This window comes from Gobius niger (assembly GCF_951799975.1).
Source record: "Gobius niger genome assembly, chromosome: 13".
NCBI classification, from domain to species: domain Eukaryota; kingdom Metazoa; phylum Chordata; class Actinopteri; order Gobiiformes; family Gobiidae; genus Gobius; species Gobius niger.
Genome location: NC_136864.1, coordinates 28908729 through 28971050, shown reverse-complemented (window position 1 = coordinate 28971050; position 62322 = coordinate 28908729). Strand labels below are relative to the sequence as shown.

Sequence of the window (62322 nt, the reverse complement as noted above, 5' to 3'; positions counted from 1 at the left end):
CTGCTAACAGTAGAATAATCGCACAATACATTGGCAATATTTTGTTCCAGATGCCCTCCCTGTCTATCACAATTAGAATCGGGCAGAGTAGCCAATGTATTTACCTAAACAGTAAATAACTTCTAATGTTTAAAAAAAAAAAAAAATCTTTTTAACTTTGGATGACTACTTTATTCTACTAAACAATAGCTCAAGTAAAAGTAAAAAGTACTCGGTCTCCGTATGATGTATGTATCATGTCACATTACATACATTTATACACTTTGAAAATGAGATAATAAAACAATTAAGTTCATGAACAAAATAAAACAACTTTTTATTCATAATGTGTCACACATCAACTCGCAGAAAGACTATAGCCAAAACGTATACTCAAGCAAGTGTATTGACTCGTGCGTAAACCCTAGACCGTTAAAAAGAAAGTAAATACGCCACACTGGATTGTTGCCATGGGCTAAAACTTCAAAAATAATATGTTTAAAATACTATTGATAAAACTAATTTCTTGAAAAAATGTCACAAGTAAATGTACTTGAGTACCTGAACAGTACAGTACCTCTTGTAAGTATATTTAATGAGAGTTAAATGTAACAGGCCACATATTTCTGTAAAGGGTCACTCTAGATGACTCCTTATAAGGGTATTCTAAAAACTATCATTTCTGTTCTGGAGACATGTAGCCCAGTGGTTCTGTAATATGGTTGTGTAACAGGCTTATGCCAGATGAGCAGATATGGCACGAGTTTGTTTTATTGAGGGACTGCAGTGGAAATATTGAGGTAATATTTGTGGCCTACTAGAACTATTATGTAATTTATAATCAGTCATTTTTGAATTCCTATATTATTGACATATAGTCAAAGTTGGGCAGAGTTGCTAGAAGTAGAAATGGCCCAAATACACAAGTACTGTAGATAGATGTCAATGTGATTCAAGTAAGAGTTTAAACATATTTGATTGTTTCTTAGTAACTAACTTTTGTTTCTTAGTCACTAACTTAGTAACTTCTTAGTAATAACAGAATGGATTTATATTTTAGTGACATGAACTGACATTTCTAAAATATAGGCTATGGTACAAGAAATATTTTTGTTTCCCAATTTCTGTTTTTATTATGTCAACAAAAAGCTTTTGCCAGTACTGACTACTCACAGTGGAAGGCAAACTGAATATTGTATTCAAGAGTATTGCTAATTCATAGAATTAAGTAAAAAGTACATTAAACATTAAGTACAATTTCTCCGGACAGTTATGCAAGTAAATGTAACTGAGTAAAAGCCACAAAGTGAAATTTAAATATAGACCTGTTTCTTGTCTAAACACATTTTTAGACACGTGTGGGAGTAAAAACAAAAGCAAAACTCAAGCCAACAAATGGCATTCTTGGGAAAAATTAATGAATAAATAAATAAATAAATAAATAATGTAACTTCAACGAGGTTAAGCAAAATTCTGGTTCTAAAACTGCACTTTCCACTCTATATGATTGTATTATTTTTTTCAGGAGCTGACTGATAATTTTATTAAAACAAAAATAGGCTAACAGCGCCCCCTACCGTTAACAAAGAGAAAATGAGAGTAAAGGAGCAGACCGGAAGCTGTCTCCAAATCGCGCGATAATAAAAAGTAGGAGAGTTCAGCCCGTCCTTTTCCTCCCGGAACATCAGGCAAGATGGTGGGTATCTGAGCCCTGTGGCCCGTTTATATGTCATCTACAATCATCTAGGCTTTACAATGACCCTTCTGCCCGCTTTTCCATATATCCGTGGATCTGTGACTGTCCTCCCTCTATAAGATGTAGAATTTATGGCCCTAAATCGAGATGTTTCGTGTAAATAGCTGTTAGCATTTTGGGTCAGTAGTGGCTAAGCTAAGCGGCAGGCCTGTATGTTTGCAGTAGATTTTAGACTTATTGCTACACACTTCAGCATAATGGATCACAAAACGCTTTTACTGAACGATCGTGAATTCGCTCTAATGCATGACTGACTACATGTATTGAAAACTCACTGAGGGCCCCCATCATGTTTTCCAGGCGGATACCGAGATCAAGAAGAAGCGTACCTTTAGGAAGTTTACCTACAGAGGCGTGGACCTGGACCAGCTCCTGGACATGTCCTAGTAAGTCCTTCACTGCTCTGGGTGAACTGATGCACTTTCAGAACCGTCGTCTCCAGCACACGGTTTTAACCGGCCCTGCTCCCTGTCATGTGCGGCCGACTCTGTTCAGTTGAATTGTGCTCTGTATTACAATGTCATATTTTACTTAAGCTCGTTTTCAGTTGGAAAAGGTGCTATTGCCCCATCTTTAAATTAAACATGTGTATAATCTACATGAAAAAGTCTAATTTCTAAGGCTGCTTCCTATATATAATGTATGGAGGCAGATGTCAATGTGATGTGAAGAATTGCAATACTTTACACTGAATAAATGCAGACAAGCACAAGTTCAGTTTCCCAAAGTTACAAACTAAATCTGATATTTGGTGAAATATGCCCAAGGCGAAGGCCCACTGTGCTGCTCATGCCCTGACACAGTATTTGAACACAAAAGGCTGAATCTGTTTGTTTTCATGAATATGCATGATGTCATAGTTTTGTGACAACAATTTTCTAAAGATGCAAATCATTGTCCCAACCCATATAATTTGTCTGGTCACACTGTTTTAATTGAGTTTTTACTTTGTGACTATGAATATTAAGTGCTTTAATTGTCATCCAAGCGTTCAACGAAATGATGTTCAGGTGTGAGTCCAATATGAACCTCTGGGTGCTGATGCTGGACTAAAGTGTGTTTGTGTGTGCAGTGAGCAGCTGATGCAGCTGTACTGTGCCCGTCAGAGGAGGAGGTTGAACCGCGGTCTTCGCCGTAAGCAGCAGTCTCTCCTGAAGCGTCTGCGCAAGGCAAAGAAGGAGGCTCCCCCCATGGAGAAACCAGAGGTGGTCAAGACCCACCTCCGGGACATGGTCATTCTGCCTGAGATGGTTGGATCCATGGTTGGAGTGTACAACGGAAAGACTTTCAACCAGGTTGAAATCAAGGTAAGCAATAGACGTTTATCCGGGTTTATGGTTGTTCGTCAACTCCCTCCCATCTGCGTTATACATACCTGGCAGCCAATCGGTGAGCTCTGTTTCCACAAGTGCAGCTCCCACGAGCTGAACTGATAGGCCGTCAGATGCGTTCAACGCAGAGAAGTTTACGCACAAGCCTAAACCATCTGCTGTCACAGATATGGTTACATGCAAGTGTCATGTGCTCTCCATAAATTTATTGTCTTTAAAATGAGGGACAAAGTGTTGTGTAGTACAGCCGTTCCCAAATCCAGAGCATCTGGCTGCATCATTGAGCCAAAGATCCCACAGGGCCCCCAATGATGATGATTCACTGCGTTACAGAATGAAATTACATTAAAAGAAAACAAAGCAACTGGCTGTGACTGAGATCAATGCTGCTTTGCAGTAGAACATTGAACAAATGCACATCTCTACTATCAAACTTGTTTTCAAAAGAAGTACATAGGAAAAAGAACAAGTTTTGGGGACCCTCCAGTAATACCTCCAAGGCCTGCCAGCCAGGGACCCCACTCCGGGAGCCACTGGTTGTCCCCAAAGTGGTTCGGACTAAAATGTGAACATGAGTGACTTATATTCCTGGCGTCATCATTTGGTTTCTTTGGAATTGGGATTTCACAAGATGGCCCAGAATAGCCCTGACATTTGATTTAATGTTGAATTGAGCAATCTTCCAACTAAGATTTATACATCCACTTGATTACTTGGAGATTGATTTCATAAATGCATGAAATTTGGTACACAAATATCAAGTGGAGTAACCTAAAATCTCTGCCTGACAAAGATGTTGCTTTGCTTTGACTTGAAAATGAAAAGCAACAAAAACAATGTCATTTATTGTCTAGTGTGCTAGTGCCTACATCAATAAGACTGTAGGAGAATAAGACCTCAGACGATCCTAAATGAATTGGCAATGAGTGAAGAAACTCCCTTAGAATCTATCACACATCTGTTCTGTTTCACTTCAGAATTGAAGCGGTTTATAAACACCTGTTTCGATCACTCCACACAGTCATGTTGGGAGAGACCATCTGTGAGAGAGTGTCTTTCATATGTCTACTTGCTACTTTTGAACACCCTCTTTTGTTTTATCCTCAGCCTGAGATGTGTGGCCACTACCTGGGCGAGTTCTCCATCACATACAAGCCTGTGAAGCACGGTCGTCCTGGTATCGGAGCTACGCATTCTTCTCGATTCATCCCTCTGAAGTAGAATGGCTGTTATCTTTGTATAATAAATTGGTGATCCAAAAATGCTTTGTGAATGTTATTTTTATTTGTATGATAAAACCTATGCTGTTGACTCATAGAAGTAGTCAAATGTTGCTTGCTGAAAAAAAAAAGTAAGCTGAAGTATGATGCACACATTCATTTTCAAGACAAATGACTCCTTGATATGAACCATCATTTTAAAGGGGGTCATGTAATTCAGGTTAGCAAAACACCGTGTGTACATTGATTTGCACAAAAGGAAGTTATGTAAACCATATGAAATAGTTACGCTTTGTGAAACATTGGGTAACATTTCCTGCCTATTTTGCACCGCCTGAGTGATCTTACTGAGAGCCGAATTAAACAATCCATTGAGGTCATAAAGGATCAGGAAGTTAGAAAGGGAGTTATTGTATAGTTTTTCTCATATTAAAGTTATCTTTTGTGTTGGCCCTTAGAACTACTTTAGTGTTTGTTTTGGCCGGCTCTAGGTCTGGTGTTTTTTGGAATGTCACGTCAAACAAATGTCCCTTGAGGACAGCCACAACTGTTACAGGACAATTTCGATAACACATTTTTCTTTGGGTATCATTATAAATTGGAGAGGTACTACTGTTTGCGCAAAATATATTCTAAAAATGATATAACCACAAGTTGTCAATTTGGTGTGCGACACTAAAACATTCCGGGAGAACCCCCGCTACACCGAGGGTTCCGCTTGCTTCCGCCTGGCTGTGGCTCGCTGCTGCTGCATTCTGGAGTGGCCGCTGTGGGCCATGGAGACAGGCTTTAGCACACGTCAATTCTGCTCGGTGACACCCAGTTAAAGACGTCCCGGACACCTTTGGACAAACAGCGGTCGCCTCGGTAAGTGTTTATCCCATGTTTAAGTTTTCCAGATGAATCTGTTAACCCTGGGGTTTTTCTTCAGTAGAACCACCCAAAAACGCGAGCTAGCTTCCGGGCTAACATTTTTGCGCTATCAGTGGCTAGCAGGGAGTTAGCTTCTTGGAAATAACAGAAAGCAGCTGTCCTGTCAAAACGGAGCTAAGAATTTAACCCTGGCAGACACGCACTGCTGTCAGTGACCACAGCCTAAAATTAATATGTTTATTTTAGGTCTCTTCCTTACATTTCTCTTTTTTTGTGTTGTGCATTTTCACTAGAAACGAATTCGCCGGTTTCTTTATACAGTGGAAGAACAAAGATAAGAGCTAGCCTGTCAATGCTACTTTTTTTCTTCTTCCCCAAAACACTATTTCCACTGTTCCACACCCTGTACCGTTAGCTGTGGGCCTAAGAAACGGTTTATATGATATGTAAAAAATGAAAAGAGTAAATCGGAATATTTAAACATTCTGCAGCTTGTAATGTTAAACGTCAATGCTGGAACAATCAAGTAAACAGTGTGTCATGGTCAGCCCAGATGAATATTTGGGCGTTTCATTCATAAACTGTGGCATATTTGGGAAGTGACATCTTAAGACCGAGCACAAGCTGCTGTTGTCACATGACTTGTTAAGTTACATTTTTAAAATGCTCTTTCTGATTCTGTCAAAGTAGGGGGTGTTTAAAAAAAATGGCACTACAGGTTTTAGTACTTTCTGGTTGTTTATTAATCCATCGTCAGTCTTGATAATAGAAAGTTCCCCTGTTTGGCTGTTGTGTTGGAAACAAACTCCACACACAATCGTTGGATTAAAAACAATAACAACAACAAAATACGAAGATATGAGAACATTTTGTATCCTTTTTTACAATCTAAGCCTGGAGCTTTTTTTCCCCTTGTGTTGCAGAAGCAGTGAGGAGAGTCGACCGGTGAATGCATAGAGTCAAGAAGGTGAAACTTTGTGACAAAACAGACGGTATTTGGAAAAGGTACAGTATATTATACGTTGTAGTTTGTATTAGCAGTGAGTACATAATGTTGATCTTTTGAGTTAGCTTGAAAAACAGTCCCATACTATGTTCTGTGTTGTTTGACCTAATTGATATTTTTCTTCTTTTTTTTTTAACTTTTTGTCAAGATTTAGCCTTTCTAGTTTCAGTTCAAGAAATATCATGCTGATATTTTTCTTCAACAGGGCAATCACTGTTCTTTAGTATGTTTTGTTATATTTCCCTGGGAGTTTAGGTGTCTTAAATTGTGGTGTTTAGTTTGTATTTAACAACAAAAACATGTAGAAAAAAACGAGATACAGTGTGTATGTCTTTGACTCAGCCAGTGCTGTTCCCGCAGCTGCGTGACTGTAAGCATGAGCTCGGTGGACGGCCTGACGGACAGCACAGAGGTGGTGGACATGGAGGATGTGCCGTCGCAGTTCTTTGTGGAGAAGCACTCGTGGGACGGGCTTCGGGACATCATCCACTGTAGCAGGAAGTACTCCGGGATGATCGCCAACAAGGCCCCCCACGACTTCCAGTTTGTACAGAAGAAGGACGACAGCGGACCCCACTCCCACAGGCTGTACTACCTCGGTAAGACACGGTCCAAGTGCAAAATTGGAGTTATCGCACTCTTAACAGCATGTGGACACAGCTGTGTGTTTGGGATAAGAAGGCCATGATTTCCTTGGCATTAAAAAGCATTAAAAGTCATTAAATGAAATGTGCCAAAATCACGGCCTTAAATGTACTGGTAATGGTAGTACAGCGGTTAGCGCTCGTGCTTCACAGCTAGAAGCACAGGTTCGACAGGGCCTGTGTGGAGTTTGCATGTTCTCCCCATGTCTGCGTAGGTTTCCTCCGGTTACTCTGGTTTCCCCTACCACTAAAAACATGTACAATAGGCCGGGATGACTGAGAGTGTGGTTGAGAGTGAGCATGGGGGACGATGGATGAAAATTAGCCCAAGGCTACAATCCGGTATGGCGTGTTCATTAACAAGCACTGTCCCTACCAGCTTTAAATTGGATTCCTACTGGCATTAAATCTAACTTTATTGGCAAATTATGACGTATGACATTTTTATTGTATAAGTTCTTCGAAAATATGAAAATAATAAGGCTAAAACATGTTCAGCTGCAGTTTTGGATGAAATTGACCACATTTTTCTGCTTAAACGATTCCTGTTTTGTCCTGTGAAATCTGATTTAGTGATTTGTGTTTACATTGTATACTTCGTTGTTCAATCTCAATTCACAAATCTATGCTGTTTTGAATTAAGAAATATATGTCTATCCTATCTATAGAGACATATATCATGTATATATATATATATGTATCATTAAATCGCCTCAGGAGTTATTAATATATAGTTTATAATTTGTGTGGAATTTAGTGCGCCCCAATTTTTCCACTTGTAGTTTAATGCCTCAGGGTACTTTGACGTAAATAGGACTGACAAACAATACACATGAGAAAATACACCATAAGTTTATTTGAAAATTTCTCTTTGCAACTACCTGTGGCATTCTAATATTCTTCAGAAAGTTTGATCCATGTGTTCATTTCAGACTATAATGAGTCATTAAACTGCAAAACTTTCATAAAAACCGGGGAGAAAAAGTGGTACTGCTATCAAGTTTTGACCAAATGATTATTATGTGAACTTAAAAATGACGCACGGACAGCAGCTTTAATCACCTGTTGCTCCTGCACAGTGTAATCACGTCATAGATGTTCTCCCTCTGTGTGATGTGTGGCTTTCATGATTCCCTTGTGATTTTTTTCAAACGGCCTTTGTGCCACATATTTACAGTACACACAGACATGTTTTTTTTTTATTGTGTTTGATGTAAAGTGCTTTTTTCCCCCCCCTCAGGAATGCCTTACGGAAGCAGAGAAAACTCCCTGCTCTATTCAGAAATCCCCAAGAAAGTCCGCAAAGAGGCCCTTCTAGTTTTATCTTGGAAACAAATGCTGGACCACTTCCAGGTCAGTAGCACAAAGCCGGTTATTTGAGCTGTGCATTAGGTTTTATCCATAATGAAACCAAAAGGAGACAGGCCGCATTTTGTTGTATGCAGAGGACGTGACGTTACTTAACTGCTGTTGTAGAGTAAAGAATGAACTGTGAAGACTTTCAGCTGTGCATTTCATATTCTCAGCCCTGCGTTAGTTGGATATAGGTGCAGTTCGTGCTCCGTGGTTTATGACAGATGTAAAGTATGGTATTTATCGTCCAGTAAAGAAGAATGCTGCTGACGCCTGTTGTCATGTCACACAGGTCCTGACCAGCTCACAGGCCGTTCTTCGTAGAATGCTCATGTCCCTCACGTGTCTCACACTGGAGCTAAAGGAGCGTCTGACTAACAGTTCATTAGGAACTCCATGTTTTAAAGACACTGTACTCAGACTAGGGCTGCTCGATTATTGAAAAAATAATAATCACGATTATTTTTGTCATAATTGAAATCACGATTATTCAAACGATTATTTGTTGCCTTTAAAAAAAAACATCAAAAAAGTGACAAAAATCCAGCAAAAAAAGACAACAATCCAGCAAAAAAGTGACAAAAATCCAGCAAAAAAGTGACAAAAATCCCCCCAAAAAAGTGACAAAAATCCAGCAAAAAAGTGACAAAAATCCAGCAAAAAAGTGACAAAAATCCAGCAAAAAAGTGACAAAAATCCCCCCAAAAAAGTGACAAAAATCCAGCAAAAAAGTGACAAAAATCCAGCAAAAAAAGACAAAAATCCAGCAGAAAAAAGACAAAAATCCAGCAAAAAAAAGACAAAAATCCAGCAAAAAAGTGACAAAAATCCAGCAAAAAAAGACAAAAATCCAGCAAAAAAGTGACAAAAATCCCCCCCAAAAAAGACAAAAATCCAGCAAAAAAGTGACAAAAATCCAGCAAAAAAACACAAAAATCCAGCAGAAAAAAGACAAAAATCCATCAAAAAAATGACAAAAATCCATCAAAAAAATGACAAAAATCCAGCAGAAAAAAGACAAAAATCCATCAAAAAAGTGACAAAAATACATAAAAAAAAGACAAAAATCCATCAAAAGTGACAAATATCTATAAAAAAAAGACAAAAATCCATCAAAAAAGTGACAAAAATCCATCAAAAAAGTGACAAAAATCCCAAAATTAAAAATTTGAAAAAAATAAATAAATAAATAAAAACATAAAAAATAAAATAAAATTGAAAAACAAAATTATAATCGATTTTTTGCGATTATGCTAATTTTGTAATCGTTTACTGTTGTAATCGAAATTGTAATCGAATTTCGATTAATTGCACAGCCCTAACTCAGACTGTGATAGAGTGTGCAAGTTTAAACAAATGTGGTTGCAACTCATTCTTAATGTTTCTGCGGCTGATTTATTCATCTATGAGCACGTATCACAACTTTCGTTAGCAAAGCGGTGCTGCACCGGCTCTGTAATGTTAAATGAACTTTTTATAGCTTTTTACCAGATTACAATGTTGTTCTCTATTGTTCACATCAGCGACTGTGTTTCGACCCTTGCACAGCTTTGAGTAATCTCTGAGTCTTTTCCAGTGGCTTTTCTTAGCACAGCGGCAACAGCTTCCAAAACGGCTCCCTGCATAGCTTGACTTTCCCCCCCTTATTTTCTCACCAATGAAACAGCTGCACAGCAAAGGGGAGCAAGAGGAGGGTGGTGAGAGGGGTTTATGGGGAGATAACGTGAAATTCTGTTTGAAATTTAGTTTCAGCTGTTTTGGATCATTATTGCGTTTTCAAACCAACAAAGTGCAAGATAGTGATTAAGATGTGACTGAGATTATTCCCAAACGCCTTCAAAAAGCAGTAGAGGGTGCCACTACAATTTCAAACACTTGGTCCAAGCACAAATAATATCCCAAATAAATAACTTTAATGATGATATTTATGATTATGAATAAGATGAACTTGAGGTTGATTTATTCCTTTCGCAAGTCTGTGGTTTCTTTTGTAAATGTATGAAGTAATCTGACACCAGAAGATAAAAAATAGAGAAATGTCATCATATGCAATTTATGATACTTATCGTGAGGCTATCGCTCTCGTGAGCCAGTGCAGGGGTGAGAGCGACAAATGTCGACCAAGGCAATACAGGTGCTCGTCACATAATTAGAATATCATGAAAAAATGCATTTACTTCTATTATTCCACTTAAACTGTGAAAGTAATATATGATTCAAGATTCAAGATTTTGTATTTGTCTGGTGGTTTGAAATTATGTTTCTCTCATCCTTGATTGTAGAGGGGGTGGGAGGGAGGTTAGGGAGTTCAGCTTCCCAATGGCCCTGTGTACGAAACTGTTCGACTGGAACTGACACGTAGATTCTGCAGTCTCCTCCCTGAAGGCATAACCTTGAAGAGACTGTGTGTTGGGTGCGTAGGGCCCCTGGTGATTTTGACGGCTTTGTGGGTGAGGCAGGTCGAGTACATATCCTTAATAGAGGGGAGAGGGGCTCCGCAGATCTTCTCCGCTGCTCTCACGATGCGCTGGAGGCTCCTTCGGCAGGAGGCAGTGCTGGTGCCGTGCCACACAGTGATGGAGCTGGTCAGGATGCTCCTCTAGTCCCTCTGTAGAAGAACCACACAGTGATGGAACTGGTCAGGATGCTCCTCTATAGTCCCTCTGTAGAAGAACTACACAGTGATGGAGCTGGTCAGGATGCTCCTCTATAGTCCCTCTGTAGAAGAACCACACAGTGATGGAGCTGGTCAGGATGCTCCTCTATAGTCCCTCTGTAGAAGAACCACACAGTGATGGAGCTGGTCAGGATGCTCTTTATAGTCCCTCTGTAGAAGAACCACACAGTGATGGAGCTGGTCAGGATGCTCCTCTATAGTCCCTCTGTAGAAGAACCACACAGTGATGGAGCTGGTCAGGATGCTCCTCTATAGTCCCTCTGTAGAAGAACCACACAGTGATGGAGCTGGTCAGGATGCTCTTTATAGTCCCTCTGTAGAAGAACCACACAGTGATGGAGCTGGTCAGGATGCTCCTCTATAGTCCCTCTGTAGAAGAACCACACAGTGATGGAGCTGGTCAGGATGCTCCTCTATAGTCCCTCTGTAGAAGAACCACACAGTGATGGAGCTGGTCAGGATGCTCCTCTATAGTCCCTCTGTAGAAGAACCACACAGTGATGGAGCTGGTCAGGATGCTCCTCTATAGTCCCTCTGTAGAAGAACCACACAGTGATGGAGCTGGTCAGGATGCTCTCTATAGTCCCTCTGTAGAAGAACCACACAGTGATGGAGCTGGTCAGGATGCTCTCTATAGTCCCTCTGTAGGAGTTGGACATAACAGAGTCTGGGACTCTGACTCTTCTCAACTTGCGGAGAAAGTAGAGACGCTGATTACTTTTCTTGACCAGTGATGTAGTGTGCATGGTCCAGGAGAGCTTCTCTGCGATGTGCACACCCAGGAACTTAGTGCTGGTCACCCTCTCCACTTCAGCACCGTTGATTGTTAGAGGAGCATGCTGGACCCGCGCTCTTCGAAAGTCCACAACAATCTCTTTTGTCTCCTCCACATTTAGAGAGAGATTGTTCTGTGTTCCAGACTGCTCACTCACTCCTGCAGTTTGACTCGTCTCTGTTGCTGATGAAGCCCACCACTGTTGTGTGGTCAAACTGCAAACTTGATGAAGAGTCGTACTTTGGGGAGCAGTCATGGGTCAGCAGAGTGAACAGGAGGGGGCTCAGCACACAGCCTTGGGGAGCCCCCGTGTTCAGTGTGATGGTTCTGGAGGACTTGCCATAATAGACTCATTACATGCAAACTGAGATATGTCAAGCCTTTGTTATAATTTTGATGATAATGGCTTATAGTCCATTTGTAAAATATTAAAATTGTCTGAGATTTTTAATTTGGGGTTTTCACAAGTTGAGGCATAATAATCAAAATGATAACAAATAAAGGCTACATATCTCACTTTGCATGTAATGAGTCTATCATATATTATTTTCACAGTTTAAGGGGAATAACAGAAGTAAATGCACTTTTTCGTGATATTCTAATTATATGACGAGCACCTGTATACTCTACAATGAAGAAATACTGGTTTGAAAACAAGGGTTATAGTCATTATAGAGTGAAACCATTTTTGACCTGACCGAGTGTATTGTGTTTGCAGACGGTGTTGCCCGGCACCTGCAGTGCATTATTAAGCTATTGTAAACTGTTGTTCTTCAGAAGTTACGCAAATGCTACTTGCAAATGCCAATTAGCCCGTTTTTGGCGAACAATGTAAACGTTACCGGGTCCCTGAAAGCTGCTGTGGTTGCGTTTGGAAAAATTAGGAATCCCGTTTATGACCTTATCCAGCAAGTAAAAATAAGAATGAAGTGATTGTGTAAAAACTCGTATAATCTTGCTTACACCAGTAAACATTATTAGCAATTCTCTTTTAAATCTCTTTCTCGTGGCTAATGTTTCTCATCTGTTTCCTCAGGCCACGCCGCACCAGGGGGCATACTCCAGAGAAGAAGAGCTGCTGAGAGAGCGCAAGCGATTAGGCGCTTTTGGGATCACGTCCTATGACTACCATCCCCAGACGGGCCTCTTCCTCTTCCAGGCCAGCAACAGTCTGTTTTACTGCCAGGACGGCGGCAACAACGGCTTCATTGTCAGTACATACCGCTTCCTCCCAACAAATCAAAACGTTTCAGGTCCCATCATTTAAAGGAACGTATTAGTGGATTGTTTTTAGCCTTTATTTAATCCGTTTGATGGGAGTCCAGGCTTTTCATGCTCCTCCTTTGTGTTTTGCAGGCAACCGCTTTATTTAAGCTACACATTTCATCAGAACATGGTTATTATTTTTAGACTGGGCAAAAATAGAGAGGAAAATCCCTACTTTTATCACTTTTACTCACTTGTTCTTTGGACCGTGGGCACAGGATGTAACATTACAATACTATAGCAATGGGACAGTAGCGTTTCCCAATTCTATCCTTAACCCCAATATTTTGCCCTCCCTCTACATCACTTACATTTTTAGACCGTATTGTACTTTTTAAATTGATAGAAAAAACAGCATTTGCTTTGATGCATGATGTTATTGCTATAGCTTTAAGATAACTTATACTGTTGAAAGACCTTTTGAATCAATGTTGTCGATTTGCACGGGACTAGAATCACCTGAGGATCTCAAAGTTTGCAAAATTATCCTAAAGGTAAAAATCAAGGTGTACCGCAAGGATCAGTTCTCAGACCACATTTATTCACCATTTACAAGCTGGAAGCTGGAACAGATCATAAGGAAATATGGACTCAATTTTCATATGCTGACGGCCAGGGGCGTTGGACTGGGTAAAGGGTACTGAGTACCCAGGGCCCAGAGCAGGGTAGGGGCCCTCAAAAATGCTGCAGAAAGCGTTCTGTATTGTACTTTCTAAGTTTCCTCATAATTGATACTATAAGAACTGAACACAACCGGGCTAAAATACAATGGTTGCTCCACAGAATTTTGCACAAACAATAATGATTGATAATATCTCAGGGCCCTGACACCCCTTTAAAAATGTGTCAAATGGTTCAGCCCACACACCGGTGTTCAGCACCGTGCGCTTCAACTCTGCAGTGACTTTGATGAGGTGGATTCTGTAATGTAATGACACAGAGCTATGAGGAAAGACAGATCTTAGTCTTACCTTGCTCTAATGTGCTTTTATTTAACACTAGCCTGTTCTAGCGGACCTAAGATGCAACTTTCTTGTCATAAATGACAGTTAAACATGAGGTGAGTCCTGCCTCTGCCTGCGCTGAGAAGTGGATGGTGCAGAGTCAGAGACGGAGCTCCTTCTCGAGATTTTGTACCCAGGGCCCAGAATTTGGTGCTACACCCCTGCTGACGGCACACAGTTCTACACAATCATACATCTTGCTTAGGACCGGTTTGAGTCAGGTCCTAGTCTTTGCTCCATAAAGCTGTTCAAAAAGCCTGACATCACGCTGGACCTTCCAATCTCATGTCGACTTGTGCCATCTAACAGTCGGTCTACATGTTTTAGCAGTCTGCGCCGGTCAAGCCTGTGGAAGTGAAGACCCAGTGTTCGGGGACGCGCATGGACCCCAAGATCTGCCCAGGGAACCACAACTTCATCGCCTTCATCAACAACAACGACTTGTGGATGGCTAACATTAAAACGGGAGAGGAGAGGAGGTTAACTTTCTGTCACAAAGGTAACATTTGCTGCATTCGAATCAACGGTGTGTCCATTAGAGATTAATGACTGCGGTTTTGTTTTTTTCAGGTCTAGATAATGTCAAAGAAGACCCCAAATCGGCGGGCATAGCAACATTTGTCATCCAGGAGGAGTTCGACCGCTTCACGGGGTACTGGTGGAGCCCAACGGCTGTAGAAGGTCAGATTTGGGGTTAAGCTGTGCACTTCTGAAACAATATTTGGGATCACCTTTTCCGAACACGTTTAGGAGGTCTGATATACAGGGTTAGCAGGTTTTATAACGGCCGATTTAGTTTGCTAACAATATTTTGCTATCTAAATAAATAATTGTATTTGTTGCTTATTGTGATCACTCAAAACCAAATGGCTAGTTGTGAATGTTTACATCAAGACTTTCACCAACCAGAACCACCAAACAGCACTCACTAATGCTAATGCAGCTAATGCTAATGTCCACAGCTTATAAATACTCTCGATTAAGAATGACCTTTTGCTGTGCTCCCGTGTGGCCTTTAGAGTAGAGTCCGGAAATGTGTTTGAGGCACTAACTATGCCAGGCGTCCTGTGCTCAGATATGGCAGTAATTCCATATTTACATTCCTAACTACGTGTTCTGTCTCCTCACTTTAGACGACGACGGCGGGAAGACTGTGCACCTTTTGTACGAAGAGGTGGATGAAACGGACGTCGAGATTATCCACGTGCCGTCTCCTGCGCTGGAGGAGCGGAAAGCCGACGCCTACAGATATCCACGCACAGGCAGTAAAAATCCCCAGGCAACGCTCAAGCTAGCCGAGATCAAAACAGACCTTCAAGGAAGAGTAAGACGACAGCCGAGACTTTTGAATTCATATTGTTTTAACGTATTTCTAAACCCTCCTCCTATGGGACTGTGTTTGCAGATCATCAGCACGCAGGACAAAGAGCTGGTGGTTCCCTTTAACTCCCTGTTCCCTGGGACGGAGTACATCGCTAGAGCGGGATGGACAAGCGACGGCAAATAGTGAGCGGACCTACTGATGGGTTTTGTTATTTTATTGGTGAAGTGGCATGTAAAATAATGAATGAGCTAAAAAGAAGTCAGGGCTTATTTTTGTGCAACATCAGCACTTTTGTTACACAGAGGAACAAAATTCTCGGCAAAGATGATGCTGAACTTTGTGTTGGCTGTTTGGCTGCTTTCACGATATTTACTATATCGACTTATCGATATCGATAATAAATGACAGAAAAGCAATACATTTTTGGGTGCAATGTTTATCCTCTGTAGGTTTATTTGCAATGTTAATACAGGGTTCATACAGGTTGCCACAACATTTTAATATACATATTTATGCAACAAATGGATGGAGCGTGAGATCAATAGACGGATCGGTGCGGCATCAGCAGTGATGCGGTCGCTGTATCGGTCTGTCGTGGTGAAGAGGGAGCTGTGTCGGGGCAAAGCTCTCGATTTACCGATCGATCTACGTTCCCACCCTCACCTATGGTCATGAGATTTGGGTCATGACCGAAAGGACAAGATCGCGAATACAAGCGGCCAAAATGAGTTTCCTTCGCAGGGTGGCTGGGCGCACCCTCCGAGATCGGGTGAGGAGCTCAGTTACCCGAGAGGAGCTCGGAGTAGAGTCGCTGCTCCTTCACGTCGAAAGGAGCAGCTGAGGTGGCTCGGGCATCTGTTTCGGATGCCTCCTGGTCGCCTCCCATGGGAGGTGTTCCAGGCATGTCCTAGTGGGACAAGGCCTCGTGGAAGACCCAGGGCACGCTGGTGGGACTATGTCTCCGAGCTGGCCTGGTGTCGCCTCAGGGTCCCCCCAGAACAGCTGGAGGTGGTGTGTGTGGATCGGGAAGTTTGGGCATCTCTGCTGAGGCTGCTGCCCCCGCGACCCGGCCCCGGATAAAGCGGAAGAAAATGGATGGATGGATTATGCAACAAATCTATGCATTTGTAATTTATAAAAACTTACAAACATTAGATCAAGCAGAGAATGGAATATAACTTCATAAAAGTCTGTAATCTACATAAATCCTAGCGATTATTATTTATTTTTAGTTTTTAGGTTATTAGCCTACAGCCTGTCAACCTTCATCCCAATTTCCAATACTTAGCCTATCGAAATACATTTTTGGAAATACTAATACTTAATTACTTTTTATAGTGAAACTGAATAAACTTGATTAAAACCTTTTGAGTTTTCCTCTGACTAAAACGTGACTAAAACTTAAAGGGCTGCCAGAAACAACACTGATTCTTGCGTTTGAATACAAACAATGTAGGAAAATGGCTAAATCAGGTCCGTCACTTCATGTCCACCTCAGATGGCCTGGACACTGAGCAGACCGGCCTAGCTGTTGTTTCATGTGAATAGGCCCACATCCTGTATTACAGAAAGTGAACCCTAATTTACAAAAAAAAATGCATTTCAAATCGTAAATATCACTTCAATCTCCCAGTCTTGCCTATGTTGACCTCTCCGTCGTCTCCCTCTAGTGGCTGGGCCGTGCTGTTGGACCGCAGTCAGAGGAAGCTGCAGCTTGTGCTCCTCCCCCCCGCCCTCTTCATCCCTGTCACAGACGACCCGGCCGTACGACAGGAGCATATAGAGGCCATACCCGCCAACACGCAACCTTACATCGTCTACGAGGAGACCACAGACGTCTGGATTAATGTACGAACAGTGAACAAAGGTTTCTCCTCATTTATGTCCCCCTTCACATGTTCTCACTCTCGCCCCACGTGTTCCCGACAGGTCCACGATATATTTTATCCCTTTATCCAAACGACGGAAGAGGAGTTTAGCTTCATTTGGGTGAACGAGTCGAAAACGGGCTTTAGCCATTTGTATAAAATCACGTCTCAGTTGCAAGCTCGCTGTTACCGGTGGACAGACGGCTACCAGCATTCAAAAGGTAAGGAGTCACTGATCTCTGGATCGTTTTACTCTATAAGGAAGGAGACTGAGATGGTTGACTGTTGCTTTCAGGAGATTTTACATGCACAATCAAGGAGGAGGTTACATTGACCAGTGGGGAGTGGGAAGTTCTGGCAAGACACGGATCTAAGGTCAGACCATCTCCACTCACTGAAACATGCTTTTACGTGATGTTTAAGTTGTGCAATTGGATTCAACCTATTTAATCTGAATGTCTTGGAAAATAATGACATTGCTCAACTATTTTTTTTTATGTTCACAATGAATGAATGCTTGACTATTTCCATGTCTGTGGCTCGTAGATCTGGGTGAACGAGACGACCAAAGTGGTGTACTTACAGGGGACTAAAGACACGCCTCTGGAGCATCACTTGTATGTAGTGAGCTACGACAGTCCCGGCGAGGTGGTCAGACTCACCAAACCAGGCTTCTCCCACAGCTGCTCCGTCAGCCAGGTGAGGAACAGCGCCAGCCCGACAACGCCAACGTTTGATTATTTCTATTCACAGGGCTCTGTCACGCTACCTTTTTGTATATTTTTACCTAGTTTTCTCACCCAATGTACTAGTTTTGGGGCTAGGACTCCCCTGAAAAACAGATTCTTAATGACAGTGGGACTTTCCTGGTTGAAATGATTTATTATTTTATTTTACCTTTTATTTAGAGTAAAGAAAATAGACCAAACTCGCCCTGTTTTGTCTCTCATGTGTCATAGTTTTTCAGGAAAATGCAACAAATTCACAAATATTGACATATTTGGTATCCATGTATCTAATTCCGGCCTAATCTATTGAATTTTGAACCCATAAAACAAGAACAATTACATTTTTTGCTGATTCTTTCTGCTAAGGAATTACTTATTTAAAAACTAAAACTATATCATGTATGTATGAGAGCATTTACATAATGATGCACATAAGTGACGTTGAGGGTAGAGCGTTTTTCATTCAGTTTTACGCAAAATTGCTTTTAAAAATGGTTGTACAACAGTTTGAACCATTTGATCTGCCCCCAACCACAACAAATCTGTTACAACTCTCGACAGAAAACTGAATGTTTAAGTTTTTATGTTATGAATGAATTTGGTATGTTGTATGATCACAAGCTTAATAACTTTTACTATTGATCATTTTTGCACAAAGGGAGATTTTCCGAGTGATCGCTGCCTTTGTAACCCTTGTTCTTTCTCTCTCTCCAGAACTTCGACTTCTTCGTTAGTCATTACAGTAATGTGAGCACGCCCCCTTGTGTCCACGTGTATAAACTCAACAGCTGTGAAGACGAGCCTCTGAGCCTGGTGCCCGAGTTCTGGGCCAGTATGATGGAGTCCCCAGGTGATTTTACAGTCAGATCTTTGAGTTTCCTAAGAGTTTTTAAGGTCAGTTTGTTTTGTGTGTATTTGAGTTGAGTCGGAGGTGAAGGCCGACCTCGTAGCCGTGAGGTCATTTCAGTCCCAATCAATAGTGGCTTGTGCTGTATGTGTGTGTGAATGCCAGTGACGGTCGGGTCGATCCGAGGGGCGTCCTCCAGACAGACAGGCCTCGCAGGGATCTTATAATGTGGAGATGAGAAACGCCAACGAGGTGCTTCATAATGTGAGCGCAAATGGTGAAGAAAACAAAACGACCGGTGACGACTAATATTGAACGAAATGGCAGCATTAGGGATGTCAGGATTCATCGGTTACAATCATTTTATTTTTTTTAATGCAAGAATGTGTTTGTGTGTGGAGCCCTGCCCACTAAACCCCTTCCTCTAATTTGAACATGTTTTTTTCATCCACTATAAATGATGCTGCATACTTAGTTCTGGTCTCTGTTTCATCCTGCAGGTTGCCCAGGAGATTACAACCCCCCAGAGATTTTTGACTTTGCAGGGAAGTCGGGCTTTCAGCTTTATGGAATGGTCTACAAGCCCCACAACCTGCAGCCGGGCCGGAAACACCCCACAGTGCTCTTCGTCTATGGAGGGCCGCAGGTTTGCCATCCATTCCGTGGCCTTCTCATTGCTATGTGGATCCTTTTCTCAAAGCAAAACTCTCCGTGTAGGTGCAGTTAGTGAACAACACCTTCAAAGGCATGAAGTACCTGCGGCTCAACACGCTGGCCTCTCTGGGATACGCCGTGGTGGTCATCGACGGGAGGGGCTCCTGTCAGAGGGGGCTGGAGTTCGAAGGAGCGCTCAAAAACAAAATGGTAAAATAAAGCGATTTAACGGCTGTGGTTATCTTTGTGCTGGAAGGTTTGGTTGAAGTGTCGTGTGGCCTTCAGGGCCAGGTGGAGATCGAGGACCAGGTGGAGGGGCTGCAGTACGTGGCAGAGAAGTTTAACTTTGTGGACCTGAGCAGGGTGGCCATCCACGGCTGGTCATACGGAGGCTTCCTGTCGCTCATGGGGCTCATCCAGAGGCCCAACGTCTTCAAGGTCAGGAGCAATTTAGTCTCTACCAAAGCTGAGTTCTGCCGATAAAGCTGGATATGTTTAAAAATTGAATAAATGGTTTCTATACTTATCGTTCAATAATATTTGCAAACGTTTGCAATGGAATATTTTTTTTACAAATAGTTTCCTGCCTCAATTTATCGGATTTCAGTGTTGTTATTGGGACTTAACTACATTGCGGCATTAGAATGAACCACAACTGTATTTTCAACACGTGTCTTGTTATGTAGTGATGAGTTTACCACCTTTAGCCACACAGGGGCGCTGTGGGGCCATAGATCTGAACATCTCAATCTAAACGTTTATCAATGGACTAATTCTAGCCTCATATTCAGGAAACCTTGATGAAATGGTGGGAGGCTCCTGAAGTTCCCTGTTCAAACTTTCCATTGAAATGTTTTGTACTCTTTAAGTCATTATTGAACTCCAGCTCCTGATTCTGACCTCATGTTTGTCTTAACCAGTGCAACATCGTCCTTTTTTCTTATGCTAGTTCTTATGCCTGTTCACTATGATGAAGCTGTCTTCAAAAACCCTGCTAAAATGCTAGCTTTGTTAGCCTATGTTAAACATCTTTATAAGTCAGGCCAACATTGTAAATAAGATTTTGTTTGTGATGATTTACCTGATAAAATAAATAAAATGAAACAAATAAAATTAGTGCAACTAAACCTGTCGAGTTAACAAAATCTAAAGTTCATTATACTGAGATAGGAAACGATCATGATAAACAATATTATAGAAGCCTTTTTGCCACAGAAACTAACCCTAAACCTGTTGTATCTGATTGTTCCTGTTCAAACAGTGATTTAGATTCTACTTCATCCATTGCTCCATAAAACCTTAGGTGAAGGCAATGCCACAAGTCCTGTGTTTGACTGCGTTCACATCATACTCTGAGAGGGCAAAAATACATTTACCCTACAGCAGTAAAAAGTCCGGTATCCAAGCTTTAAGAAAGACAAGTGGATATAGTAATTATTGTGACAGCCCTCCCAAACCCACAGCGTCCCTGAGGTTTACAGAGTGAAACATGGCCAATCTCTGCTCACCGGCCGCTCACACCATTTGATTTCAAATCTGCATTGCTCTAAAGGGGTCCTAAACAAATCTCCGATCCACGCTGAATGACTCCTGTGTGTGTTTCAGCTGGCCATCGCCGGAGCCCCGGTGACGGTGTGGATGGCTTACGACACCGGCTACACTGAGAGATACATGGACGTGCCTGAGAACAACCAGCAGGGCTACGAGGAGGGCTCTGTGGCTCTGCACGTGGACAAGCTGCCCAGCGAGTACGCCACACTCACTCACTCACTCTCTGCCCTAAAGAGCCCGTGTAAATGGAGACGTTTGTTCTGGCAGCATATTTGAATGGAGCTTTAGTCAAGTCCAGGCTGGTCAGAGCCGTGTTAAAAGCACAGCTCTGACTTTCAAATCTGTCGCTGCAGGTTTTCAATTCCTGTCATGAGCAGTCTCGTAGTGGTTCATATAAAGTTTAAAATAAGATTCATTTGACATTTTTGACTTCAGTGCTTTTCTAATCCATCATCTCTCTCCCTCAGGCCAAACCGTTTGCTGATTCTTCACGGATTTCTAGACGAGAATGTGCACTTTTTCCACACCAATTTTCTTGTATCGCAGATAATCCGAGCGGGAAAGCCATACCAGCTGCAGGTCGGTGTCAGTGATGAAATATGTTCATGACAGGCTTATTTTCACTCATTTTCCTGACAGATAAATGCTTAGAAATGTTGTCTAGACTGGAGCCTTAGATTGTCATCAAAACTGATTGTTGGCACAAACCAATGGATATTTTAAAATGTAAGATGGGGGCGTTATCGCTGACATAAAAGCATTTGGACTCGGACTACAGTGTGATTTACCAGTAGTGACCTCCCCATGGATGGATTTAAAAACGAGCAATTTTATAATCCACTCTTAAAGCAACAGGTGATCAGTGAAGAGAAGACGATACAGAAGTGATGTGTTCGTGTTGTTTTGCCCTTTTTACTCCCAAAAATCTACTCGAATCATATTGGCTTTTTTAAACTGATATGACGATTATAACTGAAGCAGGATCGGATTTCTAATTAAACGACAATCCACAGATATGAAAAGCCAATAAAGTGTTAAAGGAGGGGTTTTATTTACTTTTATTTACAAAATTAACTTTTTAGAGCTTTTTATTCTTGTTTTAATGTTATTCCCTCGTCTGAAACAAACCAGGAACTGTGTTTCGAGCCGCTAGCACATTTTTGAGTTATCTTTGGATCTTCAGCAGTGGGTAGCAGCAGCGCAGCGATAACTGGCAAAAAGCTCCTCCTGTTCTTAACTGCTTGCCCTCCGCCTTAACCGAGTGTATTTTCTCCAATTCGGCTTTACCCAAATCTACAATCTTTTGGACTGAAGCTTGCAGACTATAGGGCAGTGCAACGTCTCATGTGAAAGTTAAGACCTACAAAGCATTTTTTCACCTTCTTTTTTCCATCTAATTTTTTGAGTTTTTGTCACATTTTTTAACCTTTTTTTGTGTGTCACTTTTTGATGCTTTTCTGTTGCACTTTCATTGTTTATTTTTTGTCATATTGTTACTTTTTTGTTGCACGTTTGTAGATTTGTTTGCCGCTTTTTGTGACTTTTTTTGGGTCACCTTTTGATACCTTTTTGTTGCGTTTTCATCCTTGTTTTCTTCTTGTTCTTGTTGCCATTTTGATGCTTTTTTCAAGAAGCTTGTAGATTTGGGTAAAGCCAAACAGGAGAAACCGTGCTCGGTTCAGGTGGGGGTTAAGAGGTTGATCCTTTTATCAAAAAGTAAAAACACACGTCATAGCTTCACTACAGCCACACTGACATTTTTCCTCTTTGCATTGAAGCAGCTGCTCAGCGAAGGCGAGCAAGAGGAGGGGGGAGGACGACAGGATATTTTTATTTTAGCTGTTTTACATCAATTATCAATATATATTATCAATTATCATTATTAACCAATATAATGTATAAAAGAATTATTATTATTATTATTATTATTATTATTATTATTTTTTTAAGTAATACATTAATGCAAACAAAAGCTGTAATTGTGCCGATTGTTGTCGTTCCAGGTTTATCCCAACGAGCGCCACAGTATCCGCTGCCCCGAGTCCGGAGAGCACTATGAGATAATGCTGCTGCACTTTCTACAACAGTACCTCTGAGCCCCCCCCCCCTCTTCTGCCCCCCCGCCCCCTCACGACACATCGCCCCGGGCCCCGTCTCCTGCTCACTGCGCCCCTGCTCCTTTTAACCGCACCGCCCACTGAACGCGCCACGCATCTCGGCTCCGTCTGTCTCACGTATCCCCCCGTTTGCTTCAGTGTACAGTCCGGAGGTAGGTCAGTCGGTCAACAGAGGTGTTTTTAAATATGGACTTAGTTTGAGGGAAGTCACCAGTCACCTGTAACATACCGAAAACCCAACGATGAACTGCTTCTATGGATTTGTTCTTTTTTTTTAAAAAGTTTTTATGACTTTAGATACAATATTATCAAGGCAGTGGTTTCAAAAAGCTTTCATACCTTCTTCCAAACTGCTGCAATTATATGACGCCGTCTGATGCTGAAATTCTATGCTTGTTTTCTACTGGCGGAAAGTCTACACTGATCATTCGACGACAAAAATGAGGGATTTAAACTAAAATGTCACGATTAAGCATTCGGTAGTTTTTATGCAACGTTCTGTAAGGTCAGGGTTAATGTTCCTGCACTGTCTGAAGCACTGTTTCGCAAAAGTCTAGGTGTCGCTTATATTCACATCCGAAAGAACCGACTCGCTGAAATGTCTCCCCAAAGAGGAGAAACGGAAGGCAGTATAACTAGGTAGCGCCTGTAATTTTTATGTGGAAAGAAATCTACCGTAAATGAGACTCGTGTATTGAACCAACCTTTCATTTTAAGTTGAAATGTATCCAGAAAAGGCTCTTAATTCAAGATTTTCTGCTTTTGAACTGTCGTAAAAGTGTAGGTTTGTGGTAAATTACCCTCATGAAACGGAAGGAGCCGGCTTCTACACGAGTCCGAGTCGTATTTTCAGTATCAGACTTCAGCATAAACCACACAGGAGTGAACCGAGGGGTATGAACTCTTCCTTGAACCCACTGCTCGTGTCTTATCTAATAAACTGCATCATTTTAACTCCTCAAAGTGGACTTTCTTCCTCGGATCCGCGGGTCACACCTTGTTACGGCTGGTTGGCGTCTTTGCGGTTCAAGCTCGCCTGCCTCCTTCACTTCTTCTATTCGGCCGCCGTGTTTTGAATTTTTGCCAAATGCGTTTGTTTTCCCTGCGCCCCCCTCCTCTCCCTCGCCTGTTTTTCTAAGTGTGAGTTTGTGTTTGGAAATCGTCGATGTTTCAAATGTTTGGGCTCACATAAAAGACAAGCACCCGTCGAATAAGTAAGAAAGTAAGTTAGAGATATCGGTTCAACAAAGTATGAAGTTAGAATGAGGACAGTAATGTAGGGTGCAGCTCGGCCCAGGTAATAATTATAGCGATGCTGACAAACTTTTAGAAACGGGAGGACCTTAAATTCGTAACCGCAGACCTCAAATTGTTTCACCTCGAATTAACTGCAGCGTTGTTAAAAATATGTGCGTCTGGGCCTCGTCTCCACTTTCAAAGCCTTTCGAATAAATCAGATTGAGATTGAACCGGTGTCTCTAATGTCCTTCGGCGAGAGGTGCACTGTGAGGTTTTCTTAGCGGCGGATGAAAACCCAGGCTCGTCCTCTGTCCTCTGGTTTTAGCTGTGTTTAAAATAAACTATTTTTATGACCTTTTATGACGTCCCGGTGGTTCTCGAACACCCCCTTCTCGGAGCATCGCGCGAGTCGTCTGCTTGCCTTCTTATCTCATAATTTATATTTGCCAAAGTACCTCTCGACTCTCGATCATGCAGCCGGTATTTCCTTTTTTTACTGCAATAAAACAAGACAGGAGGGTGAGCACCGGAGTCTTACAACAGCTTTGTACCACCGGAAAATCCTTTGTACATGATGACAATAAATGTATGAATCAACCACGGGACTTTGCTTTTTTTCTTTCTTTAAAATGGGGCCATTGCAAGTTTTTCTACCACTGTTTTGCGTGAACGCTGCGTGAATGTTTGTGTGTGACACTAGATGGCGTCTCTGCACTTCATCATAACCTTGAGAGGGCTCATTTGTTTACTCTGTTGGTACAACATTTCTGAATACAGGAATGGGAGTAGAGGAAGATAGATACAGTGAGAACTATAAGTTTACATACACTTCATAAAAAGACACATTTGCATTTTTTTCCCTCACTGTCAGAAATGAAGTCAGAATTTACTATTATTTTTTTAGGTCAATTAGAATTTAAAGAAATATTTCTCTGTCAAATTCCAGAAGAATGAGAGGTAGAATTTTCTACACAATTTTTATTAGTTTTTACAAAATCAAAAGTTGACATACATGTCAATATTTGGTAGAATTGCCTTTAGACTGCATAACTTGGGTTTTGGATTTCCTTCCACAAGCTTCTCACAATAATTGGCAGGAGTTTTGGTCCATTCCTCAAAACAACTGGTGTAACTGAGGCACATCTGTTGCCGCCTTGCGTGCACAAGCTTTTCACTTTTCAGCTCTGCCCATACATTTTCAACTGGATGGAGATCAGGACTTTGTGATGGTCACTTCAAAACATTTTGTTTTCCTAAAGCCACTTTGTAACCAGTTTAGCAGTTTGCTTTTGGAATTGTCCATTTGGAAAACCCATCTGTGCCCAAGCTTTAACTTCATGGCTGATGTCTTGAGATGTTTCTCCAAAATGTATACATAGTGTTCTTTCTTCATGAAGTCATATATTTTGTGAAGTGCCCTAGTCCCTCCCGCAGCAAAACAGCCCCACAGCATGATGCTGCCCCCCCCTGTATTTCACAGTTGGGATGGTGTTCTCAGGCTTGAACATGGGCTGAGAGGAAACTCTGCCAGGATGAAGCCATTACTCCAAAAGAAACATGAAAAAGACAGATGGAGTTTGCAAATATTTTTTTATTTGCAAACTCCAAACTGGCTTTTTCATGTTTCTCCCATGTCAGTACAGGACTTTTTTCACTCTGGATAATGACAAACTCTTACCAGGTTCAGCATCTTCACCAGGTCTTTTGCATTTTGTTCTTGGGTTGATCTTCACATTTCAGACACAGCTCGTTCATCTCTGGGACACAGAACCCGCCTTCTTTCTGATCTGTATGAGGACTGGACATTCCCATCATTGTTTTCACCAATAAACGTGGCACCATAAACTGTCTTGAAATTACACCCAAGGATGAACCAGACTTGTGCTTCCAAGGTCATGACATCATCTGGGCTTTCCCAAATTGTTTAAAGAGTTAGTAATTTTAGTATATGTAAACTTCTGACTTTGTAAAATGTAACAAAGACATTTATGAAAAAATGTATCTCTCATTCTGGAATTTGACAAATAGAAATATTTTTTAAAATTCTAATTGACCTAAGAAAAATAAAAGGTAATTCTGGTTTCATGTCACAATGAGAAAATAATGTAAATGTGTCTTTTTATGAAGTGGTTGTAAACATGGTTCTCACTGTAAATGTGCTGTCGTGATATTGACTGTCCTCAAATACCACCTCATAACATATCAGACCTCACAAGTATCAGCTCTTAAAGTATTAGACCTTCCAAGTACCTCCAGATCTAAACAGGAATGAACCGGGTCTAAAAAGGGTGAAAAGTAGATTTAATTTGGACTGAACAACATCTTGACGGGGTGTAAATCATGATTGAACCAGAAAGACGTCTGACTAAGTTACCACTGTTTGACAAATACTGCCTTAAATCATCGCTCTTACCTTTTTGTTTCCTCTCAGGATAAAGGCTGGACACCCCTGGTGTAAATGCTCCATGGACTTCGTAGTTCAATAGAACCGTTCGATACGATTCTTTTAAGCCACATTGAACATCAAAATGACATGTCATAAGAGAAACTGTACAAACATTTGTGCAATACCAATACTGAAATCTCCTCCAGATGCTTCTCTACACTGACTGCACTGTTAAGGCAGTGGGTTATCAAAAGCAGAACACATTTAAAAGACCCAAGGAAAACAGAAACATCTCCATGGAGATGAACTGGCGAGGTCCTGCTCGCTGGTCTGAGGAGGGGTGAGGCTGCTCAGAGTAGACACATGTTTTATTAGGTATTTTTCCATTCTGTAATGAAAGCTTATCTTTTATTTATTATGTGATATGGCTTCAAAAACCTTTACTTTGATGTAAAGTGTCCATCATTTCAACTCGACTACCAACGACGCTTGGGTTTTTATCAAAGTTTTTCAGTGATAAAATATTTAACCATCAGAGCTACACAATTGGTAAAGTGGTTAATTGCATTTTTTTCCCGACAGGTTTGCACTAAGATCTGTCATTTCGTATGTTTAAGATTTTTTTTTTTCAGCAGTGCATAGTTTAAACAGATTCAAGAACATGCTCCAATACCTCCATGCATTTCTCTAAATCCATCCTTACTAATGGTCCATGTGTCTTCCATGCTTGTATGTGGCAGCCTCTTGAGCCTTGCAGAGTGCCCGAGGCTCTTCAGATGCTCGTTATTATCCCGCCTGCTCCACCGCTGAGAGCCCTGTTTCCATGGAGACGTCATGAGAAGGCCCAGGTGAGGGATGCTTCACTCCTATCTGATGCTGTCGTTTCTCTGTGCCCCCTGCCTGTTTTCAAAGTGTTTTTTTTTCTTTGAAAATGAATACTTTCTTATTTCTTGAGAGCTGTACATCCAATATGCCCAACTGGAAGGTATAATAGATATGATGACATGCTTAATTCATGGTATGAGCTCATTTGCATCATCATCACACGCTGTAATGCAGGAGTCGGTCGTACCCCTTGGGCCTTTCAGATATGCAGTACTCCTAAAGCTAAAATACTACACAGGTTTTCTGCGGGGCATGAGAAAGAATTAAGTCATTCAATGAACAGGCTGTGCACGGAATTGACCTTTCGCAAAACCCCGCCCCAAAGCGGTCAATATTCAATCATAGCTCCTGGCAACTGTTGCTACCAGACATTCCCCACATCTCCTCCTGAGAAACGGAGCGGGACCCGTTTCTCGCCGTTCACAGCCGATAAACGAGCAGAACAAACGGAGCCTTCGAACTTTTAGGCCAAGCTGATACTCGTTTACCGTCGTCTTTTTCCCGAGAGTTTCATGAGCTGTCGTTGCTGGACATCGTCTCAAAAAAGCGGTTTCTGTTGCCGGAATGTCTGCCACGCTTTCCAAGTGTCATTTGCTCATAGCAGAGCCTTGATATTCAGCCGGGCGTGTTATTGTTATTGTCACTGCACTGATAGCACACGGGACATCGCCGCTTCAATATGTCTGTGCTGAGAATAATGACTTTTGCTGGTTGCTTTTGTGGTAACTCCAGGCTTTTTCTAATTTCAGTCCTCCATCGCACATTTACAACCCATTTGGTCTCCCCCTGGATGACCAAAAAAGACTGACACACACCCTTCTCCCCCCATTATGGTGCGTGAAAAACTCTTCTTACTTTTTATTTAGTTATTTTCATTTATTTTTTTCCTTTTTTTTATTTATTTTTTATTTATTTTTTATTGAAAAATATACAAAATTAACACAAACAAGGCTCGAGGCTCAGGTGTGCAAGGCTTCAGTTTCCAGTGTAAACAAAAATACATAAAAATATAAAAAATAAATAGTTTTACAGTGCAAATTCGTTACATATAACTTTGGTCTTCAGGGCTTTGGCGTCTGTGCAATAATTCAAGGAGGTCACATAAGAGGACATTAGTGATTCAAATACAACAAGTTTTGTTTTTTGGTTAAGGTACTTACAGCTATGGATATGATACTTTGCCATTATTTTTTTTATTAAATTCATACTAAAAAGTTTATTTGGGAGTAGATTTTTTTGATAAATACCAAACAAAATATCTTTAAGGTTGAGTTGTAAATCTATGGTAAGTTTTCTATTCACAAACAGATTGATGTCTTTCCAAAATACTTGTGTGTAAGAACATTCCCAGAAAAGATGGCTAATCGATTCTTCCATACTATGACAAAATGAGCAAAGAGGGTCAACATTTAAACGATATTTGGATATTACACTGTTAACAGGATAGCAATCTGTGCAAAATCTTGATGCATACTTCACGAATCTTATTGGTAACAAAGAATTTTTTAGGTAAAAGCCACACAGAGTTCCATTCAATATCATTAAAACTCTTCTTACTTCTGGCCAGACCGAGCAACAAGCATTGGCTAAGGGGGCGGGGCTTTTACGAAAGGTATGAAAACAAACTTCCTATTTTCTCATTGAGTTAAATCACTTGTGCTCTTGTGCAACTTCTGCACAGCATTTGCAAACCTACAGAGTTTAATCTCTTAATCTCGCGACCCCCACCAGAACCGGGCACATTTTTGCCAGTTCATCTTTACCCAAATCTAAAAGCTTCCTGAAAAAAAGCGACAAAGAAGCAATGAAAGAGCGACAAAAACGTGCTAGAAAAGCAACAATAATACGACAAAAAGGCAATGAAAAAAAAAAAAGAGGCATTACACGGTTGCTCTCCAGTCAAGAAGTTGGGAGTTGGGAGTTTTCAACTTGAGGAATATTCACAGAACAGCTTTTACTTATACTTAGATCTGTACTGTAACGAATGAATTCCGATGGCCATTTGATCAAACGCAGGACATAGTTGTAGAGTCAGAAATGTGCAAGAATGTCCCAGCCAGACGATAAACCTGCAGCCACATGCAGGGTTCATGTGATGTAACCAAGTTTATAAATAGCTTCTCTTTAGTGAGTGAAGGTGCAGCAGGAGTGATAGAAGAAACAGGACAAGGCCGTGAAGAGCTCCCTGTAAAACATCTACAATGGAGTGGACTGCATGTCTGGAAAACATCACCACATTGATGAAAATATGTGTGTGGAAAGTGTGAATATTTTTCGTATGTGGTCCTCCATGCAGCCATCGCTCAGTATCTATGTGGACACATGTTTTCAGTATCAGTTTGAACTCTTTGTTTTTGTCCCTGAAGGTTTACTCGGTGTGTGCCTGCAGCTGTTGGACCTGGCGGAGTCTCTTCAGGACAGGAGCGTGTTCATGAGCCCGAGGAGGGGAAGTGGCAGAGGGAAAATTGAAGCTGACACCTCCAGGCCTGCTCCAGCTGAGACGGGGGAAAGCTGCTCACGGGTTTAAGAGGCCGGCAGCATCTGATCAGAGCCACACGTGTTTGTATCCTCAACTTGTGAAGGGGAACTTTGTATTTGTGTAACCTTTAGATCATGGAATATTTTGCAAAACATAAATAATGGATGGATGGGTTTAACCTCTTTACCCCCCACCTCAAGCGAGCACATTTTCTCCGGTTCGGCAATACCCAAATGTAAAAGCTTAAAGGTACACTGCGTAACATTTTGGACTACACTGTTGCCGGCAAAACAAAACATGTTCCTAATGAGCAGCTCAACACAGAAAATGCTCTTACTGCGGTGGGTAATGAACAAATGGAATTGGATGAAAACCAAACATATAAATCACAAATTCTGCTGCCTTTAGTCACATCTCCATGGAGACAAGCTGGAGACGTCCCCACTCCCGTTAAAGTTTACAGTCATATCTTTGGAGGGATGAGCCTCATAAATGTTTGTTTGTACATTTATGAGGTATTTTTCAATGATGAAAATATCTGTCATAAAATAGATGCTTGTATTTCGATTTTATTTATTGGGTAAAATTCTACGCTGTGTGGCTTTAACAAAAGCATCAAAACGGCGACGAAAACGTGACCAAAAAAATGATAAAAACTTGGCGAAAACACAACAAAAAAGCAACAAGAAGTGACATAACTGACGAAAAACAGGAGAAAAAAGTGACAAACATGTGACACAAACACGACCAAAAAACAACAAAAGCATGACAAAAAAGTGACAATAAAAAGCAATGAAAAAATAAGAAAAAAACACAACAAAAATGCTTCAAAAACAAAGTAACCATCACTTTTGTAGGTCTTAGCTTTCAAATGAGGTGTTACTCTGGCCTGTAAGTTGTAAGCTCCGGTCAAGAAGCTTTTAGGTTTGGGTAAAGCCGAACTGGAGAAAATGCAGTTGGTAAGAGGTTAAATTCATGGGTTATTTTTGTTAATACAAGATGCAATAAGGTTTCTAGTTTGGTCTTTGAAGTGTTGGGTTTTAGTTAGATATTTCAAATTCTTCGGAAAAAAAGTTGAAATATGGCGGGGGAAGACTGGAACACTTGGTGCCTGTGGGTGCCGTGTCTGTCGCCAAAATGTGACAAATAGCATTTTGAAAAAAGGGAACTTGAAAGGGGAACTTCCGGTATAAATCTAAGAAATGATTAATCAGAGCTGTGTTTAAACTGGTGAGTTCATTTGTTGAAAGTGCAAAGTGATCTAAAATGAGAATATTAAGGAAAGTTTTGCCTCCAGCGTCTCATGAAAGTGGAGTTCGCAGAGCACATTTTAAACATTTCCCGGAGCATTGATTAAAACTCGAATGAACAGCTTTACTGCTCGAAACGTGTTTTACTAAACATGTCTGAGGTCTAAAGTACAAACCTTCTACTACATCACCTCTTGAACCCCATGGAGATAAGCAATGTTTGCCTGCATGACTGATGATTTATTATACATTTCAAGTCCGAGTTTCCATTGGTTAATTTTTCCCCTTTGGTCCACTTTGACTCGATCTTTGACACTTATGCAACAGATTAAAACTAAATTCATGTTGTGTCTTTGTGTTGAAATACAGCATCTTGTCTACGAACAGACTAGTATTTTCAAGGTGTGAGTTTATTTCGTAAAAGAAACCCATGTAATAATATTAATTAAACTGAAGTTTTCGTCATCGGTCCTGAGGCCCAGAGAGAGAGACTTGTCACTGTCTGTTAATCCTTCCTCACAGGTGAAGAACCGGCCGTGATTTTTGACTCTGAGCTGACTTTTATTCCACACATTAAGAATGTCACGGAGACACTAATGCATGCTTTTATCACCAATCGTATGGACTACTGTAATGCCCTGCTTTCCGGGTATCTCAGGTTTACAACTTTTACAAAATTCAGCAGCTCGTGTCCTGACGAAGACCAGGAGGAGGGGTGTGTTTCAAGATCCATTTTAAGGTTCTTTTAATGGTTTTTAAATGTCTTAATGGTGTCCGGCGGTGTCTCCTTGTCATTCCCAAAGGCAGGACACGGACTCACGGTGAGGCGGCGTTATTATGGCCCTCACCTCTGGAACGGCCTGTGTGAATGTTTTTATATCTGTAAAGCACTTTGTGTTACATGGAATGTATGAAAAGTGCTTTATAATTAATGATTGATTGATTGATTAATTATGTCATGGCCTGCTTTTCAGAATCATTATCTCTTTACGCTTTTTTTTGTTGGAAGACCAAATTTGACTTTGCACCGCGACCACAAAGAAAGGCAGAGTTTTCCCCCAAAGAATTTCAAAAGCTGGACATTATCTGACTTAGAGGGTGATTTTGAAAATCATTAAATTTCCTCCTTCATACAGACGTCTTCTTTCATTCGTGTGCAATCATAGTAAAAAGTACAATAGTAATATTGTAATATTGTAGGTGTATGAGGCTGAGATTATTTTGGGTAAACCCTTTGGTTATTCTTCTCAGCGAGTACATTTTGAGACTTCATGTCAAGCCTAAGTTACTAACATTTCTATTTCTTGTGCCTTATGTTAGAAATTATTTATTTAAAAAAAATGTATGACATATTGACAATAGAAATCCCAAATGTTCATCCCTTTTGACATTTTCCTCTGTACTTACTGCTTTTTGGCAAATACATAATTAGCTTTACTTGAGTAATAGTTCAAAAACTACTTTCAGTAGTAATAAAGATTTTCCCACTCAAGCCACCCCTGAATCTACATAATATAATACTTAGTATTAAATAGTATGCTATAAACTACCACAGAGACGAAAATACAGTTTAAATCAGGTTTATTGGCTCACCTTGGCCAAATGGTTATAATCTCTTTATAAAAACATCTTACATCAACACAACATATAAATTACAAAGTAGACAGCACCAGAAATATATAAATCAATTTAAATAAGTAAAAGTAACATCTTCTACAACAATAAACTCTGGGAGGAACGTTCATCTCACATTCATAATATGTACAACAATGCCTGGCGGGTCAACATGACCCAAGAACATTCAAATCTCCACTTCAACTTAGAGGCAGTGAAGGCATCTCGATTCAGTAACATAGTAACAGACAATAAGTAACAGATAGATAAAAGGCTGCATTTTCTGTACAGGTTAAGGTCACATTCAGGCTTTGAAGAGTTAATGCTACATACATCATGGAACTGTTTTTGACTGTGCGTTGAGGAAAACAGCATTGTGTGCAGATGAGGGAAACATGTTTTTTTGTCCCGAGGCACAACGAGCAGGTACCGGCTTGTATCTACCCGACTTGCCCTCACAAGTAACTGGGCCAAAGGTGAAGGCGGCATGCCACGGCCGCTGCTAGCTACAAGCAAACAATCCACATGCCCTGGCCCCCCCAAGATCCAATTCTTCAAAACTTAAAGGCCCTGTACCTGCTTTTATTCTAGTGGTGAAGTGCAATTTGTTCAGTTCTTCTGTAGACTGTAAAAAGCAGATGGCATAAAATTGTAAAGCCTTTTCTTTTTTAGTCAAAAGTAAACTAGCAGCTAGCTGTCATTGTTTATAGTTAGGAATGAGTTTGGACCACAGCTAGCAACACTTCAGTCTTTCACGGTTTGTAAACAAAAAATCAGGTATAGGGTCTTTTAAGTCTAGCCGTTTGCAAAAGTTCAGAGAGTTCGGAAAGTTTTCAGGCCTCTTCATTATGTTGCAGTCTGATGTAACGATCTAAAATCATTTTCTACTAGTAAACAAATTCTAAAATGATTACCCAACTATAATACATAATAAAACAGAAATTAACAAAGAAAAAGAAAATTTAAAGTGGCATATTTAGACCCTACAAGGCAACTGCTGACCTGTTCATTGTTCTCAATCATAGCTGCCTGTGCTACGGAAAATGTAGATTTCAGACTTCAACATAATGACATAGAAACAAACAGAGTGGTATGAACACTTCCTGAATCCATTGTAGAGCTTTTGTGCAATATTCACTATCCCTCCCCTGTTGTTTGGAAAATGTGTGGGGGGGGTCCCTCCAGACAACGTTTTGCCCAGGGCCGTCTTTAAAGTTCATAAACGCTCCTGCTCAGTCCACTGTCCGACTGCCCCCACTGGTCAGCCCTCGTAAGACTCTTGTTTCAGTGCTTTTCAGTCCCGACAAAACCGGCACCCAAATTGTCTTTATTTTGCTGTCTGTCCTTTGGTTTTTTTCCTCACGACCGTCTCTCCTGTATCTCGGCGGGCGCGATCATGATGGTGCTCGATCGGAGGGGATAGTAGCGGCCGCGCCATGTCTTCCAGAAGATGCACTGCTTCCTCTGGTGCCGCTGTTTGGGCGGTGGGCTCTGGAAGTATCGGCCGTTCAGGTTGGACTGTCCGCAGCCGCTGAACCACCATCCGCCTGGGGGGAAACAGTCAGTAAATACGAGTTAGATCTAACGTGGTGAATACAGAATGATCACAGCTCTTTTTCTAATGGCTTATTATACGATTGACGCGGCGAGAACTCACCAGACAGGTTTGCGGCGCAGTTGGCGTCTGCTTTGCGGTCGTTGTCTTGGTCGGCGGTGGAGAAGGGAAGGCCGTTGGTGGCGTCGGGGCCCAGCGAGTTCTCCAGGGGACTGAAGGCGCCTTCCTTTTTGATGTACAAGGAGTATTTGGTGTCGGGGCCGCCCAGGCTGAAGGGGAGGCGAACGGAAGCCAGGTCGCCGTTCCAGTCGGACATGCCCAGGTTGAGGATGTAGCCGCCGTCTTTGGCTATGGAGTGCATTTTCTCCAGACCCAACCAGAATTCACCTGAAGAGAGGGGACGCAGAGGCTTTGGTTTAGAATCGAAAAGCGCCTTGACCGCTCATTGACATATTTCGAAAAGCTATCTCAAACAAATTATTTATATTATGTTGCATATTTTCATTATCAGATGCTTGAAATGCCAACTATGCATCAACTGTCTCTCAAAACAGTCTTCATAAACAGTATAAAACGGTCCTTCTTATCTTGTTTGTGACCTTGTTTGGATCTGCGGCTAATCTGCGTGTCTAGCTAGCACCTGTTAAGCCTGGGTTAAGTTGCCGAGAGTTGCCCCGCGGCCAAGGCCCCAAAGCGTATTTACCTTTGAGGTTTCCAAATCCATGCTCGTAGGCCTCCCAGGACTGATGGAAGTCAACAGAGCCGTCCCGCCTTCTCTGGACAACTGTCCAACCACCGACTGTACGTCAAGACAAGAAAGGTATCATTTAAATGCATGTTTTAAGGTAGCAAAGAAGCCATTGAAGTCTGGCCTAATCAGTCACTAGTGTACTGCATTTTGTACTGACCTGCTGTCATTTCGCAGTAGACCTGGAAGGGCTCAGAGTCCAAGGGCTGAATTGTGAAGACGCCGCTGTTGGTCTCTCCTCTCAAGAACAGCTCGTGGCAATCAGAGGCTGTATCTGGAACGACAAAGAAGACAAAAAAGGTTAACAACTGCTCAAGTGCCTTTAAAACTGTATTTTTGCAGTTTAAATCTTAAGATCTTAGCTTATTTGCTCAGCGTTTTTGCAATAGTGATAATTTGTTTTTTTCTTAAAGATCGTTTCCAGCTTTGTTACTTGGGCATGACAGTGGGATAAATAACTATGTGTGTAAACATAGGCCACTCCAATCCAGGTGAAAGTTCAGCGCAGACCTCGGCAGCCGGGTGTTTGCAAACTTTTACTTTATCGTTCACTCGAGCCGCCTGCAGATAGGAGCACGTGCCTGCAGATATCGCACCCTTTTAGTCTTAACAAAAGTTTGGAAGTCTATGTCCCCGGCCCTATCTGCGCGACCTTTGTCCCAGTTCCCAAGCCACTACTTCTCCTTTAGCCAAACTACGAGCATTCCCATCCTCCCCCGCCCTCCCTGCATGCTTTTGGTGTTTGGTTGGCGGTGGTGGGGCTGTCACTCGCCTCTCACGTGCACAGTTTCCCCCCCAGTGACGTGGGAGTGCGTGCTGGCTGCATGGACAGCGCGTGGCCGCCTGGAGGGGGTTGAAGAGGGGAGTATGGAGGGAGGGGGGGTGCTCCATCTCAGTCAGAGCAAAGCAGGATGACATTTAAGAAGAGCCTATTGAGGTGTTGATACGTGACCATTGAGGTAGTTGTCATGGCGTACCAGTACAATAGCCTTTATAGTACGACATTGTCAAAGTTTGAGTCATACAAAAATCAACACTTTCTTTGACGCTTAAAAAACATTGTGGCTGTACAAGAAGTTCTTTGTGATTAGGCTACAAAACAAAATACGTATCAGGCTTCCCCTTTGATCGCATTACCCCTATGTAGCTAATTTGGTAAGTAGCGCCCCAGTTATAACAACATGAAAGTACTGCGCACTACTACAATCCTATTAAGTTGACGTAACACCCACTTTTTGCATTAAGTGGCCATATGCATTGCATCAGGGGCTCCCCTGAACTTTAGCACACTTCTTTTACATCGCCCATCAGTACGTGCAGAGCCACACGTATCAGAGGGGGGTGATGGAGTAAGTGGGGGGCAGAGGGGGCCGGATTCACCCTGCGCAACAACGGACACCAAAGTGGGCCAAAGGTAGCTCATTCCTAGCAATTTTACAGCGGCGTGGGCGGGGCTAGGAAAAGTCTGTACAAAGGTTGCGGATAAATATAGCCGAGCCTTTTGCTTTCAATATGACCTCTTTTCACTTTTTTTTTTTTCTGGCCATCTGAGGAACCCCCCCAGCCTTTGGAGAATAATCCCCCCCAAGAGCTTTCTGACCCTTGCGAGACCGGTGAACTTTCCCCCAGTTGTGACTTGGCCAGCGGTGTAAACGAGTATGTTTTTTTGTTCTCAAATCCAGCTGATGTCAAGAGCCCGGGGCGGGGCGGAGCCGTGATTTGGAAAGGCCCGGGTGAACTCACTCAGGACATGCTCAACTTTCACCTACTTCTCCTCTGAGCCGGTGTGTACTCCTTATTTGTTTGATTTTTGCAAAAGCAGGCTGAAAAAGTATTTACCTCCTTTTTTTTTCAAATTTAGTGTAACTCTTACTTTGCGTACTTTAACAGGCCCCGTTAACTCATAAGATAACCTTTTGTTGTTGTTTCTATTGTTGTTGTTTTTTACACAAACAAGCATACAGTTATTTATCTTTTTAATTGAACGCACGCCCCCTTTTTCCTGCCCCCTTCGCCCACCCCTTTGCGCCGCCTCTGTTAAAAATATCCACGTTGCCTAATTAATCCGCCGTTTTAACCAAGTACATGTGCGACTTCCCGCCGCGTTCTCCAAATCGATCCCTTGATTTTAATTGCCGCTGATTTAAGCTCCTTCCGAGTCTTTACGCGTAACAGATGGCCTGCCACCTTTAGCGGAAGGTTTTTGCGGACTTAAGTCGACATCTGCGTGACGTTCGCTACGGGGATTTCGCCCCTTACCGGCTGCCGGAGAGTCACGCTGCTCCACGACCACGATGCTGGGGCTTCTCGGGGCCTCGTCGACTCTCTTCCTCGACAGCTGTATCTGAAAAAAACAAAAAAACAGGTCATGATTTCACCATTAGAATCAGACGTGACAAAAGAAACGACGTTTGACAGAGTTGTCTTTTGACGTTACCTGGCTTTGCAGAGTCCTAATGCGCACGTTTTGCTTGTCCAGCTTCTCCTGCTGAAGCCTGATCCGCCCCATGAGTTCGTCAATGCGCTTGTTTTGGGCCTCGAGCATCAGCTGCAAAGAAATAAAGCGAAACCATTAACATTTCCTCAAAGTTTTTAGTTTTTTTTCCACATTTTACGCGCGGCGTTTCCGTGCGCTCTCGTTCTGGTTACGTAACCTGCTCGCTGACTGCGCGGGTTTTCCCCCCCCCCGTTCACTATTGTTAAAAAGAAACCTCATGGCGCTTCTCCCAGCGAGAGAGAGCCCCAGATTTCTATATTTACGGCACCGTGACTGTACCACTGCGAAATGCACAGTCAGTGAGTGTCTGCCGTAGGATTAGGTTTTGTTTTGACAGCTGCGGGGTTTGCAGAGGCGCGCTGCGCACACTGCTCGGAGCGTCTCACTTGCACGTACGGCACGCTCGCACTCCTATGGGGGGTCTTATTATCCACAACCCCCCCCCCCCCCCCCAACCCCGCTCCTACACCCCGAGAGCCAGTGAGCAAATCAGCCATCAGTCACTAAGGGTCTTCTAGGTTTGTTTGTGACCAATTAGCAATGCAGAATAATGAAAAAGCGATGCGGCTAACTTACAGTTCTAAATCATCTGATTTCGCAACACATTCCAGGTCAGTAATTCAATGATACAATACAAAGCGTGTAGTAGGAGTTTGCGCACAGTGGCCAGACTATTGCCGGTTTTCTCTTGGTAATAACACGCAAGAGTTCCGTTCTCAGTACAGTATCAAAGCCACCGATTGGCAACGTATGCAGTGCTTTTGTGACTGCGCTGGATAAAAGCACGCCAAGTCCGTAAGAAAGCACTTTGTTATATATTCCGGTGAGCGACTTTACTACTTCGAGGCAGCCTTTCTTGAACAGGGTTTTTTCCACACACTCTCTCCGCAAATACTATGCCAAAACATTGAATATAACACGTGACATTATTCGACATTATTCCCTCGGACAGAACTCTGAACGCTGTTGAACTACTGTATGTCCTCTCTCTGCAGACCGCTGGCTTACCTGGATGTTGCGAGCATCAGTCCCATTGCGGTCCCCTCCCTGCGCGGCGGCGAGCCCCTCCACTCTCTCCTCCAGGCGGCTCACCCGGTCCGCCAGCGTCCTCCTGTCCTGCTGCATCTCCTCGGCCCTGTCCCGCAGCTCGGCCGTGACGTTCAGGAGCTTCCCCTCTCTGTCCTCCAGCCCCCTGGCCCGGGCCCTCAGCGCCTCCCCCTCCTGCTGCAGCTTCTGGCTCTCCTTGCCGAAGTCGCTCACGGTGCGGTTGAACGTCTTGAGTTTGGCGGAGATGTCCCGGATCTGGACTTTGGTCTTGTCCACGTGCTCCTTCAGGCCCTGTCCGAGCTGGAGGAGCCCGTGGGCGATCACGTTGACGTCATCCCAGGCGGCGTACTGGACGCGCTTCTCCTTGCCCCCGCCGGACGTGGAGGACGAGCCCCCTTTTCTCTCAAAGGGGAAGCCCAGGGTGAGCAGCGGGGCCATGCAAAGTGTCAAAACTGCGAGGTTGGTCTTCATCTTTTCTCTGTAGGTGGAGTTTTTGGTCTTTTGGAAGTTGGTTCGTTGGCTTTGAATGAGAGCTCTTGCTCCTGCCTCAGCCCCGAGCAGCTTGGAGGGTTTTATACCTCCGGAGCAGGGGAGAGGAGGCGTCGGATTGGTCGCTTCAGGGGTGTGGGAGGGGTTGGGAGCAGGTCTCTAGTTACGCCTCCCCCCCGGTTAACTATTCATGCAGCACGGGAGGAGGCACCAGGGACCCAGGCAGTACGTGCTATTACAAAAAAGACTGGCTTTCATCCCGGGACAATGTGAGGTTATCAGCTGTGTGGGGACGGCAGCAGAAAAGAGGCGTTTAATGACTTCCTCTGAGATAAGTAGTGCTTAACACACTTATAAAACCCAGGTTTAGACACACACTGGCTGCTTAAGGGCCATTCTGATTAAAAATACTATACACTTGGACCAAATATATTGTGTCATCTAACAGCCGCATACATTTCTTTTCTATAGCTGAAAATCCTACACCAATTTCTCTTCACTGATGCAACAGTTTGGAAAATCCTAAAAATCTGTAGTATTCGGAAACAGCAGAACAAGGGCAGACCCACTCCATCGCTGTCAATCATATTTCCACTGTTTAAAGTTTAGGTTTGTGGTAAATTCCATTCACTGACCGTAATATGGAAAGGAGCCGCCTCTATGTCAGCCTGAAGGTGAAGGACTTCAGACTTCTGCAAAACTACTGTAACAACAAAAAGCTTGGTTTATTTATTGTTATTTAAGTCACTTATAAGCCTGATGTTAGCCCAAAACCGTGTTCATGAAGACTTACCAAGTAGCAACTTTTATCTAAATAATAATAGTGTCATTGCTTCACTATCCAAATGGTGTGGTTATGTTTTCATTCATTCAATCAATGTTCCAAGCTTTGTTAAGAACACAGAAAACCTGGTCCATAGTAGAGGTCGTTGGTTTTTAAAAGTTGAAGTACATATTATATAACCTCTCAAAGAGGCAGGAGCAGCAATAACAAACAAAAACATTTTGTAAACTGGACAAACCAGATCCTGTGTGGTGCCGTCTGGCTGATCCAGGTAGACTCTACTCATAAATGCTCACACACAGTATGTAATAACTCTCTATGGAACTGTATTCTCAAAGTGTCATGTGACTATTCCACTGAAGACAAGATCTCATTATGATAGAAATCTCAGCCCATGTCAAACCTGAAGCACTGTAGACAAACGCGTTACTAGGCCTGGAGTCGACCATTTGATCGCCCTGTCCCAGAGCGACTCGGTCATGATCCACCAGTGACTAATGCGTATCACCGTGCGCTACTTAAGTTCACTTTGCCCTGACTCATCTCACCAACATTTAAATACTTCAGTTTGGTCGCTGCGCCGTAATCAGCGAATTATAATGATCGCAATATTAGTCGGCAAAATGTTCGAAAAAGCCCCAGTATATCACATCTGCCTGATATGTTATACTCTCATAAAAAGTTTAGTCATGGTTTTCTTGATTTAGCCTGGTTTTGGTCCTGATTTTATGTTTTTTTTAAAGTCATGTTTCGACAACATTTTCACATTGTGTTGTGTTGAAATGGATTGATGGAAACACTTCAATCACACTCCAGAAGGTTACTGCGATGTATATGTCTCTTATTGTGCTGGCCTCCTTCATCAAACATGTAAATACAAGTTTCCAATGTTTTCTATTCACGGGCCAAAGGATTTCTGCGGGGCTTTAAAAGTCATTAAATGATCGTGCCGGAATGTCATTAAGTTGGAATCAAACTGGCATTAAAAATTAACCTCTTAACTCCCGCCTGAACCGAGAGGATCTTTTTCCTCACGTCATCAGATTTTTTTTCCATCATTTTTTTGTTAGGTGTTCAACTCATTTTTGTAACTTTTTTGTCATTTTTTTCATCATTTTTTGTCATTTTTTGTCACATTTTTGTCTTTTTTTTGTCTTTTTTTTGTCTTTTTTTGTTGTCATTTTTTAGTAAAATTTTAATCACATTTTTGTAATTTTTTTTGTCACATTTTGTCACATTTTTGTCATTTTTTGGTCCATTTTTTATCACATTTTTGTCACATTTTTGTCACATTTTTGTCATTTTTTGGTCCATTTTTTATCACAATTTTGTCACATTTTTGTCACATTTTTGTCATTTTTTGGTCCATTTTTTATCACAATTTTGTCACATTTTTGTCACATTTTTGTCACATTTTTGTCATTTTTTGGTCCATTTTTTATCACATTTTTGTCACATTTTTGTCACATTTTTGTCATTTTTTGGTCCATTTTTTATCACAATTTTGTCACATTTTTGTCACATTTTTGTCATTTTTTGGTCCATTTTTTATCACAATTTTGTCACATTTTTGTCACATTTTTGTCACATTTTTGTCAAATTTTTGTCACATTTTGACACATTTTTGGCACATTCTTGGCCCATTTTTGTCATTTTTTTATCACATTTTTGTCACATTTTTGTCATATTTTTTTATCAATTTTTTGTCAATTTTTTTTCAATTTCTTGTGACATTTTTGTGACATTTTTGCCACTTTTTCATCAATTTTTCGTCACTTTTTTGTCAATGTTTTCTCACTTCTTTGTCACATTTCCATCATTGTTTTTGTCTCAGTTTTGTTGCCATTTTCACCGCTTTTTTCCAGAAGCTTTTGGACTGGGGTAAAGCCAAACTGGAGAAAATGTGCTCGGTTAAGGTGGGAGGTAAGGGGTTAAAATGTAAAAAAAAAGTTCAAAAATGCCGGTCCAAAACACTTTGAATGGCTGGCTGTTGTCTATATTCAAAGGCAGACTGTAAACAACGGGACATTTCCACTAATTCTGCCGTTTAATGGGAGGTTTGCAAATCTTTAAAAAAAATAAAAAATGGTTTACAATGAATAAATAGTGATTGCATAAAAAAATCTGAAAGTTAAAACAGTCAATGCAAAGACGTGACAAACAAATGGAGGCGTCTGACATTTGACATAATATGAACGTCCAGAACAATCTCCTTTTACAGGACGTATTGTTTGGTTTCTCTGCGCTCACAGAAGAGACAGATATGGACGACAGTATCTTTGTGGTGTCTTTTATTTGGTACAACAAAGTACCTTGTTTTCATTAAAGGCTCTATAGATACAGACGGCACCTCTGGACTCGCCCATATATGGTCACGTTTGAAAACCGTTAAGGGGGAAAACAATTTGGAGAAAAATCTAAACTTTAAGAAATGCTGAATTATGAATATAGTTTTCTACTAAATAAAGATACAAAGACATGGAGAGGAGCAAAGTGGTTCAACAGCCCAAAAATACATAAATAACGGAGAATGCTAACCTGATGCTACATGTTAGCATCGTGCTAATGCTAACAGCTAACGACTGCCGTTTTTTCACTTCTACTGAACAATCTGCTGTGAGAAAATACGCATATGGGCCCGACTTACTCTTGACTTTATTTACGTGATAAATAAGTTCATTTTCCACCAGAAAACGGCTAAAAAGAGTGGAAAATTGTGTTTCCCAAAAGATTCTATCCTATTTCTCCCCTCGGCAAAGCCACGCCCCCTTCTATGACGCAATGCCGTCTATACTAGATTTTTATTCCACTAGTCATGGAAGTAAATATGTTCTGTCCCTTATATTGTGAAAGTAGATCTTTGTGAAAGGTTGTTTATAAACTCATCCTTGTGAAGAATTGGTATGTCAAACTCTTAACCCTTAAAGCAGGGGTAGGCAACGTCAGACCCGGGGGCCAAAACCAGCCCTCCATCATCGAACTCTGGCCCTCGAGATGATTTTGAGAAATATTATGACCCAAATCAGAGCTCAAAGGCCTATTAGAGTGTCTTAAAATGTCTTAGCAGAGCACCCTTTAGGCCATAATCCTAAAAGAATACTCATCTATAGGTAGAAATGACTTTAATCTTGAATTAAGATCTTAAATCTAAAGTTTGGAGTTGGCGTAGATTTGGTCTGGTCTTAGAGCAGATAAAACCTATTCTTGCCAAGTTTTTACTTAATTCAGATTTTTTTGTATAATTTCAAGTGAATAATAAATATTTTTTACAGTAAAAGTTAATTAGCCTGATTTCCAGTGAGATTTCTATTTGTTCCATTTGCATTATAGTTTTTTATCTGATCTTAGATTAGTTCAAACCGACTCAAATTTAACACAAAAAAAAACTTTAATCAAGTGATTTTAAGTCATTTATCTCAGTGTTTTTCAACCTTTTTTGAGCCAAGGCACATTTTTTTCATTGAAAAAATCAGGAGGCACCACCACCAGCAGAAAATGTTAAAATTTTTAACTCTGTAGCCTATATTCAGTCGTTCTCATCAAAGTGTCTTGAATTGGAACACCGTATAGTCTCGCCACAATGCCTCAATACATCACTAGTTCTCTTGTCTCATAGAAATTAACTACCTGATATGGAAGAGTGTTATATGGTACCTCTGCCAATCACTAGACAGCACAGACACTCGAAAAAAGTACATTATTTGTGGATAATAATGCATTCGTTTAAAAAAAAAAAAAATAGGTGAAATTGGATTATTTCCCAAGGCACACCAGACAATATCTCACGGCGCACTAGTGTGCCACGGCACAGTGGTTGAAAAACACTGATTTATCTAATTAAAGATGGACATTTTACAGTGTATATGATGTGCTACACTGGCATATGTAGAAAGTGATGCTTTACTTCAATTGCTTCGATTGGAGGGTCCGGCCCTTGGACTTTTGACGATGAAGAAAACCGGCCCTCCACTGAGCAAACTTGCCGACCCCTGCCTTAAAGTAAAACACATCCTTCATTGTTACAGTATCACTTTTTTAGTTTTTAACCCCCCCCCAAAAAACGGGTACATAGCCTTTAATATATATAAGAAGATGATCATTTCCTCTTGACCCCTGGCTTCTATCAGCAATGTCTAGCTAAAAATCAACCAATGTATTGATTTCCCTCAGACTCCGCCGTTACAAACCCTCTGAAACCTTAAATGCCTGACTTTTGCAACCTCTCTCTCGCTCTCTCTGCCGCAGCGCCTGAATGGAGCGGCTTGTTCGCGTCAGGCGTGAGCGGTCCTTCGCTTTTGGCCCGAGGTGCCACAGCTTCGGGAGACTGTGAGAATTAGGGGAAAGTTCAACCTCCCCCCCCCCCTCCTGTGGCCCATTCAGCTCCCCAGCCGCCTGTACTACGGACCTCCGCCGCCGCCGCCGAGCCAACTGGGTGAAAGGTGAAGCAGGCACAGTGCTGACGCAGCGCCGGGAGGGGAGGAGGGAACAAAACAAAAAAAAAGAGAAAGAACTGGAAACGTCTGGTATGTAACAAATGGGGATCATTTCAGCCCCGCGGCTTCAGCGCATCAGGGAATTTCAGGTTAGCGAGATGAAGCGGGATTTTAAGGGATTAGATTTGAAGTTGTCGTTTGTGATGTGAAAACATGAGATTAGTCGGTGCCAGAATTAGCCAGAATGAATCAGCTGCTAATAAACTCTTAAACTCTCGCTTTTTTTACTTTATTTGTAGATACACGAGGTAATTCAAAGCGTCCGACAGATACAATGTTAGTTCACACAATTCCCACTGAAAGAAAACCAAGTAGCAAAGGAAAAACAGTCTTACCTTGAACTTCACGCTGTTTTGCTGTGAATTGTCATCTGCGAAGAAACACAACGACACTGCCCGTCGTGTATCGCCTTTGTCTTGGATTACAGCATCATTAGCTGTGGTGCTGTTTCAGTAAGCTTCTGCAACGTTAAAGAGGGGGTATTATGCTTTTTTCAGTCCCATAGCACCAGTCTATATCACACTACAATGATGACGAAACCATCTGTTGGTCTGTAAATGCAGTAAGTTAGAATAACTGCCTTGTATAAAATGTCTCTCTCAAAATGGCTGTAGTGAATGTCTTGAAATAGGCCTCTGTCTCTTTAAGAACCTCTGAGCCTTTCAGACACGCCCCCTCCACACCAGTGTTAATTTTGACAACATATTTTATTTTAGTTTTAGTCTTAGTCTTTTGACTAAAATGTAATTTAATTTTAGTCAAGATTTAGTCAAAAAAAACTTTTCAATTTTAGTCTAGTTTTAGTCGACTAAAATTGCATGTCAATTTAGTCGACTAAATTTAAGACTAATTTAGTCGACTTTGCATTGATAATATTCATTTTAATCATATTTAATCTTGTTCCTCTGCTTCATGTTTCTGCTCCACATGAACAAAGCTCAGAGCTGATCCTTTGGCAGTGAATTTACATGATCTGAGGCTCTTTCAGACGGTCAATAGAAGTTTGGATGATTTTAGTCTCTCCTTTTCATTTTTATTTAGTCTTATTTTAGTCGACTAAAATATCTGGACATTTTAGTCATAGTTTTAGTCTCATGAAAAACTTTTAATTTAGTTTTAGTCCAATTTTAGTCGTCAAAAATATCACTTTGACTAAAATGAAGACTAAATATTTTAATCGACGAAATTAACACTGCTCCACACGCTGTCTGTGGCATCAGTGGGGAGGGGGCTCTGCTGAGTAGCAGTGGTTGGTTACTCGGCTGGTGACCAAAGCTCGGAGGCGTCTCCAGGAGGTGGGGGCGTTCCTAGGAGGACTCAGGCAAAGCTATCCCTAAAATGGCCGCCATCAGAGTTTGTACAGATTACTCCAAAATACGTGAATGTGCCAAGGCAACACTTCAGGCATGTTTTTAATGAGGGAGTGACATAATAACATGATGTAAAGCTTGAAAAAGTCGATTTTGCATAATACCCCCCCTTTAAAAGATTCACTGTGACGTTCATTTGATGATGGGAGAGTGTGGCCACTGCAAAGCCTTTACCAGAACATCCCAAAGATTCTCAGTGGGTTTAAGACCTGGGGGTTCAGGATGTTCAGGTCGTCAGCTGATCTCATTCTTCTGGCACACAGTGTTGCTGAACCAACCCGACCGACAGCAGATCCGCAGATCAGGACAGTTAGAAGACACTTTTTGTTTGTTCCTGCAGTGAATCTTGTTATGGACATGCATGACTGGTGAAAGAATCAATCTAGTCTGTAATCTAGTCTTATTGCAGTGCTTCTATTACAACAATAACATTTAGCTTTGTGCCGTATTATGTTGCTCTTGGCCTCATTTGGACAAAGGAAAACTCTCTGAATGCATCGCCTCGGAGGCTGCGCAATATGAAGAAACCTAAACCTTTTTCATAACGATCAGTTTAACCTCTTAACTCCCACCTGAACGGATCACATTTTCTCCAGTTTGGCTTCACCCTAATCGAAAAGATTCTTGGGGAAAAAGCAACAAAAATGTGACAAAAATGTGACAAAAACTCAACAAAGATGTGACAAAAATGTGACAAAAACTCAACAAAGATGTGACAAAAATTCAACAAAGATGTGACAAAAATGTGACAAAAATGCAACAAAAATGTGACAAAAATTCAACAAAGATGTGACAAAAATGTGACAAAAACTCAACCAAAGAGTGACAAAAATGCAACAAAAATGTGACAAAAATTCAACAAAGATGTGACAAAAATGTGACAAAAATTCAACAAAGATGTGACAAAAATTCAACAAAGATGTGACAAAAATGTGACAAAAATGCAACAAAAATGTGACAAAAATTCAACAAAGATGTGACAAAAATGTGACAAAAACTCAACCAAAGAGTGACAAAAAAATCAACAAAAATGTGACAAAAATGCAACAAAAATGCAACAAAAATGTGACAAAAATGTGACAAAAATGCGACAAAAATGTGACAAAAAATGCAACAAAAATGTGACAAAAATGTGACAAAAAATGTGACAAAAATGCAGCAAAAAATGTGACAAAAATGTGACAAAAACTCAACAAAGAGTGACAAAAATGTGACAAAAACTCAACAAAGATGTGACAAAAATGTGACAAAAACTCAACAAAGATGTGACAAAAATGTGACAAAAATTCAACAAAGATGTGACAAAAATGTGACAAAAATGCAACAAAAATGCAACAAAAATGCAACAAAAATGTGACAAAAAATGTGACAAAAATGTGACAAAAATGCGACAAAAATGTGACAAAAAATGCAACAAAAATGTGACAAAAATGTGACAAAAAATGTGACAAAAATGCAGCAAAAAATGTGACAAAAATGTGACAAAAACTCAACAAAGATGTGACAAAAATGTGACAAAAACTCAACAAAGATGTGACAAAAATGTGACAAAAATTCAACAAAGATGTGACAAAAATGTGACAAAAATGCAACAAAAATGCAACAAAAATGCAACAAAAATGTGACAAAAAATGTGACAAAAATGTGACAAAAATGCGACAAAAATGTGACAAAAAATGCGACAAAAATGTGACAAAAAATGTGACAAAAATGCAGCAAAAAATGTGACAAAAATGTGACAAAAATATGACAAAAATTCAACAAAGATGTGACAATAATGTGACAAAAACTCAACATAAATGAAAAAAAAAAACACACAGCAACAACGCAAGGAAAAAGGTCAGTTTTGTGGGTCTTAGCTTTCAAATGAGGTGTTACACAGGCCTATATAATGGCCAAAGAGGACAGAATGCATTTGGTTTAGGCGGGTGGTAAGAGGTTCATTTTCTTATTCAACACAAACATGTGGCTTAGACCAAAATGGTTCATTAAACATTTCAAAATAGAAGCTTCAACAAACACGAAGTAGTTTCCATTTTATTCCTCAGTCATTTCCAATCCATGAAAGCTATAGACAACGTTGAATATTGTAAACATCAAAATTTCAATACATTTTTTGCCTAAAAAACTCATGCATGACGGCACTCCAGACCCGAAGTAACTTTCGGAGTGACAGTGCAGGATTTTAGAGGCAGTTGTGGTGAACAGGTCTGAGCTCATTCTGCACATTAGGACATTACTGGAACATGTAGGGGGAGGAAAATACTTAGTTTTAACATTTTTGAAACTCTTTAAAGTCCATTTAAAATGCTACATGTTTGAAAAGATAAAACTTTTCCATTTAATGACCCAGGATGTATAAACCTATCACAAGGTGTTTGTGTCACAGTCTTCAAAATGAAGCAGATTTGAAAAGAGTCTTGTGACTAAATGGAAAGAGGAATATAAGCACCAGGACCTGAAACCCGGCCCATTAATCATCAGAAGCAACTTTGGAAAACGTTGACATTTTTTGGCTGCTATCAGGCAACATTTCTGCCAAATCTTTCGCCTAATTCAGCCAATTATTGAGATTTATATCCCCCATGTGATCAAAGCTGCGCAACTTTTCATCCAATTGATTTAAATACAACCATTTACTTTAGCATAGATATAGAGAAGCCCTAATAAAAGACCTGAGTGTAGCTCTACTGGGAGTGGGTTGTCTCCATGGAGATATTGACCAAAGGCGGCCAAATATGAGATTTAAAGGTGCATTATGCAAATTTAATGTGGAAAAAAAGTTGATATATGTGCGTATTTGACCTTGTAGTGACCCAGCGGCTGTATGAGTGGTCAGCATGGCGCTTTTACTTTGGATCACACTGGCCTCCAGGACGCTCCAGGATCAATTGTTTAGAAGGTTTTGACTGCTGAAGGACCCTCTAACCAGAAAACCTACAGAACGATTGATTCTGGAGCGTTGTAGAGACCACCGTGATCCAAAGTAAAGTGCCACGCTGACCACTCATACAGCCGCTGGGTCACTACAAGGTCCAAAGTGCACAAATATCATCTTTTTTTTTTTGGCATAACACCTTCAAAAATAAATAAGATTTGTAATCACTTTGTAATTGTAATCATTTCACTCTAATTTAAATATGCTAATTGATAAAAAGCTAAAATAACACAGAGACTTGCCTTTTATTGCGTTGGGAAGAAGAGGGTCGGGGCTTTAAAACGAGCCCACCCATGCCCCGCCAAGCCTCTGGGAAGCGATAAGGTTGCGTTGAAAATGTGTGCCGTTGCCGTGACAAACTCGCTAATGTTAATATATAGAGTATTTGTCCACGATTTCTATTTCACAATTATGTGATCATGTGACTACAATTTGAACAAGCCCATTGGATTCCTAGACACCCAAAACATGGGGTTAGACACACAAAATGACTTATCTAGGATGAATAATGAAGGAGTACCGGGCATTTTAAGGATCTCGCCACCCTCTTGGACGCCATCTTGAAAATGAGACCTTTCCAGTGGTCAGATTTTGGTAGACTTTTAGTATGTTAATAAGCACACCTGATACTACAGAAAACCAATTTTATTGGGGTTAGGTGTTTTTTTTTCTCCATATATGCAGCCGCCTATAATGCAGCTTTAAATATGTTAAGTCCTAATTCAAATCCATTCTTTGACTGCATGAATAGCCTGTTCTGTGGAGCTGGTCCTTAAAGAGGGGTATTCTGCTTTTTTCAATCACATAGCACCAGTCTATATCACACTACAATGATGACCAAACCTTCTGTTGGTCTGTAAATGCAGTAAATTAGAATAACTGCCTTGTATAAAATTGCTCTCTCAAAATGGCTGTAGTGAATGTCTTGAAATAGGCCTCTGTCTCTTTAAGAACCTCTGACCCTTTCCGACACGCCCCCTCCACACGCTGTCTGTGGCATCAGTGGGGAGGGGGTTCTGCTGAGGAGCAGTGGTTGGTTACTCGGCTGGTGACGAAAGCTCGGAGGCGTCTCCAGGAGGTGGGGGCGTTCCTAGGAGGACTCAGGCAAACCTATCCCTAAAATGGCCGCCATCAGAGTTTTTACAGATTACTCAAAAATACGTGAATGTGCCAAGGCAACACTTCAGGCATGTTTTTAATGAGGGAATGATATAATAACATGATGGAAAGCTTGAAAAAGTCCATTTTGCGTAATACCCCCCCTTTAAGAGCATGTTCTGTATTGGCAACAGGAGAATCCTAAATGTGACGCAGTAAATTACAACCCTCAGTACTTGTTCCTGGTAGTAGCGTCACTCACATGAAGCTGATCACGAACGCCTGTCCCGACACGTTTCCCTTCACACTTCCTATTATTCGCACGACGCCGACGGCTGTGATTTGGGCCGCGCGTCACAGGCCAGCAGACACACACACACACACACACGTTTCCGACCAGGGCCCGCCGCCGCAGCCGCTCCTACGATCCCACAAAATGGCCGCCCCCGTGGTCCGCCGGCACGCCGACCTTTCCCCTACATTCCACAACGAGAACATCTGTAAAGCGCAGCACACGAGAGGCGGAGAGAGAGGAGAGAGAGGAGAGAGAGAGGAGCCGTTTCCCATGGCGCATTGCATTTGGGGAGCTTCTTTTTTTACGAGCTCTCACCAATGCGCCGTTTTCCAGCGCTTCTGCCAGAAACGCATATCTCCGACTTTAACGGCGCTACAGCGTGCGATGAAACACTCGGGGGGGGGCGGGGGGGAACCGGTGAGAGCGAAAACGCCTCTGAGGCACATCCCCGTTCATGTTCGATCCCGGGTTAATGATTGAAAGTAAAGTATGTGGTTTTTTTTTAGTACGTGTAGCCTCACTTGTACAAATGCAAGTTTCCAAGACATTCCGTAAGTCCAAGAATCATTTTGGTAACTGGAAACAGGTGTTTTTTTTTTTTCCGTTTATGTCTTACAGATGTGGCCACCTGTTAGCGTGAAGAGTTCGGCCAAATCCGCTTTTATGGCCTTTTTTTTTTTTTTTTACTAAATCAAAACCATGCCTTTAGGCTCAGTGCGAGAGAAGCTACCGCACATTTCTGTGAGTTTTCACCGATGTTCCGGTCCTCGTCTTTGATATGAAGCGCCATCCTGCAGTAGTTGGGAGTGGAGTGGTAGTGGATTTAGCCACAAAAGTTGTGTCACAAAACGATTGCAAGACTGTTCCTCCATGTTTTTAAAGCCTGTCATTTATCACCAGACCCAAAGGTTAAAGGTCATAGCAATTCAAAATCCTGACTTGATGAAATTTGTTTTTTGTCCTCCTGGGAAAAACGCTGTGCATCCAATAATAAAGCATGTGTATCAATCTCATAAACTTGCAGGAAAAGTTTTGTAGCATTTCAGTGACGGTGACCCTAGAAAGTGTGAAATGTTTAGACACAACTAACATTTTAGTGTAGTGCCTTCCTCTCTTATTGTTTGTAATATAAAAAATAAATAGATCAGGTATAGAGTCATTAAATCCAAAGTGAAATTAAAAATGAAATCCTGAATTAAAAAGATAATCAAGCATAAGTACCACTTTAAAGGGGCTGTACCTGATTTTGAATGTGAATGTTGAAATGTGACAAAATGGGTCTTTTTTTTACCACCAGGCCGTCCTTCGGAGTCAATACGTGGCGAAAAAGCGAAACCCCTTTTGTCACATATTGACTATTTGGGTTTACCATACACAATACATATATAATACAATAATACAATAACAAATCTTAATACGGCACACACTTCAGGCATCAGGCAGATTTTTTCACAGATGACAACTTTTGCAACATACCTTTTTGCTCCATGCAAAGAGAATTTTACCATATATTAACAAAAAAAAAGTCAGGTATAGCTTCTTTAAAGCAGTACCAAGTAACTCATGCCACTAGTCATAAGTGCAACTGCAGGTGTCGTAGCGTGTTTTTTTTACTTATTAATTGTCCGTGAGAGTGAATGCTACGCTGACAGAAAAGACAAAGGGACAGAGGGATATTGTACATCCAATTACACAATGGAGATCACTTTTTTCACTCAAACGTGGTTGTAGATATTGCTAAAGTGGCGCTAGCCCGCAGTTAGCTTTGCCCGTTAGCCCGTTTCTTCTTCGTGATTTCATTAGTGTGTATTGGTGGCTCCGACCCGGAGGCAGGGAAGTTGCAATTGTGGTTTTCTGGCCAAAGACACCAGGGGGAGATGAAAGACGCCCCAATCGTCCCTTAAACACTTAAATTATTCCCAGAGGGACCACGATAAGGATTTATTGAGGTAAAGAGGTTACTTAGTACTGCTTTAAAGTGAAGGCTACAAGACAACGGGGAAAAAGAAAATTGGAGATGTCAGTTTGAAACTTTCTTAACTTAAAGCTACACAGGAGAACATTTCCTATTTATTGTTGCAAAATTCCAAAAAAATGACCAAACTGCGAGTGGCTGAAATCTTCTCAAATGTGACTGTGGCTTTTACTTGCATCTCCAGCTCGTCTCCATGGAGATGCCGACTAAAGGCAGCCAAATATGAGATTGAAAAAGTTAGGTCCTCAACCAAACCCATTCTTTGATTCCCCACTGAATAAACCGACTTTTCTGAGTCTATCTGGTCATTTGAAGCATGTTTTTTATCGCTTTAATTCTAACGTGTTGTTCAAAGCTCAACAAATCACGCTAGGAATTAGATATCGAAAAACCCTTCAGAATGTTGCTAAAGTGCATATGACAGGTTTGAATCCTTTTGTAGTTGTGACTTAGATGGATAACATCTGTTGTAAAGTAACAATCATACTTTTATTTCAGTAAATTGGGAAGAAAAGTTATTCATACTGAGTTAAGGCGAGACACTGCAGGTGAATAGGGAAAACATGTATATTTACAGATATAAATTTGAAACTGTTGCTGTCGATCACTGGCATAAATGTGAGGAAAAAAATACATTGCAAGTTTTCTGTCATTTTATCTTTTCATATAAGAACAAGGTGTTTTATGCCTAAAATGCCCCAAATTTCCCATCTTTTTGGCGACGAAATCTGAATAATGGATAGAGCTACATTCAAATTCATGGTTTCATTTTATTGATAAATGAGTTACCAAGACTTTTTCAGAGGGGATTTTGGATTTCTTGTTTAGTTTTAAAATAAGCTGTTTTTTAGTGGAAAAATTTGTAAAAATTAAATTTTCGCCTTATTTTTTGACATTCAAAACTCAATAAATGGGGCTTAAGGGATTAAATAATACAAAATCCCTCTGAAAAAAATCTTCCAAATATTGTTCAGTCCAAGGCTGGAAAATGTGAAGTCTTTAGGTCCGACTGACGTGGACATAGTGTCGCCACAATGACAGAAAAATGTGTTTTGAGAAAAAAGCCCTTGAAATTGTGTTCTCCCATATAAGTCTATGGGGGAACATTGAATTAGCGCAATATTTAAACATGTTTTTGTGAAGATTAGGTATATTTTCTGTTTCCGGGTTAAAGCTTGTATGTTCAGAGACCAATTTGGCTCAAAACCTAAAAACTGAAAAAATTTAGTTTTGCCTGTAGTGTCTCCCCTTAATAACAAAGATAGAGGGACAGGTCCATAGAAATCTGACTCACTCATTCCTTAGTATAACTTTATTATGACAACTCTATGAATCTCACTTCCAGTCAGTGTCCAATAAGGAAGTGAAACAATAAACATAAGAAAAAGGTCAAACAAAGGAAACCTGGGCCACATTTTTTGTATAATTGCGTTAACTACGTTTGAGCAATAACTGTGGCTCATGTGACAGAAAGGTTTAGTTTCGGTAGGAGCTAATTTAAGTGCAGATGACGCTTTCTGAGAAAATGACTCAGCGCCATAATTAACCACATCATTGTGAAAGTGAAGCCAATTATTTCTTTCCAAGTGAAAGCTTCTGTGTTAAGAAGGCAACCTAGCCCAAAGGTGAAAACAAAAGCCACTTCCCCGATGACCTTATGTAATTCTCATGTTCTCTCTGGAAGTATCACCTGCTCCGTGTTCTGTGCGTTTGATCATGGGATTTGCCGACGTGCTAACAGCGCTAAGCCAGTCTCCTGCAATACAGCGGCTCAGGACGGTCTTGTGATTGGGCGTCCAGTCAGGTTTAACAGGGTAAACACTGGAGCACAGGGTTGAAGTGAGGTAAGGTACATGTGTGAGAAACGGTTAAATGGAAAGGCTTTAAAATGTCATCCATCAAATTATTTTCCTCATTTCAATCAAACGCAAATTCTGACTTTTTGTAATCATTTTAAAGCAGAACTAAGCAACTCATTTACCTTAATAAATCCTTTCCGTCGTCCCTGTTGTGTTAATGGGATGATTGGGGCGTCTTCCATCTCCCCCGGTGTCCCTGGCCAGAAAGCCGCACTTGCAACTTTCCCTGCTCCGACCCGCAGGCCCCAATACACACTAATGGAATCACGAAGAAGAAGCTAACAGGCTAACGGGCAAAGCTAACTGTGGGCTAGCACCACTTGAACAGTATTTACAGCCAAGTTTGAGTGAAAAAAATGATCTCCATTGTGTAATTGGATGTACAATAAAAAACGAACTAAAAACAAATCAACTAATGTTGATCATAGGTGACACTAAATGGGGGTTATTTACCAAATGCTCAGGGAAATCCTTTAGCCCATGCTACTCGTTTTACACATTTGTCTTTTCTGTCAGCGTAGTATTTATTCTCACGGACAATTAATGAGTAAAAAAAACGCTACATGCTACGACACCTGCAGTGGCACCTATGGCCTCTAGGGGCACGAGTTACTTAGTTCTGCTTTAAGGCTAATTTCTGCTTCCATTTGGTGTGTAAACAGATCCATGTGTTCCAACCTGCAATGCTTTTTACATCGCGGGAATCGAGGACATGCGGTGAAGCAGTGATAGTTTATTTGCATATTGTTCAAATCGCTTTGTAGAGGTTTAGTCATTGTTCTGCTTCACCTGTTGAGCTGTGTGCAGTAGTGCCCCCCAGTGGTTAGCTCATGTAACTGCTCCGTTAAGCTAAATGTGCAAAGCTGTCAGAAGTTGCCAGAAGGAGCACAAAGCCCCTCATGCTAGAGAAACAATCACTGATATTCTGATTAAAGGAAGGGCAACACAACAGTTAACACAAATGTATATGTTGTGATTATTGGAGGTTTTCTTCTGCAGAACCCCCACTGCCAGTGTTTACGCGGATGTGAGCCTTATCATTTTAAGATCGTCTCATTATGTTTTAAGTTAAGGTGTTTTTAGGACCTGTTTTAGACCTGGTTTTGATCTTGACCGAGGCCCGGTGATGCTTGGAACGTCAAATTATTTCACAACGTGGCACTTGACGTGAAAAGTTAAAAAAAAACGCAGCTCTTAAGTCCAGAAACTCCACTGTGTTTTGCAGAAAAAAGATATTCCTAAATATAGAATGAAATGAATAAAAGGTTTTTGCACATAAACATTCCGTCCTAATCTCTTTTAAAGCCGCACAATTTCTGCAGACCAAACGCTTCTATATATTTTTTTTTACCAGACAGTAGATTTAGTGCAGTTTGTTCACCTTGAAAGCAAAATTAGCTCAAACAAAAGACATATATATGTTTTTGGTGTATATTTGCAGCTTATGTAGTGCTCGATGCAATGAAGTAAAGAGACTCTTTGCGTCACAAACCTGTCCGGCCTCGCACCCCATGATCCTTGGACAGCTTTAGTGTGGCAGAACTCCCCATGTTCAGGCAGATCTAGACAGGCGGAGGATTGTAAACACTGCTGCAGCCCCCTAGTGGCCATATCAGTATGTTGTTTGCACTAGTTCCGCTCTGTCACTTAGGACCAGGCCCTTGGATCCCAAGCTCAAGACACTCGCTGAAATTGTGCGGTTCAGTTTGGATTGGAGACACCAGTCCCCAAGCAGCTCCAAAGGCGGTCTGAATAAACTGATCTGTGGAAGTTGGTTTTCTTTGTACCTCTAACACAAAGATAAGAAAACTAAATTTATTTTCTCACTTTGTGTAACTTGTCCCTTGTAAAGCACTTTGCAGCCATGTCTGCAGGGTTTCTGCGGAGCATTAAAAAGCATTAAAAGCATCAAATGGAGCATTCCAATATGAAGTCCTGGAAACTCATTAAGAAAACATGATTAAATTAAACTTGCATGAAATCTAAAACTTTGGTTTGCGAAAGAGCACTTGGATGCTCCACAGCACTACTGGTAAAATATTATATAGACTGATGAACCCAAAGTTGAATAGTTTGGGAGGCTCACACAACTTCATGTGTGGAAACCCCCATCCTCACTGTGGAGTCTGGTGCAGGGATCATCATGTGGGGATGTTTTGTTTCCTCAGGGCCTGGACAATGTGACATCATCAATAGAACAATTAATTCACAATTCAGTTTATCGAGATATTTTGCAGAAAGACCTGAGACATTCACAACAGTGTGGGATAAGTACGTGAACAATGTATTGAATAACTGGCTGACCCGTCTTTTGCAGCAGTAACTGCTTTTCTGTAGTTACAGATTAAACCAGGGGTGTCAAACTCATTTTGGGTCGTGGCCACATATAATGTAAACAGGAAAATACTGTAGAGAACATTTTTTTCCAATAAATGAATAATAATAATGAGCTGTGATTTGGTCAAGGCCCCCGGGACACACTGACCATTTACCACATGGCTATAATGTGTTGTTTATATCCTGATCTCTTATTACATCAGTGCCCTCTGCTGGACACGTGTGAAAATCGTCCTTAAGCTGCCCCCTAGTGGCTAGAATGAGCATTCTGGTTATTCTTTAAAAAGTCATAACTTCGCACATGGGCTAGAAACTTACTTTTTTTTACATACTCTGGAATTTATGCTCAACAGGGCACACGCCTAAATTAAATCATCTGGCCCGCAGGCCACATGTTTGTCACCCCTGGACTAGACACTCACAACGATCAGGATGAATCTTGGACCATTCCCAGTGCTAAATTTGATCCCCCCTTTGGTGAAATGCATTCCCCCAATTTTCTGTTTTTCAGGGTAAAGAATCCGGGAAATATTTAGGAGGATCCAGCAAAGATGTAATGGTGTTTAGTGAGAGTGTTCCGGCAAATGTTTTGGCCTGTTCCCCGAATCCATCACATCAGACCAAAAGTGTTCCTGAAAATACTCATTTACAAATGAAGCATTGACCATTCCTCTTTACAAAACTGCTGCAGTTCAGTGAGATTCATGAGGTGTACTTACTTTTTCCACACTGTCCTGTGAATGTTTACATGTTATGGCCAATAAAAAATATGATAAAATGTAAATGTTTGGGTGGTATTAGTTTAAGGGCCTGTCACAATTGGCGCATTGACCGCAGCGATTTTGTCCCCCATTTGCACTGCGCCAAAATTGAAATTGCCATCGGCCGCAAAGATCGGCAAAGTTGACTTTTAAGAAATCGCTGCCACGTTCACAGGCTGCGACTGGAGGCGGTTGATTTGGATAGTGTTCAAATGCGAGCGGTGCAAACAAGACAGCGAATGGTGAGAGGCTGGTGAGCGAGTGTTTCACGGGCCACAGACACTGATTGCGGACGAGAGAGAACTTATTTTCGGCCTCGGACGGATCAGTGCGTTTACAAATGAAACTGGTGTAAAATTAAAATGTGCCTGTAATAAATAAATGAACTGGGCCCGCGGTGCACGATGTTGGCCGCCCCACACATGGCTGGAGGCATTAGCGCATCACGGCTTTCACGCACCAAGCTCAGCCAGACCCTGAGCTCAGGCCCTGCTCCAGGGAAGTGACCAGCTTCTGTCTGACCTATTCCTGGCAGAGCCTTCCAGGGAACATTTACAAGTTATGACGGATAAAGGACAGACGTCCACAATCAATAATTATCACTTTTAACAGAAAACAAATTATCATTATCGCAAATAAATACACTTGGCTTTAAATAAATAGCCTATAGATACTGCCTGTGATTTGTGTCTGTTGCCTTCAGTGATTTAATCGTGTACGTGCATGTGTTGTCGAAGGGGAAAAAAACCGAATTAACAACTCCAAGCCCTCCACGCGCTGGTCCAGCGGTCTCCACGCGCTGGTCCAGCGGTCTCCACGCGCTGGTCCAAGGAGCTTCACCTGCTGCAGTACACAGCGCACAGGCCACCGTCATATCGGGGATGGAAACTAGCAGGAAACAGCTCAGCAGCTGTTTGTCCGAGGACTACAGTGCCTCTCGTAAGTATTCATACACCTTGAACTTTTGCACATTTTGTCATGTTTACAACCCTAAACATGAAGATTTTATTTTGATTTTTTTATTGAACGTTCCCACACAAGTAACAGACAACTGTGAAGTGAAAGCAAAATGATACATGATTCTGTTATTTTTCAAAAAATAGAAAAGTGAAAAGTGGGGCTTGCATAAGTATTCATACAGCATTTTCTGAGTGCATTAAATTGCCTTTAAAACATTCCTAATGACTCCAGAATGTTCACACCTTGGCCTAACCAGTAAATAGAGCCACCTGTGTGTAATCTACTCTCAGTATAATTACAGCTGTTCTTTCAGGCCCTCAGAGCTGTGGTCGGAGTGTGTTGGTCACTGAACAGCATAATGAAGGTCAAGGAGCACCAGAGAGGTCAGGGATAAAGCTGTGGAGAAGTTTAAAGCAGCCTTAAGTTATACAAAGATTTCCCAAGATTTGAACATCTCCCGGAGCACTGTTCAATCCATTGTTCGGAAATGGAAAGAGTAAAGCACCACTGCCAACTTACCAAGGCGAACAAGGAGAGCACTGGTCAGAAATACAACCAAGTGCCCCATGATAACTCTGGAGGAGCTGTGAAGTCCTGCTGCTGAGCTGGGGGAATCTGTACATGGGACAACTATAAGTCGTATCTACACAAATCTGGCCTTCATGGACGAGTGGAAGAAGAAAGCCATTATTGAAAGGAGGCCATAAGAAATCCCGTTTGAAGTTTGCTAGAAGTCATATGGAGGACACAGCTCCATGTGGAAGAAGGAGCTTTGGTCAGATGAGACAAAAATTGAACTTTTTGGCCCAGATGCAAAACGTTATGTATGGAGCAAACCTGACACTGCTCATGGTCCTGAGTGCACCATCTCCAATGTCAAATATACGGGGGGGGCATCATGATGTGGGGCTGCTTTTCCTCAGCGGGGACTGGGGAGATTGTAAGAATAGTTGTGAAGATGGATGGAGCCAAATACAGAGACATTTTGGAGGAAAACCTGCTGGAGTCAGAAAGAGAACTGAGGCTGGGGCGGAGATTTACCTTCAGCAGGACAATGACCCGAAGCACAAAGATAAATCTACAATGGAATGGTTCAATAAAAACATATTAATGTGTTAGAATGGCCCAGTCAAAGTCCTGACCTAAATCCTATTGAAAATCTGTGGAAAGGTCTGAAAACTGCTGTTCACAAACGCTCTCCTTCTAATGTGACAGAGCTGGAGTTGTTTTTTAAAGAGGAATGGGCTAAAATGTCAGTCTCTACATGTGCTAATCTTGTAGAGTCAAACCCCAGAAGACTTTCTGCTGTTATTACAGCAAAAGGGGGTTCCACAAAGTATTCATGCATGCTGTATGAATACTTATGCAAGCCCCACTTTTCACTTTTCTATTTTTTGAAAAATAACAGAATCATGTATCATTTTGCTTTCACTTCACAGTTGTCTGTTACTTGTGTGTGAACGTTAAGTAAAAAAATCAAAATAAAATCTTTATGTTTAGGGTTGTAAACATGACAAAATGTGCAAAAGTTCAAGGTGTATGAATACTCACGAGAGGCACTGTATGAGGTTTTTTATCATGGACTCTTCAAAAACAGAGGATACTGAGCCAGTTGGAAAACACGCGCGCACTTTGGAGACGCGCGGGGATGTGCGGCAGGTGAACAGCGAACATGCCTCCTCATGTAATCATCATCATCATTTTATCTTTGTAAATGAGCCAGATAAACTTTTGTAAACGTTGCACATTGGTTCACAAACGGCATTATATTGTTCTGCGTGAAGGTTTGCACACAGTGAAACAGTCTCGCCTCTATATATCTACAGCAGGAATCGCACGAGACTGAAAGTGGCGCTCACCAGTGTCTCACCAGTGTCTCACCAGTGTCTCACCAGTGTCTCACTAGTATCTCACCAGTGTCTCACCAGTGTCTCACCAGTGTCTCACCAGTGTCTCACCAGTGTCTCACCAGTATCTCACCAGTGTCTCACCAGTGTCTCACCAGTGTCTCACCAGTGTCTCACCAGTGTCTCACCAGTATCTCACCAGTGTCTCACCAGTATCTCACCAGTGTCTCACCAGTGTCTCACCAGTGTCTCACCAGTGTCTCACCAGTATCTCACCAGTGTCTCACCAGTGTCTCACCAGTATCTCACCAGTATCTCACCAGTGTCTCACCAGTGTCTCACCAGTGTCTCACCAGTGTCTCACCAGTATCTCACCAGTATCTCACCAGTGTCTCACCAGTGTCTCACTAGTATCTCACCAGTGTCTCACCAGTGTCTCACCAGTGTCTCACCAGTGTCTCACCAGTGTCTCACCAGTGTCTCACCAGTATCTCACCAGTGTCTCACCAGTATCTCACCAGTATCTCACCAGTGTCTCACCAGTGTCTCACCAGTGTCTCACCAGTATCTCACCATCTGCGCGACTGAGACGATTTATCTTTCACCATTCTCATGACCGTAGCGCCTGCTGCGGCTTTTTTCAGTCGCAGTCGACCTCCACTGAATTTTGTGCGTGCTCGACATTCAGCTGCGACACATAATCCAACTGCGATTCACACTTTTCATGCGGTCAATAGCGGTCGCTCGTGCAGATGCTCGTGCGCCAAAGAGAGTGTTCGCACGACCTTCATATTTTGAGGCTGCAAATGATCGCATTGTGCCGATACGCCAATTGTGACAGGCCCTAAAGCAGACACTGTTTATTCATTCTTGATGATTTTGATGAAGATCAGACCACAATTTATGACCAATTTAGGCAGAACTGTAAGAAATTCCTAACAGTGTGCTTACATTTCCCTCCCACTGTACTAATGTACTTACTACTTTCTTGCTTATAACAAAGCCCTATATCTGATACCCCCCTGTGCCTTGTGTTGAATGTCCTGACTTTCCAGCAGACAGTGAAAGTGTGCAGCAGGTGCCAGACCACAGCGGGGCCTGTTCTTTCCAAAGGCCTCTGACATAAGAGCTCTTATGTAACTCCACTGTTCACCTCAGCTCTGCCCCACTGCCCTGTTAATCCAGCTGACCGCAACTTTCACCTCGCCAAGCGGTGACTCTTCATGGGTCTTAGCAGAGACATACACTATTATTAATAATAATGATAATAATAATAATAATAATAATGCATTGGTTTTATATAGTGCTCTACATTGCTTTATTCATTCACTCCATACTTGGTGGTGGTAAGCTACTATTGTAGCCACAGCTGCCCTGGGGTAGACTGACGGAAGCGAGGCAACCAGTCTGCGCCATCGGCCCCTCCGACCACCACCAACCACTCACTCACTCCATTCGCCAGGCTTCCTGGTGTTTCCGAAACGGTCTCCCATCCAAGTTCTGACCAGGCCCTTCCCTGCTCAGCTTCCGAGGTCTGACGGGATCAGACAAATGGCCACAGTGTTCTGGACTTCAGCTGCTTTAACCATGTTGTAACATTGTTCTTAATGTTACCCATTGCCAGCGAATTGAAAGTGGGTCATTCCTGTTAAAAAGGATCTAGCAACAATAAACTTTTTTGTTCAATCTTTAACAATCAATCTTTATTTATAGAGCGCTTTTCATCCATCTTGCAGCTCCTGGACCTGGCACATTAAGTGGGCAGGACAACCTTTTTCCTCTAACCAGACTGAGCGAGGGAAAGGCAGAGGCTTGATCTGTCATGTAAAGTATTTGCATGTGTGTGTTAGTTTAGTGCCTTTGGTTTTGCCTTTAACTCCGGGTAAAGCTCAACGTTTGACTCCTAAGGTACAGAAGTGGTCACTGAGAAAATATACAAAAAAATGTTTTTGTAAAGTCCATGAAACACAAACTACATCCATTTTATGTGTCAAGCTTTTGCCACTTAAAGATTTCCTCACTATGGAACCTTTTAAAGAAAAAGTACAGATACTTCATTATTATATGAAGTTCAAGTTTATTTATGAAACGCATCAAGTACATCAGTATCAAAGCAATGAAAAATATTTTGCCCTGGCACTCTCTCTGCGGAAAAGAAAACTAATCTAAAAAGCAGTTTTTTCCCCCCAAAATTTGCTCGTTGTATCCGATTTCATTTTGAATATTTAACTCAACCTCATTCCTCATTGTGATGGAACGTCTTTAAAAATTGAATATGCTCACATGTTTTTGCGACTTTCAAATAGCATTGAAAACATTTGCTTCTGCCTTGATAAACCTGACATGATTTCCAGCTCGTCCGGCCTTGTATCGCCAACAAAAGGCTTTTGTCACATTCAATGCAGAAAGTGGAAAGAGTAACCTAAAGGCTCTGCTCAAAGAA

At 41.5% G+C, this 62322-nt stretch overlaps 3 protein-coding genes across 4 annotated transcripts; 2 read left to right on the top strand and 1 right to left on the bottom strand.

Annotated features, from left to right (window-relative positions):
• Positions 1–1603: 1603 nt before the first annotated feature.
• Positions 1604–4328, top strand: rps15 (ribosomal protein S15). Its single transcript, XM_079570217.1, has 4 exons — positions 1604–1675; positions 2036–2121; positions 2808–3042; positions 4174–4328. Exons 1-4 carry the CDS (start codon positions 1673–1675, stop codon positions 4285–4287), a joined length of 438 nt encoding a protein of 145 aa, XP_079426343.1. The 5' UTR covers positions 1604–1672; the 3' UTR covers positions 4288–4328.
• A 675-nt stretch (positions 4329–5003) lies between these two features.
• On the top strand, positions 5004–23662 carry dpp9 (dipeptidyl-peptidase 9). Of its 2 annotated transcripts, none has more exons than XM_079568768.1 (20): positions 5004–5153; positions 6083–6164; positions 6526–6764; positions 8050–8162; positions 12651–12824; positions 14215–14383; positions 14455–14565; positions 15018–15208; positions 15290–15390; positions 16879–17056; positions 17138–17297; positions 17372–17451; positions 17623–17775; positions 18519–18654; positions 19152–19297; positions 19369–19515; positions 19591–19743; positions 20911–21053; positions 21324–21435; positions 22860–23662. In XM_079568768.1, the coding sequence occupies exons 2-20, from the start codon at positions 6109–6111 to the stop codon at positions 22950–22952; spliced, it is 2655 nt and encodes an 884-aa protein (XP_079424894.1). In that variant the 5' UTR covers positions 5004–5153; positions 6083–6108; the 3' UTR covers positions 22953–23662. The 2 variants fall into 2 exon arrangements, with proteins under 2 accessions (XP_079424894.1, XP_079424893.1); XM_079568767.1 differs by having other exon boundaries at positions 14212–14383.
• A 10222-nt stretch (positions 23663–33884) lies between these two features.
• On the bottom strand, positions 33885–39247 carry angptl4 (angiopoietin-like 4). The gene is made up of 7 exons (XM_079568912.1): positions 38635–39247; positions 37567–37677; positions 37389–37473; positions 35290–35403; positions 35085–35180; positions 34484–34768; positions 33885–34373 (listed from the first exon to the last, which is right to left on the bottom strand). Exons 1-7 carry the CDS (start codon positions 39142–39144, stop codon positions 34186–34188), a joined length of 1389 nt encoding a protein of 462 aa, XP_079425038.1. The 5' UTR covers positions 39145–39247; the 3' UTR covers positions 33885–34185.
• Positions 39248–62322: the final 23075 nt, after the last annotated feature.

Excerpts from the sequence above, each read along its gene's own strand:
- rps15 (XM_079570217.1), top strand. Across the intron at positions 2,122-2,807 it reads CAGCTCCTGGACATGTCCTA|TGAGCAGCTGATGCAGCTGT; the intron begins GTAAGTCCTTCA and ends TTGTGTGTGCAG. Across the intron at positions 3,043-4,173 it reads TCAACCAGGTTGAAATCAAG|CCTGAGATGTGTGGCCACTA; the intron begins GTAAGCAATAGA and ends TTTTATCCTCAG.
- dpp9 (XM_079568767.1), top strand. The coding sequence starts at position 6,109 with ATGCATAGAGTCAAGAAGGTGAAACTTTGTGACAAAACAGACGGTATT. Across the intron at positions 8,163-12,650 it reads AAATGCTGGACCACTTCCAG|GCCACGCCGCACCAGGGGGC; the intron begins GTCAGTAGCACA and ends CTGTTTCCTCAG. Across the intron at positions 17,452-17,622 it reads TGGCAAGACACGGATCTAAG|ATCTGGGTGAACGAGACGAC; the intron begins GTCAGACCATCT and ends TGTGGCTCGTAG.
- angptl4 (XM_079568912.1), bottom strand. The coding sequence starts at position 39,144 with ATGAAGACCAACCTCGCAGTTTTGACACTTTGCATGGCCCCGCTGCTC. Across the intron at positions 37,678-38,634 it reads CTGATGCTCGCAACATCCAG|CTGATGCTCGAGGCCCAAAA; the intron begins GTAAGCCAGCGG and ends ATTTCTTTGCAG. Across the intron at positions 35,181-35,289 it reads CTACTGCGAAATGACAGCAG|TCGGTGGTTGGACAGTTGTC; the intron begins GTCAGTACAAAA and ends CTTGACGTACAG.